Source organism: Pristis pectinata, chromosome 12 (genome assembly GCF_009764475.1).
Source record: "Pristis pectinata isolate sPriPec2 chromosome 12, sPriPec2.1.pri, whole genome shotgun sequence".
Taxonomy (NCBI): Eukaryota; Metazoa; Chordata; class Chondrichthyes; order Rhinopristiformes; family Pristidae; genus Pristis; species Pristis pectinata.
Window position 1 is genome coordinate 44831320 of NC_067416.1, and position 72089 is coordinate 44903408.

The window sequence follows — 72089 nt, forward strand, 5'->3', positions numbered from 1 at the left end:
TTTAACTGCGGGTTTGGTCATCCGCTCGGCGCTGGGATTACTCCACAATTCTCTTCACAAAATCACCCGGTTTACTTTTATTTCGGTCAACCATTTGAAATGCCATCTCTTAATGGGATTCGCTGCACCTCCCTGGATCTGTTTTTCCCTTGATCTCGGAAGTTCGTCCCCTCCCGCATTATTTCAGGTAATTTATTTCAGATTGCAGAAATTGTTTACTAGAATTCTGACTCCTTAATTCAAGACTTATTCATCGAATTTACCTCACTCCATCCTCTTATTTCGAAGTGCAGAGTGACACCAAGAAGTGCTGAATTGTGCGCCTTCCCCGTGAAATTAAACAGAAAGCTTAATGCTTGACACAGAAAAGGTTTGCCTTGAAGGTCGCCTGGTGTCCTTTCCCCAAATGGTGTCGCCAGATTCGGAACAACTATAGTTTGCGGTCTCCGTGCTGTCAGAGCGGCCTCACGTTCTAGGTTCTGTAAGGCGACACAGTTCTAATACAATACTTATTTGATATGAGACTCATATTAAGGATCTGCAGTCAATTTTTTTGGATGTAACTTCTTTTACATTTTTAGTCAATTTACTATTTTGTTTTTTTATTATGCTAAATCAGTGTGCATTATTTGCGATTCCCTTTTAATAATTTCTGCGGCTTGTTCAAATATTTGCTATTTCAATTTTTAAAAGCGTTTTGTTTCCCTGTGACTTTACATTTCTCACTTGTAGCTGAGATCGTGAAATAATACTCTGGCATCGTGCGTTAAGGAATCCAGTCTAGTAATTTTAACTCCAAATGAATTTTGGAGAAATTTGGAGGTTAGATGTTATTCTTTAACTAATAGTCTTTCTCTTCTACAGTTAATTTAGTGGCGATTGTGATCCTGTCGCGAGGAAGGTGCGGTCTCTCCAAGTGTATCACTCGGTATCTGCTGAGCATGGCGGTGACGGATCTTCTGGTTATTATCACAGCCGTGTTGTTAAATCGGGTTCCTGGCATTTATTTTCCTGGCAGTTTCTTGTCCATTACTCCCGTGTGCAGTCTCAGCATCACACTAATCTATGCAGCCAGAGATTGTTCTGTCTGGTTAACAGTCTCTTTCACCTTTGATCGATTTGTTGCCATTTGCTGCCAGAAATTGAAAACAAAGTATTGCACCGAGAGAACGGCGGCCGTGGTCATCGGAACGGTCTGTGTCTTGGGCTGCCTAATAGACATCCCCTGGTACTTCTTACACGAACCCATTTACGTAATTGACAACATCCCTTGGTTTTGTAAACTGAAGGAGATGCGATATACATCACCAGTGTGGGCGGGTTTTCATTGGATTGACCGCATTTTAACCCCTTGTCTCCCATTCGTCCTCGTACTTTTTCTCAACGCTCTGACCGTCAGACACATTCTCATGGCCAGCAGAGCTCGCAAGAGGCTCCGCGTCCAGAGTAATGGAGAGAAACAGAACGACCCCGAGATGGAGAGTCGGAGGAAGTCCATCGTGTTACTCTTTGCCATCTCGGGCAGTTTCATCCTGCTGTGGATGGCTTATGTCGCCTACTTCTTTCACGAACGAATTAATGTTGATTATAAAATCAAAGGATTCAATGACCCGGTATTTATTCTCCTGGAAAGTGCTAATATGCTTCAGCTCCTGAGTTGTTGCACGAACACTTTTATTTATGCAGTGACTCAGAGGAAATTCAGGGAGCAACTGAAGGTTGCGGTGCAATATCCGCTTATTCTAACAGGTAAATTGTTTAAGCAATGAAACGAATAAATTTCGACCTTGTTTTGTGTCTGTTTTGTTTTGATCTGCTGCATGATTTGTATCTGGAAAAGAAATGCATTAATGCAGAGCTATCAAGCGAAACCAATTAGGAACATCCTCCTATTTTTGTACTCCGTACTCATCTATCACAGTCGATCCTAAATCATTGAGTTATATAAGCATATTTCATGTTTCAGGTCCAGGATTCTGCCACTGTTGTTTTTATTTCAGATTTCAAGCATCAGCAGTTTATATGTTTTCTTTAGCATTTTAATATCTAGTGACTAATCAGTTCCAGAAAATGCACTTAGGTGTTTTTAGACCGGGAGTGGACACAGTAGGTTCTCTGATAAATGGATTCAGTACTGAGGTGAATGTGTATAAATTGAAATGGTATATGTCCAAGTACACAATAACAAGGATTGAACAGTTGAGGGCTGAATGTGATCAAAGGCATTGATAAATTGCTTCGGGTAGAAATTACAATTAGAGCTAAACTCTGAAATCTTTTTTGCATAAAGTTTGGATTAAATCTGGAATTCTCTTCTCATGTCTTAAAAACTTTGTGTTTTATTGAGGTGACCAAGGTGATTGATGAGGGCAGAGTACAGGATATTGGCTACATGGATTTTAGTAAGGCATTTGACGAGGTCTATCATGGTAGGCTGATCCGGAAGAGTAAGATGTATGGGAGCCAAGGTGAATTGATAATTTGTATTCAGAATTGGATTGCTCATGGAAGACAGGATGGTGGTAAAAGGGTGTTATTCTGGCTACAGGACCCTTAACAGCATTGACGTCCAGAGGGATCTAGCATTCCTAAGAGTTGCCACACAAGTAGAGAGAGTGGGAAAGGTGTATGGCATGCTTGCCTTCATTGGTCAGGACATTGAGTACAAGACTAAGGAAGTCATGTTGCAGCTATGAAACTTTGGGTAGGCTGCACTTGGAATATTGTGTGTAATTCAGGTCAGCCCATTACAGGAAGAATGTGTAGACTTTGGAAAGGGTGCAGGACAGGTTTACCAGGATGCTGCCTGGATTAGAGAATATGGGCTATAAAGCAGAGTTTGGATCAACTAGGGTTGTTTTCTCTGGAGCATCAGAGACTGAGGGAAGACCTGATAAATTTATGAAATTATTAGAGGCATAGATAGGGTAGACAGTCAGAATCTTTTTCCAAGGGTAGAAATGACAAAGACAGAGGACGTGCATTTAAGGTGAGAGGGAGGAAACAAAGGTGATGTGGAGGGGTAGGTGCCTGGAATGGGTTGCCAGGGGTAGTAGTGGAAGTAGATATAATATTGGTGTTTAACATGCTGTTTGTTATACACAGGAATCTGCAGGGAATGGAGGTATATGGATCACATACAGACAGAAGAGATTTAGTTTAAATCAGCATAGTGTTTGGTACAGACATCATGGGCTAAAGGGCTTGTTCCTGTGCTGTTTTATGTTAAGAGGCAGCTGAAATTTAGAAACTAGGATGAATAGATTTTTGATACATGGAGATAAAGGGATGTGGTTGCAGGTTGGGTAACTGGAGGTAGGATAGAATTCAGCCACATTATAAATGGACACTGGAATAGGTTCAAGGTCAGGAGCAGAATGATTTAACGTAATTTCTACAATTGTTAAGTGCCCAATAATTTGCAAAACTTTCCCAGGATGTCTAGTGCAGTGGATAAATTACTATCAGCAGAGAGCACTGTCAAAGTTTTGTTACATCATGCAAACTCACTGGGTTCTGACAGAAGTCTGTGACTGCCATCAACACAGGCTCTGTTCAAGTATGAAAGAGAAGCCAACTTCTAGGTATGTCATGGGAGAGGCTACCTTGATATCAATCGGTCACTTCTACAACTGAGGCAGAGGGTGACCTAGGCAAGGTCTTTAACTTTATGTAGGATTTTGATAAAATGAATGTGGAGAGAACATTTTCACTTTGGGCACAGCTGAAGAAACAATGAGAGTCCTTAATAAAAGTGAGTTGGTGCTAGGAGCAGGTACTCATGACATTTGTAATGAGATGAGCACTTGAAATCAAAAGCTACAGACCAAGTTCTAGTAAATAGGATTAATATGGATGATATTTGATATGGAGATGGCAGGCAAAAAAGGACCATTTATGTTGTATGGTTACTATCAATAAATCCAACAGGAAATTTGAAAGGGACCTCTCAAAAACCAGCAAGATTGTGAAACTACTACTACAGGACATGGTTAATTAGATGAAGATTCATTTAAGCTAGACGAGCACAAGGGAATGAAGTTATGCTGTTAGATGCTCCAGTGAAGCAAGAAACTAATATATACTGTAAAAAGTGGAGAATATGCCCAAAAGGGTGATCAAGAAAAGCATGCTAGTGTACTGTCACTATGGAGACACAGGTACAGGACAGTGAATGGAATGTTTGGTACCCTTGCATTCATTGGTCAGGGAACTGAGTACAGGAGTTGGGACATCCTGTTGCAGCTGTAGAAGACATTAGAGAGACCATATTTGGAATGTGTGCAATTCTGGTCACCTCAGTATAGGAAGGATGCCATTAAGATGAAAGGACCCAGAAAAGATTCATGACGATGTTACTGGGATTGGAGGGATTGAGTCATAAAGAGATTGGGTCTTTTACCTGGGAGCATGGGAGTCTGAGAGGTGACAGCGGAGCTTTATGAGTGGCATAGACAAGGAGAATGATTAGTCTCCTCCTCCCCCCACCCCCAGGGTAGGGGAGTCTAAAACTAGAGGACATAGGTTTAAGGCAAGGAGGGACAAATTTAAAAAGGAACACACACACAGAAATGGAATGAGTTGCCAGAGGGAGATGTAGAGGCAGGTGCAATTACAACTTTTAAAAGGAATCCAGGCAGGTACATGGATCATGAAGGCTTAGAGAGATATGGGCTATACACAAGGAAAAGGGACTAGCTCAAGTAGACAACTTGGTTGGTGTGGACGAAATGGAGCAAAGGGCCCATTTTCCATGTTATATAACTATCTCATTAATATCAAATATACTTTGCAACAATGAAAGACAAAGTAATTGCTGTACTGCAGGAAGACAGAGCTCAGCATTGAGGGCCATATGCAAAGCCCTGCTTTCACTGGTCTCACATCAAAAGCATTTACGGTGGTTCATTCCTTGAGAAAGCAGTTGAAGAGCCTTGGCTCAGACTTCCTCAGGGGATCCTAATAACAATATTGCTCATCATGCCAACAGAGCAACTTTGCACAAGATTACATTTGTGTGCCTCAGTCATGGTTGAATGTTAATGACATCCATTGTCACATACAAGTGACATCCAGACCAACATAAAGGCTGGAAATAATAAGCCCATCTGCAATCTAGGATGGCTCATATTCTATAAAAATAAGCAAAGAGCCTCACAGATCCCTGGAGAACACTATTCACCACAACTTTCTGCAGTTACCTAGCCAACTTCATACCCATGTCACCAAATTCTTTCATGTGCACTTCAATTTTGTTGATGCCTGTTATATGGCACTTTAACAAGTCTTCTGAAACTTCATGTAGTCCACATTACCCTCAACTCTATCAAACTGATGGAATGATTTTCCCTTAAATTTATGCTGGTTTACCTTAATCCATTTTCCTCCATGTGATAGTTAATTCTGTCCCAAAACAAATGAGTTAGAGCCTTCCCACCACAGGTTAAGCTGACTGGTCTGTAGTGTCTGGGCTTTTTTTCCCCAATCCTTTTAACACTTGTTATTTTTCCAGTCATTTAGCACCACTCTTATCTAAAGACAAAGATGAAGAGCCCCCACCATTTCCTCATATCCTTCCCTCCAAGTCAGAGGTTGCATCCCACCCGTGACTTAACTACTTAAAAATGTTATCAATTTTTAAACTAGTCAACTAATGTATTTACTACTCCTTTGGAAGCACACTTTCCCAAACAAATTTAAGATACTTTAATACCCGAGTACTGCCCTCAAGATTCATATGCAAGTTACTATTGCCATCCTTCACACCAGCTGCCTGTGCTAACCATTTACTATACACCTAATGAACAGAAGTACCACAAAATATCCCATAGCTATAAAGTTAAAGCTCCCAGTCATGATTTGATATGACAAATCTGAAGCTAGAGAAAGTTGGGAAAACCCAGCTCCCACTTGCTGCCGATCTGCTCATCCTAAATAAAAGCTTTCCTCACACCCAACCAAAATCCCCCAATATCTTTTGCCTCATTATGGAACATAGAACAGTACAGATAGGAACAGGTCCTTTGGCCCACCATACCTGCACCAACCATGATGCCAACTAATCACATCTGCCTGCATAAGGTCCATATCCCACTATTCCCTGCCCATTTCATGCATTTAAATGCCTCTTAAACATGGCTATATCAGCTTTCCCTGGCAGCCTGTTCCAGATACCTACCACTTTAAAAATTTGCCATTTTAAAACTTGACTCAACTATAAATTTCCTGCTCTCACCTTAAACCTATGCCCTCTAGTACTGACATATCCACTCTGGGGGAAAAAGACTAATCTGTGCCTCTCAATTTTATATACTTTCATCAGGTCACCCCTCAGTCTGATGCTGCAGATTAAACAATCGAAGTTTGTCCAACCTCCCCTACAGCTAATACACTAATGCAGTCAACACCCTTGTGAACTATTTCCGCACCCTCTCTGAAGCCTCCACCTCCTTCTTGTGATGCAGCAACCAGAACAGCACACAATAGTTCCAGTGCAGCCTGATATTTTATACAACTGCAATGATTTCCTGACTTTTATACTCGATACCCTAACCAATGAAGGCAAGCATACTGTTCAACTTCCTTACCACCCTTGTGTTACCCCTTTCAGGGAGCAATGAACTGGCATCCCAGGATCTCCCTGTACCCAAAGGTCTTACCATTTACTGTAAACCTTCCTCTTGCATGTAACCTCCTAAATCTCACTTATCTGTATTAAAATTTCCCACAAAGATGGTTCAAGAATATGGGAACAACTTCTATTTACTCCATCAATGCCAGTCTTGAATTTGTCCACCTCAATGAAAAACCAACCACTTCTACTGAGAATAATCCCATCTTCTCTGGTCTCACCTCAGTATTTCCTCACCTCTGGAACCAGTCTAGTAAATATTTTTGCTCCTTTCTAGGACCAACTTCCATAGGAAGGACCCAAAGGAGGTATACATCAGGTTTCATCAGTCGGAATTAAGCAAATCCCTCAAGTATAACTGTAGGCATATACTTGAGGCAAGTCAGGAGCTCAAATAAGGGCATGAGATGGATCTGGAAGGCAAGGTCAAGGAAAACTAAGGGATTATAAAGTGTATTAAGAATAAAAGGGTGGCTAGAGAGAGAATAGGTCTGCTTAAAAGGCCACCATGGCTGTCTGTGTGTGGGGATGGGTGAGATATTTAATATTTCACTTTTTACTGTGAAGATTAAAGAAACCAAGGAACTGAGGTGAATGAGTTGTGATGTCTTGGACCACGTACAAATTACCAAAGACAAGGTACCGGTGGTGTTAAAGCACATGAAGGTGGATGAATTCCCATAGACCAACCACGTGCATCTTCTGACCTTGTTGGAAACTAGTGAAGAAATTGCAGAGGCTATTGCAGAAATATTTCATCACCTTTAGCCACAGGTGAAGTTCTGTGAAAGACTGGAGGTTGGCTAGTGTTGCACAATTATTTAAGGGCAACAAAGATGATCCAGGGAGCCTGACAGTGGTGGGCAAGTTACTGGAGGGGATTGAGGGATAGGATCTACCAGAATTTGGATAAATGGACCAATTAGGGACAGTCAGCACTGCTTTGTGCATGGGAAATAGTGTCTTAGATCTGCTTTATTTTGAAGAGGTAAACAAGAGGATTGACAAGGGCATGGCAGTGGACATTGTCTTTGGACTTTAGCAAGGCCTTTGACAAGGTTGCACATGGTAGGCTAGTCTGCAAGGTCAGATACATGGGATCCAGGGAGAGCTAGCTGAGTGGATACATAATTGGCTTGATGGTGGGAAACAGCAAATGATGGTAGATGGTTGTTTTTCAGACTGGAGGACTGTGACTAGTGGCATGCCACAGGGAGGTGCTGGGCCAATGGTTGTTAGTCATTCATATAAATAATTTGGATGAGAATATTCAAGGCATGACTAGTAAGTTTGCAGATGACATTAAAATAGGTGGCATCATAGTGAAGATCATTAAAAATTGCAGGGGGATCTTAATCAGCTAAGTAAGTTGGATGAGGAATGGCAAAATGGCATTCAATTCAGACAAATGTAGGGTGTTGCACTATGAAAAGACAGATCAGGGTAAGGCACAAAGGTAAGGGCCTTGGGTAGTGTCATAGAACAGAGATCTTGGAGTACAAGTACATAGTTCCCTGAAAGCAGCATCACAGGTAGACAGGGTGATGGTGGTGGTATTTGGCACACTGGCCTTCAGTCAGATTCATGACATTATGCTTCAGTTGTACAAGATGTTGGCAAGGCCGCACCTGGTAGTATTGTGTAGTTTTGGTTACCCTGTTATAGGAGAGACAGCATCAAGCTGCAAAGAATGCAAGGATTTGAGAATGTTGCCAACACTTGAGGGCAAGTTTAATCAGGAAAATATGGGCAGGCTGGGATTTTATTCCTAAGTGTAGGAGACTGAGGGATGACCTTAGAAGTACAAAATCATGAAGGTCATAGGGCAAATGTAGCCTCCCTCACCCCAGGGAATCAGAAGCTAGAGGGTAGTGGTTTAAGGTGAGGGGAAAGATTTAAAAGGGGCAACTTCATGGAGCAGATGGTGTATATGGAACAAGCTATCAGAGGGATTAGTTAAGGCAACTATAACAACATTTGAATGACACTTGCAAAGGTACATGGATAGGAAAGCTAGAGGGATTTGGGCCAAACAGGACTAGTTTAGATGGGCATCTTGGTTGGCATGGATGGATTGAGCCAAAGGGCTTGTTTCCATTCCATATTATGCCAACCAAACAATATTAAAAACCATACCACTATTTTCAACTTGAGTATTGATTCATTCAGCCTGTTCCAATTACTGCTCACAAAAGTTTCCCCGTGGATAAAACTTGGCTGTCTTTGCAAAAGTAGTATGTTTGAAAATTGATGCAATTCAAGTCCTCTGGCTACTACCTTGCATCTAGATAACTGAACAATCTGCATTATCATCACCACACCCACCCTTCTAAACCTGGAATATATCCCATCCTAATAGGTAGCTAGTTCAAGACTAGTTTTGTGTAATGAGTTGGAATTTGGGCAATTTGTTTGTAGAAATTTGCAGCTTCCTGTTCTTGAAGGTTAAAGTATGCATTAATTTACAGCTTTCCCTCTATAAAGAGCCCAAGGCCCTAATCGGCCCTACCTTTCTCTTACTAATCTTGACTGTCAAGGGCTTGTGTTCCTTGCCATCAGATTCACTTCTTTTCTGTTCCACCCCCAGCCACTTCAAAATCATCTACTGTGCAGAATACACCCTTGCTTTTCACCCCTACTTTGTCACCCAGAGAGCTCTAGCTTTGCTCTGAGTGGGAATGTTCCAAGACAAGATCCAAACAATGTCCTTTCCTACATTAAGACTTCAATCAATTTTGCTCCTGCCCATCACAGATCTCAGTTCAAACAAGGAGCCCCCCGATCAAGTTGCTCATCCTTCCTTGAGGAAAGAGCATTGTACCCTAAGTGGTCTCCTATTGACAGGACACTTGGCCTAATTCTCCAGAATGAACTCCAGGAACACATTTCCTCCCTGGACTAAGTTCAAGCCATACACATTATTTACCTTTATCAAACTGGCCACTTTCAGGGAGCTATGGACTTGGACCCCATGATCCCTCTGTGCATCAAATGCTATTAAGAGTCAGGTCATTAACTGTGTACTGTCCCTTCACATTTGACCACCTAAAGTACACCACCTCACTTCCCCAGATTAAATTCCACCTGCCACTTCTCCACCCTAATCTTCAACTGATCTATAGCCTGCTGTATCCTTTGACAATCTTAGAACCATAGAAAACTACAGCACAGAAAACAGGCGATTCAGCCCTTCTAGTCTGTGCTGAAACATTGTTCTGCTAGTCCCATTTACCTGCCTCCAGCCCATACCCCTCCAGACTTCTCTCATCCATGTATCTATCCAATTTACTCTTAAAAGTTAAGAGTGAGCCCACATTTACATCAGATGGCAGCCCATTCCACACTCCCACCACTGAGTGAAGTTCCCTCTAATGTTCCCCCTAAACCTTTCCCCCTAAAGCCATATCCTCTCATACTTATCTCTCCTAATCTAGGTGGAAAGAGCCTACTTGCATTAACTGTCTATGCCCCTCAATTTTGTAAAATATCAAATCTCCCCTTATTCTTCTCTGCTCCAAGGAATAAAGTCCTAACATGCTCAATCTTTCCGTGTAACTCAACTCCTGAAGACCCGGCAACATTCTAATAAATCTCCTCTGCACTTTCAATCTTACTGACATCCTTCCTGTAGTTTGGCGACCAGAACTGCACACAATATTCTGAATTTGGTCTCAATGACTTATACAACCTCACCAAAACATTCCAACCCCTATGCTCAATACTTTGATTTATAAATGCCAGGATGCCAAAAGCCTTTTTTTACAACCCTGTCTACCTGTGACGCCACTTTCAGGGAATTATGTATCTGAACTCCCAGATCCCTTTGTTCCTCTGCACTCCTCAATACTCTACCATTTACTGTATGTCCTCCCTTGATTTGTCCTTCCAAAATGCAACACCTCACATGTCTGCATTAAATTCCATCTGCCATGTTCTGGACCATTTTTCCATTTGGTCCAGATCCCTCTGCAAGCTTTGAAAGCCTTCCTCGCTGTCCACTACACCTCCATTCTTAGTGTCATCTGCAAATTTACTAATCCAATTTACATTATCTAGATCATTGATATATACAACAAACAACAATGGCCCCAACACAGATCCCTGAGGCACACCACTAGTCACAGGCCTCCAATCTGAGAAACAACCATCCATAACCACCGTCTTCTCCCACTCAGCCAATTTTGAATCCAGTTTACAACCTTTCCATGGATACCCATTGACTGAACCTTCTGAACTAATCTCCCATGTGGGACCCTGTCAAAAGCCTTAAAGTCCATGTAGACAACATCCACGGCCTTACCTTCATCTACTTTCTTAGTGACCTCCTCAAAAAAACTCCACAAGATTCACTAAACACGATCTACCATGCACAAAGCCATGCTGACTATCCTTAATCAACCCTTGGCTGTCCAAATACTTATGTCCTATCTCTCACAACACCTACCAATAATTTACCCACTATTGATGTCAGGCTCACTGGCCTGTAATTACCTGGTTTACTCTTCGAGCCTTTCTTAAACAATGGAACAACACGAGCTATCCTCCAGTCCTCTGGCACCACACCCGTGGCTAAGGACATTTTAAATATCTGCCAGGGCCCCTGCAATTTCTACACTAGCCTCCCAAGGTCCAAGGAAATATCTTGTGAGGCCCTGCAGATTTATCTACCTTTATTTGCTGTAAAGCATCAAGTACCTCCTTTTTAATCTCTATGTTCCATGACACTAGTGCTTGTTTCTCTTCCTTCCATATCCACGGTGCCAGTTTCCTGAGTAAATACTGATGCAAAAAAACTGTTTAAGATCTCCCCCATCTCCTGAGGCTCCACACACGACCACACTGATCTTCCAGGGGACCAATTGTCTTACTATCCTTTTGCTCTTAATATACCTGTAGAAACCCTTCACATTATCTGCCAAAGTAGCATCATGTCTTCTTTTTGCCGCCTTTTGCTTTCCTGATTTTTAGTATTTTCTTACATTTCCTATACTCTTCAAGTACCTCATCCATTCCTAGTTGCCTATACCTGCTATACACCTCTTTTCTTAACCAGCTCACCAATATCCCTTTAAAACCAAGGTTCGCTATGCTTGTTACCTTTGCCTTTAATCCTGACAGGAACAAACAAGCTCTGCACTCAAAATTTCGTCTTTGAAGGCTTTCCATTTACTGAGCACATCCTTGCCAGAAAATAACATCCCAATCTACCCTACTCATCCATCCTTTCTCATTTCCACAAAATTGGCCTTTCTCCAATTTAGAACCTCCACTCGAGGACCAGACCTATCCTATCCATAATTATCTTGAAACTAATTGCATTGTGGTCACTGGACCTAAAATGCTCACCTACACATACTTCTGTCACATCACCTGTATGGTTCCCTAATAGGAGATCAAGTATTGCATTCTCTCTCATTGGTACCTCTATTTGACTTAGAAAACTTCCCTGAATACATTTGACAAATTCTAAGCCATCCAACCCTTTCAGTGTGGGAGTCCCAGTCGATATGTGGAAAGTTAAAATCTTGTTTCTTACAGTCTGCTATCTCCCTACAGATTTGTTCCTCCAATTCTGACTATTGGGCAGTCTATAATACAACCCTATTAGTGTTACCACACCTTTCCTGTTCCTCAGCTCCACCCATATGGCCTCTGTAGACAAGCCCTCCAGGCTGTCCTGTCTATGCACAGCTGTGATCTGTTTCCTGACCAGTAATGCCACTCCTCCCCCTTTCATCCCACCCCCCTATCACATCTGAAACAACAGAAGTCCAGAACATTAAGCTGCCAGTCCTGCCCCTCCTGCAACCATGTCTCACTAATAGCAATGCATCATAATCCCATGTGCCAATCCATACCCTAAGCTCATCCACCTTACCTACAATACTCCTTGCATTGAAATAGATGCACCTGAGAACATTACTATCACATACAAACCTTTGATTTCTGTCCATACCAACAGACCTCACATGATCATTTTCCTCCTCACTTTCTTCTCTAACACTGGTTCCCCTCCCCCTGCAAATCTAGTTTAAACCCACCAGAGCAGCACTAGCAAACCTACCCGCAAGTATGTTAGTCCCCTTCCAGTTCAGGTGTAAACCATTCCTTCAGAATAGATCCCACCTTCCCTGGAACAAAGCCCAATTATCCAGAAACCTGAAGCCCTCCCTCCTGCACCAACTCCTTAGCCACGTACTTAGCTGCATGATCCTCCTACTTCTAGCCTCACTAGCTCATGGCACAGGTAGCAATCCTGAGATGGCAACCTTGGAGGTCCTGTCCTTCAACTTTGCATCTTATTCCCTAAACTCTCTTTGCAGGACGTCCTCCTTCTTCCTATCCACATCATTGTTCCCAACATGGACCACAACATCTGGCTGCTCACCCTCCCTCCTGAGAATATCAAGAACTTGATGAGATATCACGGACCCTGGCACCAGGGAAGCAACAGACCATCCGGGATCCTCGATCTCTCCCACAGAATCTGTCCTCCTAACTATTGAATCCCCTATCACTACTGCTCTCCTCTTTACCCTCCCTATGAGATGAGGGTCCCACCTCAGTGCTGAGACTTGACCACTACAACTTGTCCCTGGTAGGTCGTCCCCACCAGCAGTATCCACAACAGTATACTTATTGTTGATGGGAACAGCCACAGGGGTGCACTGCTCCTGTCTAATCCCCTTCCCTAAGTCACCCAGCTACCTGCCTCCTGACTTTTAGGGGTGATTATCTCCCTGAAACTCTATATCAGCCTCTACCTCCTGAATGATCTGAAGTTCATCAAGCTCCAACTCCCTAACATGGTTTACCAGGAGCTGCAGCCAGATGCACCTTTTACAGGTGTAGTCATCAGGGACAAGCGTGCTGTCCGACTTCCCACATACTGCATTCGGAGCACACATCTGCCCTAGCTGCTGCCTTCATTACCCAATCTGGCTTTAACTTAAAAGGAACTTACTGGCCTTACCTCAGGGTGCTAGCTCTTCCTCAGTCTCTGCTCACCAAAGCCTCAAGGCTCCACTCCTACCCTGAGCCACTGACACACTTGCCGCTCATCTCAGTTATATCCCTCCTGATATTTGTCCCTTTCAATTACCTCAAGTACTCTAATTAACCAATAAGCATGACTTTTAAATACTCAGCCCCTACCTGTTAGGGACCCGTTCCTCCAACCGCTCCTGGGCTGATCCTGAAAATCTTCAACACTACTCAATAGCAGTCTTTGTATCATCTGCAAACTTGCTAACCCATCCATGTTTTTCATTCAAGTCATACAAACAGCAGAGGTCTCAGTACAGATCCCTGCAGAACACCACTAATCACAGACCTCCAGCCAGAATAAGTCCCATCAGCCACTACCCTGTCTTCTACAGGCAAGTCAATTCTGAATTTGAAATGGCTAAATCACTGTGGGCCCTATGCATCTTAATCTTCTGGATGATCCCATGACAAAACTTGTCAAGCACCTTACCAAAATTCATGCCAACAACATCCACAGCTCTACATTCAAATACCTTTGTCACCTCCTTGAAAAACTAAGACATAAGCTGCCCTCCAAAGCTACACTAATTGTCCCAATTGAGCTATGCTTTTCTAAATTCTCACAAATTCCCTACCAAAGAATCCTCTAATAGCTTCCCTACCTCCAAAACAAGACTCTTCTATAGTTTCCAGGATTATTGCTGTTTCCCTCCTTGAACAAAGGATGGATATTAGATATCCGCTACTCCTCCAGGGCCTTACCTGTGGATGGAGAGAACACAAAAATCTTGGTCAAGGCTCCAGAAATCTCACTTGCCTCTCAACAACCTAGGGTATATCCCATCAGGCCCTGGGCAGTTATCCACCTTGCAGAAACTTGACACCACCTCCATCACAAAATGCTGTTGCATATTAGCATACTCCACACTGCATTTAATATCCTCCACATCCTTCTTGGCAAATACTGACACAAAAGACTCATTTAGGATCTTGCCCACATACTGTCTCCAAGCACACGATCCCTCCACCCTCAAGTGGTCCTACCCTCTCCCTAGTTATCATCTTGCTCTTGATATATAGAATGCTTTGGGCTTTAATTTTACTTACCAAGGACTTCATGGCCCCTCCTGGCTTTAATTCTCTTCAAGTTCTGTTCTAGCTTCTTATAATCCTCAAGGGCCCTCTAATTTTAGCTTCCTAAACCTTAGATGCTAAGAGGTGGTGAATTTAAGTAAAATACTTCTAACTTTCCCTTACCTTATCCTTCCTTTCAACTGGAACATACCCATTCTGTACAGATGGTCAGGATATGCCCTCCACACATCAAAAGTGTACTTGCCCAAAAATAGCTGTTCCCAATTAACTCCCTAGCTCCTGCCTAATGCTATTTACCCTGCTCTAATTTATCACTTTCCCACTTATCCATATTCATTATGATCTTAAAACCTTGGGGAGTTGTGATTACTATTTCCTAAATGTTCCCCCACTGGAAGGTCATATGGCCAGGCTCACTGAGCAATATAAAGTCTAGTATGGCCCCTCCTCTAGATGGACTATCCAGATATCATTTTAAGAAACTCTTGAATATACTCAAATCCTACCCCATCTCTCCACAAAACAGGGAGGTCCCAGTCTACATTGGGGGGGGGGGGGCGGAGGGGGAGGAGTATAAGGCACTTGATGGGCCAACCCTTTCCCTGATCTATGTAACTGTTCCTCAATGTCCTGGTAGCTATGGAGGTGGTTGGGTGGTGGGCTATGGCATAGACTAATCTCAAGTGATTGTACCTTTCATTTGACTTCTACTTAGTGGATAAACCCTCCAAGTGCAGCTGTAATATTGTCTGATTAATAGTGAACCTCCAACCTCCATCTCCAAAACATTAAAATATTAAGTGGCATTGCTCTCCCTACCAAGTCTCTGTAAAGGCCACAACATCATGTAAAAATCCATGCTCAAGTTTCTTACCCTTAATACTCTTTACATTTAAAGAAACACTAACCCTTCTGCCCCATTATGTATATTACTTTGCTCCTGCCCATCCTTCCTGATAGCCTTATTGGTGTTTTGGGTCCCATCCCCTGCCAAAATTGTGATGTCACTCATGGCAAATTACTCAGTTAGCCTCCTTTGGCAATAGCTATCTTGCCAATTAAGAACTTGATCCTTGCCTCCATAAGGAGGTACTCTAACCAATCTGATAGTTACCTCAAGCACCACACACTGGTTTCCTTGCTACTTCACCCCTGTATAAGTATCAAGTTGTACAGACAGCACTGAAGGTTTGATCCTAAACAGTTCATTTTGCTTTTCCCCCCCACCCCAAGTGGGGGATTCTGGATTCTACAAGAAATAAAGCAATTAGCAAAAAGCACTCAATGTATTTTTGCATTGCAACATGATCTGAGCTGAAATATAGCAACTGGGGTTCGTGTCTCCACACCTTGTTACAGCACAACTTTCTCATAGCAGCTTAAGCAGAAATCAGACTTTTAGTGTTAAATTATATGATTTGCATCTTTATTCAAATATTGTTTTAAAATTCATTACAACATTCACTCACATTTGCTTTCAAAAGTGCAGGTGGAGAATTACTATTTAAATCATGAGGATACATCTTGTTGCACAAAGGAATTTCTGTATTGCTTTCACAATTCAAACCAAGCAGTGTAGATTGACCAATTGGGGAAAATAAGCACAATGCACTACAACTGCCTCAGTAAAAAGTCTGAATTGGTTAACCAAAATAATGTAATTTCATTCAAATCTAGACATTTAAAATTACACAAATCAACTGAATGGTTAAGGTACAGTTCAATCTTGGTTCTCTTGTTTGAGAAGACTCATTCCCTTCACAAGCCTTGGGGGACAGATACCATCTGTATGTTGATATCTCAAAATTCTGTCATGTAGTTTCACTATTCCTAGATGCCATAGCCTTAGCCCTGCAAGCTCAGGAAAGGAAAACTATTTCATCTCAATGCTCAGCCCCATTGTAGGCTGTTTCAAGTAGATGCAAAGAGCACTGGATGCATCAAGATGCACTCAGGCAGGCAATATTGGTTTTTTGATCAAATGTATTCAACTGAATTTTTAAAAAACAGACAAGGCCCATGCAAAGCACCAATTAGATCAGAAGTCAGATGGCACTGGAGCCTGTTGAGAGTTAAGTGCAGTAGTTGCTATTTCCTGGCATCTGGGCCGCCTGTGACTTCCTGGTTGTGTATAATGTTGAAATATGTTAATGTACTCTGCCACTGAGATGTATTGTTTGACAGGCACCTTTTCATGGTTCCTTTTTGCACTTGTAGACAGGGAGAATGGTTTTGGTACTGTGCACACTCGATTTATTGGTGTCTGGAAAAAATGCAGAAATTGCTATTTTCAATTCAAGATAATCTCAAAACTAGATATTTCTACACAATCTGGTTATTTTAATCAGCACAGAATTGTTACTCCTTTGTCTAGAATACTCAATGCTAAAGAAATGTTGAGTCCAATATCCCATTGTTCACTAATGGGAAGAATACCCATTGGCTTTAATACTCAAGTTTGTGCTCCCTACTACTAAATTTGTTCAAACTAAAAGAGTCATTTTCAGCACATTCCTAGATTTTCAGCATAAGGATCTGACAATTGGAATACATGTTCTGGGACTTGAAGGTCAAGGGGTTATTGCCCTTTGTCACTACACAGGCATCTTATTCAAAGCACATAGGCTTAACCCAAGGAAAATAGAATGGTGAGATTGCAGTGCTGGAATCTGGAGGTGAAACAGCTGCAGAAGCAAACCTTTTGCCTCCGCAGATGCTGCTTGACCCCAGACTTCCTCCAGCAGTTTTTTGGCAAGAATCTTAATGTTTGATTCAGGCTTTAACTAAGTATTCACTTCAATTTTGCTATGATCTTTGAAAGCTTCAGTAACATACAATTGTTAACTCTAACTGACCTAGTCAAGAAAGCTTACTAGTGCCTCTACTTCCACTGGAGGCTAAAGAAATTTGGCATGGCCCCCTTGACATTCATTAACTTTTATTGATGTACCATAGAAAGCATCCTATCTGGATGGATCATGGCTTGGTATGGCAACCGTGCCCAGGACTGCAAGAAACTGCAGAGTTGTTGACACAGCTCAGCACATCATGGAAACCAGCCTCCCATCCACAGGATTGATTATGCTGGCTGCTTTACTGAAGCAGTGAGTATAGACAGACCCCACCCATTCTCTCCTATCAGGAGGAAGATGCAGGAGCACAAGGGCACATACTATCAGGCTCAAGGACAGCTTTTATCCCACTGATAAGACTATTGAACACGTTCCCTAGTACAACTTGAATTCTTGACTTCTACCTCATTATGACCTTGCACCTTATTGTCTTTCTGCACTTTGTCACACTTTGCATTGTATTGTTTTACCTTGTACTACCTCAATGCACTAATGAATTGATCTTATGAACAGTAGGCAAGACATTTTTCATAACATGTCAGTGCACATGACAATAATAAACCAATTCAGGGGATAATATTGGTGAGGCAAGTAGCCCAGAAGTCTTCCATTTCCAGATCCAAGGCTCATATCAGATCAAATATTAACAAAGCCAGATCACTTGCCATCCTTAGCTGATGGTTAGTGCTCACGTTAAGCACCAAATAGTGGAATGAATATGTTCAGGAGACAATAACCAGTAGACGGAGCTTTGGTGCTTGTCAGTGATATACTATAAAGAACTGTCAGATAATCTACAGCAGATAGTAAGTGAACAAGTCACAGACATTGACAAGTGAATGGACTGGAAGTAATGAACTTAAAACAATCTAAACTCATGGCTTGGCATATCCCTTACCATGGCTAATCTCCTGGCTCAAGTGCAGAGTAATGCAAGATACTCTGGTCAAAGAATGTGGTCTTCCATTGGATGCTATCTGACCCCTGAAGTGTTTCCACAACCTGCATACCCAAAAATGCAGCTTGGTGAAATTGGATGGGAGTGTGCAACAGCATATGCAGACAGCCAGCTGATCACAATCAATGCATCAGATCAAAGTCCCAGAGTCATGCAGGATCAGGTTTTAATTATAGGCAATTGAAAATGCTGCAGTCTCAAGAATATCCCCATCTTTAGTCATAGGAAAGCCCCAAACCAATCATTGATCCTCAAGGGGACTGTCCTCCTAGTAAAACTGCTCTTAAATTTATAGAACCATAGGATTCTTTTTTATCTGTCAAGGATCACATTGGCTGGGGACTGGTCGTGATGCTCATTTGTCTAGCCAGTGACAGTTGTGGAGGTAGTATTATGGCATTTGATATGCCTTCTGTAGGTGGTCTTGTGCTTTGAGAACTAGGAGAGGGATCACTGCTACCCTATAGGAATGACCCACAACTTGCAGTCCAAATTTAATACATTTCTTTAATCAACCAAAGGCAGTGCTGCATTTCATTGGCATCATCCTCTGCTGATGATCAATATGGGGAGTGGCCAGGTTGTGTGAACAGTTATTGTTGGAAGGCAATATAGTTCAGTAAAGGCCTTTGTCTTGCAAGTGTCCAGAGCAAGGACACCCTTGGATGGACTAGTGCATGCATCACTGATGACTTGGAGCTCAGCTTCAGTGCATGTGAAGTACTGGTTGCATTCTGCAGCTTGACCCTCAAGGGTTGGGTAAACTTGTTATATTGTTACTGCATTGAACAGCTTTTAGTTCCAAAGATTGAGTAGAGCTAGTCAAGGCAAGATGCTGGCCCACTGCCTAAAAGGTAGGAACTGATTCTGCTCAGTAACTAATGCTATTCTAAAAGGGACATCCTTCTAACAAGGAGGAAAGAGTTGTGTTGCTTGAAGGATAGCATAACATTCAAGGGGGTGTTATGTCTTATGTAACTGTTCTGAACACCAACATTTGTTACAAATAAAATTTAAACTGCTGGAATTCAGCAGGGCAAGCAGCATATTAAAGTAAATGGATGGTCCACATTTTGGATTGAGACCTTGGATCAGGACTGCAGAGGGAAGACGTCATCCTTTGGTTTCACAGATGCTGCTTGACCCATTGAGTTCTTCCAGTAGTTTTTTTTTAAACTCCACATTCCAGCATTTATGGTTTCATCTCCACTGGCACCTGCCAGTTTCTCATGACCAATTACAGGTCAGCGGTCTAAGTTGAAAGCCACAAGGGCACACAATCACCTGCCTGTTCTCCAAGTTCAGCATCATCCCAATTTGAGAATACTTCATTGTTGACAGATACAAACCTTAGTTCTAAGGTTCAGGAAATTGTGGGCTAGTTCTGTCTGCATACTAAAAAATGAAAATAGTTGACCAGGATTTAATTACCAAAAATAAGGCATGCTGACCATCGGGATGACTAGTATATTATGCTGCAACTCTGCAAAAAAACTTTGTTGGGCCAAAACATTTAGCAGGTAGATCAGGGAACAATGATAATAGATAGGATATGTAGCATCATATTCTTAAATGCTGTGTTGATTTGGGGGTTAATTGACAGAACTGGGTTCTGTCAATCTTTCTTTGAAGGGACAATGGATTTATTCTTAATTAACAGCATATCACTAACTACTAGTGTAGAGTCTAGGAGTAGGCAACTGAAGAGGGAATTGATGTCAAATGTAATCTATTGACTTGACCAAATTGTTAGAATGCTTTCTCAAAATCCAGATCTCTTGTAAAATCAATACCTCAGCTACCTCCAAATAAGCCAACTTGTTCTGGTTATTGATAAAGGAAGCAGTAGATTACTCACTGATGGTGGATATTTGCGGAGCTCATTGACAAAGTTATACTCTTTGTATTCTGCTTGCACTCTGCGCGAGATGGTTTTAGGTCGAGTATCAGTAGCTGGAACCAAAGACCTTGTTATGCTGCAACCTAATAATTTCAGGGAAAGGCATGAGAAAAGTCAGAATGTGGCAGGTGGATTAAGAGTGGAAGAAACTCACTGTCAGTGAGCAATTTCAATGATTTCTCCTATATTAAATGAACTGCAGATGTGGAATCAATACAAGTTGTACACTTCCCCACCCCATAGCAAATTAGAACTGATTTGACATATCATTGGTCCTGTAATAATGCAAAGCCAGATTCTCTAACTTGTTCTGAGATGAAGACTGGTAGAAGAGGGAGGTTCCACTGAAAATTGTTAGTGTCATGAATCAATGTTATTTGAACACTACCTTTTGAATAGCTGGATAATTTTTTTGTACAAGATTGATCTTCAGTGCAGTGCTAATTCAGACCAACTTTAGAATACAATAACTAATCACTTGTTTCATTCAGTGAAAGAGAAAGAGCAAGGAACAGATACTACATGGGAATGTCCTAGCCAATTCACTACAAATTCAACCACTTGGAAAAAGATTAAGGCTCATTTGACATTTACATCATTAGGTTCCTAGATTCCTTTTTCTTCCCTCCCCCACCTCTCCCCCCCACCCCCCCCCCCCCCAGTTCAAGTTTACCAAGTACAGATGCTATTAAAATAGTGTGAAATTGGTCATGCAGATAGTCAACTATTATAATCACTATACGTGGAACTGAAGAAACAGGAGGTTAACCAAGTGTTAATTACCTCTGGCAAAAATTGAAAGGTGCATCATTGCCTCATTGAACTTTCTGCGCTTCACCATTGCTCTTTGCAACTGAGAAATCAGTAACAGTTCTTGTTCTTCTGAACTCATTGGCCTTTGGTTCATGCTGCATCTCCTGAAGAGGAAAGAAAGTTCAGTGGGTTGATGCATCAGCAATCGACACTAATTATATCAAAACTAGTCAGGCCATCCCACTATGCCTGACTAGTTTTGATATAATTTGATACAAATTTAAATTTGATTTCAACCAGAATATAGAGTAGCTTTGTCAATGAGCTCTGCAAATATCCACCATTTAAATTTGATACAAATTTAAATACTAGTAATTGAATGGTCATGGAACTGGACAATTACAACTCCAGGAGACAAATCTAGCTTAAAGCCATTTTTAAAACCGCCACAAAAGTAATCTCAGGACCATGTCAAAGACCATCTTGATAGTTAAGCAGTTATGTTCTGTGATATGCTAAGAATATCAATTGTCAATGTCTAAACCAGTTAAAAGCCAAAATCACCTCCAACTCACAAAACATCCAAGATTTTGTTTTGCAGCAATGAAAAGATTGTTATCTCAGCCTGATTAGCAAACCTGGAGATTGTCAATTGTGCATTGAATCAGAATCATACAAAAGTGGGCCATTTGGTCCATCACATCCATGAGAAACTTGCTCCATCTACACTAACCCCATTTAACATATTAGTAATATAGGAGTCTAATTTTTGGATGGAGATTGGAATATTTCTGGAATGGAAGCTGATAACTGGTGGACCATTATACACAAGTCAGCAACCAAAGCAGAGTCCAACACACCAGTCCAGGGGAGCTTGAACTTCAACTTGGAAGGTAGAATCAATTAAAATGATTGTAGCAGGCAATACATACTAAAGAGCAATGCAAATTTAGACATTGATAAATTTGCACAATCCTGATGGTTTCAACAAGTCAGAATGTGGGGTTGAGGAGGCACATCCCTAGATTCTTAAAAATACTGGATACGAGAAACAGCAAGCTAGATGGATACTAGATGATGGACAAGCATGGCTGGGATATCCATGATAGTGGAAAGCAGATGTTAAATAGCAAAAGAGCTATTCCTACACAGTCAAAATATAAATGCAGAACAAATTAGTGTAGAAGGAATGTGAATGCTACTCAGTGGGCTGAAGGGCCTGTCTCTACAACAATGAATTCTGAAGCCAAATCCATTGTCAAATTTGACCATTATAACATGTCTAGTCAGAAGACACTGCTGCTCTGTACTGAGAGGTTTGCTGTAGAGCTTCATTAGAACCAAACCTGATGATTTTTGTCCTTTGTGTGTAAAGGACTAACATAGGCTGCAATGGGTGCTAAGCAACTGCTCATCTCAATCTTTTATTGATTAAGTGCAATCCCAATTCATATTCAATGAACAAGTCAGTTTTGGTCTTCATCTTACTTGAGAACCATGGGTGTCTTGGGTCTTGTCAGCCTTGGCCTTCGGTGTATCACAAATTCCTCACGATTGCCCAATCTGGGAGTTGTGGTGCCCCTGACGAAATAGAATTTGTTTACATCAGAGTGAGGATTCAGGCTTGTGCAATCTCAGTACTCAATTGATCCCAGGAGGAATCTACCTACAAGTTAATTATTGAACAGATTCTAAGCATTTGAATTCAAAGGATCCAGAAATCAAAAGAGTGCCAGAAATACTCATATCAGGCAGCTTCTGTGGAGAAAAGTTTTGGGCCCAGGAACCTTGAACAGAACTAAGTACTGCAATCTCAAGTGTGGAGTAGTTGGTGTAAGTGAGTGGAGACAGAAGTATTAAGGCAATTAATGTTGCATCAACTGTTAGTGAATAGATTGCAAGGCAAAAGACCAGAGGGATGGTCAAGGTGGAATGGGAATTTTGGGAAAGAGAAAGGCCTACAGTCTGGGGCAAGGACTTCTGGCCAAAGAAACAAGCATGGGGCAGAGAAAGTTCAACATTATGTTCTTGGAATTCATTAAAATGGGGGTGGAGAGACAAGTCTCTAATTATATCTACACATTTGGGGATCAGAGCAGGAAGTTCAGAAGAGATGAAAAAGATGGTAGATGTGCAACTGTTCTAATGAAGTATCCTGGACTTGAAGTGTTAACCATTTCTATTTCCTCAAATGCTGCCTTACCTGCCAAATGGTTCTAATATTGCTTTGTTTCAGGATTTCCAACATTTGCCATTTGCTTTTTTTAAAAAATGGATGTTGAAGAAATTGATCCCCACCCTAAAGTACAAATTTGTTCAGACCAATCTTGTCAAATATTGAATGAAACATGTCAATTGGTGCAAGAAACAATGCCAAAATTAGGGTATGAAATCTTGCTTTGAGTTGAAGGGAGACAGCATAAGACTAGTTCATTTATCCGGATGAGCAACAGCCATTATTGAATCTCAGGGCCTCTTGGAGGCCAATTAATTCAACAGTTACTTGTATCCAAATCCTAGGGAACTGCAGACTGGAATACAATACAGTAGCAGATTGGAAAAAGTAATCTATTTTTGGTGCACAAAGCATTTACCTTTGTGGGAAAGTGTGACATGTGTTTATTCAAAAGCACTTGGGTGTCCTTTTATATTGGTTTCAGGAGACTAACATAGGTGATGCAATTAGGAAGGAAATGTTATATTGACATTTACACAAAGATATCTTATATAGGGTTATTATATTATATAGAGTCCCCACTGAAGTTTATATAAATTGTCTCAATTTGGGGGTGAAGAAACTTGTTATAGTACAGGAAACATTTACTAGGCTGGTTAACTAAATCAAGCAACACCAAGGGGCAAGTTTACACCTTGGCTGAGAAGGTCAGCTTTTTTGGGTGGGGGCAGCAGTCTTTAGGAATGGGCAAATTTGGACTGAAACTGGACTGTCAGTAGTGATTCTTTGGAAACTTTCACCTCGAATATTCCAAAGAGATAGATTTTACAATATTCTGTGTATAGATAGAGGAAGAACATGTCAAATTAGGCAGTATTCTCCTAATTTTTTTTATTGCCACCACTTTGAAGCCACAAGGACCAATTTCAATCAATCCTTCTAACAGGCTCCAACCAATTGCTTGGCTAATCAAAAGAGGACTGGCTAATTAGCTCTCACCCAGCAGAGTTTGAGACGTCCTCAGATTCTGTTAGGCCTGGAGATTGGGCAGCATGACCAAGAGGGGAGAAGGCATTGTCTGTAGTCTCTGCCCAGGATGTAAATGAAAGGGAGACAATGGGGGTGTCACTTCCAGCACTTGTCACTGCATTCTCTGCAAAAAAATAAAATGAATAGGCAAACATTGAGCAAGAGTACAAGTCACATGAAAGTGCCTGCACCAGGTGTCCAGCTGCTGTCAACTTCCCTCATAGGCTTGGTTGCTGAATGCAGATCACTTTTTGCTGCCATATTTGCCACTGGCCAATCTAAAAAGGCCTTGCCCAGACAATTGGTGAGTTTGCTTCAGGATTTAAAGGCAGCCTTGGAACAATGAAGGAATCAAACCAATAAACTAGACAATGTTTTCTACAAGTCATTAGACTGAATCACTGCAAGGGCCCAAGACAATACTTTGAAGACTTAAGTTACAAAGTACTCAATACAAATCTACACCAGGTGTGAAGTGTTGGCAAGTTAATGGGGTAATTTTCAAAGATGCAGCAACCTGTAGGGCTGTACTGCATTTAATCAAGCATGCTACTAGTATTACACCATTCCAGATGGTTTTAAGATGGTTGTACAGCATGGCTCGGTGTCTATGCCAAGTGTCACACCCATCAAAACTAATTCACTTGCCTGTATTAATTTCCTCTGCCTTGCTCATTCAAGCAACTGTCCAAGTACCTCTTAAGTATTGTTACTGTTCCTGCCTTCACTACCTCATTCCAGATATTAAATGCCTGTTAAAAGTTTACCCCTCAGATCCCCTTTAAACCCTGTTGCTTTTCTGTTTCACACCATAGGGTAGATAGACACCCCTATCTACACCTCAGTTTTATATATCTCTCAGCCTCCTGCACTCCAGGGAGGGACCCAGCCTGTACAATGTTCCCTTATAACTCAAGCCTAAGGAGTGTTTTGTATTGCTATAACATCCCAATTTTCATTAAGACCTCAATTCAAGTTGTCCATATTAACCCACTGTTCTCACAAACCAAGCCAATCATGTCACTGGTTCAGGACTGTCCACTCAGTCTCAGTAATAGGTTCCCAAACTAGGAGGCAACAGTTCACTGAAACAGTCACATGAAGCTGACAAGGAAATAAAGATGCAACAGAAAAGCAAACATGGCCTCATTGTCTGGGCCATCAACACCAGATCCTTAAGGATAGCTTAAAAATGGGGAAATTAGTTCTGGTATCAGATTTTTTAAGAAAAAATCTCAATAGAGGTGCTGCTTATTTTATGAAAGGGGGTAGCACAATTAGAAACTTGACCGCTGCAATTCTGGGTCATTGTTTACACAAAAATCTAACCTAGACAGTTTAATTCTCATTCCCATAGATTGAGATAGAATCAATTATTATTCATATTAGGGTTCAGAAAATGGAATATTGACCTCTATTTGATTTAGAGGTTACTTTAAAAAAGTTATTCCCCTGGTTTAACTTTGGGGTGGGGGGGGGGGGAAGGAAGAGAAAGCCACAGAATCATTACAAGAGGGTTAGAACTTAGTGTTTGCAAAATTAGACAGCCAAACTCGACTAAAATTAAACATTAGGGGGTTGAACTCTGGCATTGGAGAACTAATATTAACCAAGGAAAGTGCCAACACAACCAAGCCCAAGAAAGTGGTAGTTTAAGTAGTAATTGATTGGGTAGGTGCAGGTTAATGTAAACGTTACCATAGCATACAAAAAGGATTACTTGTAAAACTAGAAACTGGTTTAGAGTCAGAGTTAAACAGCACGAAAATAGGCTTTTCAGCCCAACCACTTCATGCTGACCAGCATGTCAGAGACAGCTCATTTACCCACTTTTGGTCCCTATCCCTCTAAACTCATTCTACTGAACAAACGTTCTTCAGACGCATCGCCAAGTCAAGAAAGTCCTTTAAAATCCAACGAATTTTAGAAGGGAGCAATTTTTAACCTGTATCAGAATTTCCTTCAATTCGAAGGATAGGGTTTACGACAGCCGTTGGTACTCTATGCTCCCCAGGGTTGAGAGGCAGTATTATTTTGGCGTTGTGGTCCATGCTCTTTGCTTTCTCCGTTGAACGCTTACTAGTGGCCGAGTTTAATCTGCATCAGAGAAAGAATAATGCGCGGCAAATACGATAAACCGGGCGAAATATAAAGTAGCTACATAAAACAAGAGAATAGTTCGAGATCAAGTGTCTGAAGAAAGTTAAGCAAGGTTCGTCGAAATTATTCTTAACCAGCAAAATTCAGACTTGGACGGGACTGTAGATACAAACGGATTTCCACTATTACCATCAACGATGGACAAACACGACCATTTACACACCTCAGAAAGAGAACTACTTCATTGAGGGGAAAACTGATGATTTGCTTTATATGACGACGTGAATCAGTTTTAATTGGACGCTTTATGATTTTTTAAGGACCAATCGAGAGTAACACGTGGGATTGCAGGGTGATCATCCAATCAAATCACAAAGTACGGCCTTTATTTCGCTACCTAATCTGATTTATTGCCTATTTTTTTTGTTCTGGTTCTCATTCCCGCTGCTTTGAGTGGGTTCTGTCGAAGGGTCTTCGGCCTGAAATGTTAACTCTATTCCTTTTTCATTGGAATAGGCCTTTCTGGCTCACCATATTGTGCCGAACTAATCAAGCCTGATTAAACAAATCGCTTCTGCCTGCACATGGTCCATATGCCTCCATTCTCTGCATTAACTGTCTAAACACCTCTATCATGTCGACCTGCAGCACATTTCCAGGCACACGCCACTCTCTGTAAATAAAAACTTGGCCTGCACATCTCCTATGAACTTTTCCCCCTCTCATCTTAAATGCATGCCTTCTAGTGTTAGACATTTCAACCCTAGGGAACTATCCACTCTATCTAGGAGTCATAGAGTCATACAGCATGGAAACTCATCCATGCTGACTGTGTTGCCAGCAAGCAAGTCTCATCTACCTGTGTTTAGCCCATAGCTCTCTAAACCTCTCCTATCCATGTACTTATCTAGGGATTTTTAAAATGTTACTAATGTGCCCGCCTCAACCAATATTTCTGGCAGCTCATTCCAAATACACACCACCCTTTCTGTGAAGAAGATGCCCCTGAGGATAAGGGATAGGGAAGGGGGGGGGGGAGAAGAAGAGGAGGGGTGGCAATACTGGTCTGGGATACTAAGGATCCTCTCTAGAGTCAGAATGGGTGGAAGTTAGGAACAAGAAAGGAGCAGTTACTCCACTGGGAGTATTCTATAGGCTCCCCGGTAGCATCAGGGATACTGAGGAGCAGATTGGGAGGCAGATTTTGGAAAGATGCAAGAATAACAGGGTTATTCAAGGAAGACTTGAACAGGGTTATAACAGGGAGACTTCAACTTCCCAAATATTGATTGGCACCTGCTTAGTGCCAAAGGTTTAGACGGGGCAGAGTTTGTTAAGTGTGTCCAGGATGGATTCCTGTCACAGTATGTTGACAGACTGACTAAAGGGAATGCCATATTAGATCTAGTATTAGGTAATGAACCGGGTCAGGTGAAAGATCTCTCAGTGGGTGAGCATTTGGGGGACAGTGACCACTGCTCCATAACCTTTAGCACTGCCATGGGCAAGGATAGGAGCAAAGAGGATAGGAAGATATTTAATAGGGGAGAGGTGAATTATGAGGCTATAAGGCGAGAACTTGGGAGTGTAAATTGGGGTGACATTTTTGAAGGGAAATATACCATGGAGATGTGGTTGATGTTCAGTGATCTCTTGCAGGATGTTAGGGATAAATTTGTCCTGGTGAGGTAGAGAAAGAATGGCAGGGTGAAGGAACCATGGGTGACAAGAGAGGTGGAACAACTAGTTAGGAAGAAGAAGGCAGCATACATAAGGTGTAAGCAGCAAGGATCAGATAGGGCTCGTGAGGAATACAGAGTAGCAAGGAAGGAACTTAAGAAGGGGCTGAGGAGAGCAAGAAGGGGACATGAAAAGGCTTTGGTGAGTAGGGTTAAGGAGAATCCCAAGGCTTTTCTCTCGTACGTGAAGAGCATAAGGATGACGAGAGTAAAGCTAGGTCCGAATAGAAGCAAAGGAGGGACGATGTGCCTGGAAGCTGTGGAAGTGGGTGAGGTTCTCAATGAATACTTCTCTTCAGTATTCACCAAGGAGAGGGGCCTTGATGACGCTGAGGCCACTGTTGGTAAGGTTAATGTTCAAGAGCATGTAGATATCAAGAGAGAGGATGTGTTGGAGCTGTTAGAAAATATTAGGACAGATAAGTCCCCGGGGCCTGATGGAATATTCCCTAGGCTGCTTCACGAGGTGAGGGAGGAGATTGCTGAACCATTGGCTAGGGTCTTTGGGTCCTCGTTGTCCACGGGAGTGGTACTGGAGGATTAGAGGGTGGCAAGTATTGTCCCTTATTCAAAAAAGGAAGTAGGGATAGTCCAGGGAATTACAGACCAGTGAGCCTTACGTCTGTGGTGGCAAGCTGTTCGAAAGGATTCTAAGAAATAGGATCTATGAGCATTTAGAGAATCATGGACTGATTAGCGATAGCCAGCATGGGTTTGTGAAGGGAAGATCTTGCCTCACAAGCCTGACAGGGTTCTTTGAGGAGGTGACCAGGAAGATTGATGAAGGTCGTGCAGTAGATGTGGTCTACATGGATTTTAGTAAGGCGTTTGACAAGGTTCCACATGGTAGGCTTCTTCAGAAGGTCAGAGGGCAAGGGATCCGGCGAGGCTTGGCCATGTGGATTCAGAATTGGCTTGCCTGTAGAAAGCAGAGTGTTGTGGTGGAGGGAGTGCATTCAGATTGGAGGGCTGTGACTAGTGGTGTCCCACAAGGTTCAGTTCTGGGACCTCTACTTTTCATGATATTTATTAATGACTTGGATGAGGGGGTGGAAGGGTGAGTTAGCAAGTTTGCAGACACACAAAGGCCGGTGGTGTTGTGGATAGTGTGGAGGACTGTCTAAGCTTACAGAGGGCTATTGATAGGATGCAGAGCTGGGCTGAGAAGTGGCAGATGGAGTTCAATCTGGAGAAGTGTGAGGTGGTACACTTTGGAAGGACAAACTCCAAGGCAGAGTACAAGGTTAATGGCAGGATTCTGGGGAATGTGGAGGAGCAGAGGGATCTGGGGATTCATATCCACAGATCACTGAAAGTTGCCTCACAGGTGGATAGGGTAGTGAAGAAAGCTTATGGGATGTTATCTTTTATAAGTCATGGGATCGATTTTAAGAAAAGTAATGATGCAGCTCTACAAAACTCAGGTTAGACCACACCTGGAGGACTGTGTTCAATTCTGGTTGCCTCATTACAGGAGAGCTGTGGAAGAATTGGAAAGGGTACAGAGGAGATTTACCAGGATGCTGCCTGGATTGGAGAGTATGGATTATGAGGAGAGACTAAGGGAGCTAGGGCTTAGGGATGAGGTGAGACATGATAGAGGTATACAAAATATTAAGGGGAATAGATAGAGTGGACAGCCAGCGCCTCTTTCCCAGGGCACCAATGCTCAATACAAGAGGGCATGGCTTTAAGGTAATGGGTGGGAAGTTCAAGGGAGATATCAGAGGGAGGTTTTTCACCCAGAGAGTGGTTGGTGCATGGAATGTGCTGCCTGGTGTGGTGGTGAAGGCTGATACGTTGGTCAAGTTTAAGAGATTGTTAGAAGCATATGGAGGAATTTAACATAGGGGTATATGTGAGAGGAAGGGGTTAGTTATTCTTAGGCGTGGTTTAAAGGTCAGCATATCATGGTGGGCTGAAGGGCCTGTATTGTGCTGTATTGTTCTATGGTTCTGTATTTCCGATGTCCCGTTTAAATCTCTCACCTCTGATCTTAAATCTATGGTCTCTTGTTTTTAGCATCCCCTCCCTGGGAAAAAGATTATGTGCTTTCACCCTGTTTATGCCCCTCATGATCTTACATACCTCTATCAGGTCACCCCTCGATCTCCTACATTCCAGGGAGGTAAGTCCTAGTCTGCACAACCTCTCCTTATGACTCAGGCCCCCAAGTCCAGGCCACATCCTGGTAAATCCTTCTGCATTCTTTCCAGTTTAATAACATCTTTCGTATAACAGGGTGACCAAAACGGTACACAATACTCCAAGTACAGCCTCACTAACGTCTTCTATAAGTGCAACATAACTTCTCAACTACTATACTGAATGCCTGACTGACAAATACTGGTGTGATAAATGCCTTTTTCACCATCCTAACTACCTGAAACACTGCTTTCAGCGAACTATACACTTGAACTCCTCGGTCCCTCTGTTCCATAGCACTCTCCCAGGACCCTACCATTCACTATATAAGTCCCACCCTGCTTTGATCTCCCAAAATGCAATACCTCACACTTACTTGGATTGAAAGCCATTTGTCAATCCTCAGCCCAAACACCTAATCTTGAGACAGGATACCCTGAGGCCCTCTTCGTCATCGCGGGGGACTTCAATCAGGCCAACCTCAGGAGTGTGTTACCAAAATACTATCAGCACATCTCCTGCTTCACCAGGGGTGCCAACACCCTTGACCACTGCTATACAACCATCAAAGATGCCTTCCAAGCCACCCCTCGTCCTCACTTTGGGAAAACAGACCACCAGGCTGTGCTTCTTTTCCCTACATACAAACAGAAGCTGAAACGGGAGGATCCAGTATGGAGAGTCATGCAGTGCTGGTCCGAGGAAGCAGATGAGCTTCTATGTGACTGCTTTGAGACAGTGGACTGGACCATGTTCAAAGACTCAGCTGCCAGCCTTGATGAGTATGCCACTACCATCAGAGACTTTATCAGCAAGTGTGTGGAGGACTGTGTACCAAAGAGGACAATACAGGTGTTCCCAAACAGGAAGCCATGGATGAACCAGGAGATCCACTCCCTACTGAAGGAGAGGACTGCTGCACACAAATCTGGTAATCCTGATCTGTACAAGAAAGTGAGGTATGACCTTCGTAAAGCTATAAGGGATGCCAAGAGGCAATACCAACTCAAAATAGAGTCCCTGACCAGCCGTCAGTTATGGCAGGGCTTACATGCCGTAACAGGCTACAAGACGAAGTCAGGCTGCATAGCTAACAACAGCGCATCCCTTCCTGATGAACTTAACGCACTCTATGCATGTTTTGAACAGAAAGGAAGTGGATTGTCACCATCCACTCTGACAGCCACCAACGCAGCTGAACCTGTGATCACAGTGGAGGACGTAAGATCAGTCTTCCTAAGAGTGAACACGAGGAAAGCACCTGGCCCAGATGGTGTCCCGGGCCGTGTGCTCAGATCTTGTGCTGATCAGCTGGCAGAAGTATTTGCGGACATATTCAACCTCTCCCTGCTTCAATCTCAGGTTCCCTCCTGTTTTAAGAAGACCACTATCATCCCGGTACCAAAGAAAAGCAAGGTAACATGCCTCAATGACTACCGACCAGTGGCTCTGACGTCCACCATCATGAAGTGCTTTGAGAGGTTGATCATGGCACGCATCAACTGCAGCCTACCAGACAACCTGGACCTGTTGCAATTCGCCTATCGCCGAAACAGGTATTCAGTGGATGCCATCTCCCTGGCCCTTCACTCAGCTCTGGAGCATCTGGACAGTAAGGACACTTACGTTAGACTACTGTTTATTGACTACAGCTCTGCCTTCAATACAATAATACCAAGCAAGCTTGTCACCAAACTCCGAGACCTAGGACTCAACACCTCCCTCTGTAACTGGATCGTTGACTTTCTAACACACAGGTCTCAATCAGTGAGGATAGGCAGCAATTCCTCCGGCACGATTATTCTCAACACTGGTGCACCTCAAGGCTGCGTCCTCAGCCCTCTCCTCTACTCCCTATACACTCATGACTGTGTGGCCAGATTCTGCTCTAACTCCATCTACAAGTTTGCAGATGATACTACCGTTGCAGGCCGTATCTCAAACAGTGATGAATCGGAGTACAGGAAGGAGATAGAGAGCTGAGCGGAATGGTGTCATGACAACAACCTTTCCCTCAATGTCATCAAAACTAAAGAGCTGGTCATTGACTTCAGGAAAGGGGGCGGTGTACATACACCTGTCTACATCAATGGTGCTGAGGTCGAGAGGGTTGACAACTTCAAGTTCCTGGGAGTGAACATCACCAACAACCTGTCCTGGACAAACCATGTGGATGCCATGGCCAAGAAAGCTCACCAGCGCCTCTACTTCCTCAGGAAGCTAAAGAAATTTGGTTTGTCCCCTTTGACTCTCACCAACTTTTACCGATGCACCATAGAAAGCATCCTATCAGGATGTATCGTGGCTTGGTATGGCAACTGCTCTGCCCAAGATCGCAAGAAGCTGCAGAGAGTTGTGGACACAGCCCAGCACATCACGGACATCAGTCACCCCTCCTTGGACTCTGTCTTTACCTCTCGTTGTCTTGGTGAAGCAGCCAGCATAATCAAAGACCCCACCCACCCAGGACATTCTCTCTTCTCTCCTCTTCCATCGGGTAGAAGATACAGGAGCCTGAGGGCACGTACCACCAGACTTAAGGACAGCTTCTACCCCACTGTGATAAGACTATTGAACAGTTCCCTTATACAATGAGATGGGCTATGACCTATGACCTCATGACCTCACTATCTACCTTGTTGTTACCTTGCACCTTATTGCACTGCACTTTCTCTGTAGCTGTGACACTTTACTCTGTACTGTTATTTTTTTTTACCTGTACGACATCAATGCACTCTGCACTAACTTGATGTAACTGCACTGTGTAATAAATTGACCTGTAAGATCAGTTTGTAAGGCAAGTTTTTCACTGTACCTCAGTACAAGTTTCAATAATAAACCAATACCAATACCAATACCAATAGAAGATCAAAATCCCGCTATAATTTTTCATAACCTTCTACACTATCTACAACACCACCCATTTCAGTATCATCCGAAAACGTACTAACCATGCCTTGTACGTTCACACCCAAATCATTTATATAAATTACAAACAGCAAAGGTCCCAGCACTGATCCCTGTGGCACACCAGTAGACACAGGCCTCCAGTCTGAGAAACAAGCCTTGACCATCGCTGAGCCATATGAATCCAATCCAGTCACTCCCCCAGGATCCCATGCAATCAACCTTCCAGACTAGCCTGCCATGAGGGACTTTATCAGACGCCTTGCTAAAGGCCATATAGACAACATCCACTGCCCTAGCCTCATCTACCCTCTTACTTCCCTCCTCAAAGATCTCCAAGAGATTTGTCAGACATGATTTCCCATGCACAAAGCCATGCTGACTTTCCCAAATCAGACCCTGTCTCTCCAAATATTGGTAGATCCTGTACCTCAGAATCCCCTCCAGCAATTTACCCACCACCGATGTCAGACTCAGTGGCCTGTAGATTCTGGGCTTGTTTTTGCTACCCTTTTTAAACAATGGTACCACACTAGCCATTCTCTAGTCCTCCAGAACCTCACCTGCAGCTAGAGATGAAGGAAAAATCTCTGCAAGGGCCTCTGCAATTTCTTCTCTGGCTTCCCACAGGTCCGAGAATGCACTGTCAGGCTCTGGGGTTTTATCCACCTTAATGCACTTTCAGGCCTCCACTACATCCTCCCTGCTAATTTGTATGTGGTCCAAGACAACACCACTCATTTAGAACCATAGAACACTACAGCACAGAAAAATAGGCCATTCGGCCCTTCTAGTCTGTACCAAAACTTTATTCCACTAGTCCCATTTACCTGCACCCAGTCCATAACCCTCCAGACCTCTCCCATCCATGTATCTATATAATTTATTCTTAAAAGTTAAGAGTGAGCCCGCACTTACCACGTCAGATGGCGGCCCGTTCCACACTCCCATCACTCTCTGAGTGAAGTTCCCCCTAATGTTCCCCCTAAATCTTTCTCCTTTCACCCTAAAGCCATGTCCTCTCATACTTATCTCTCCTAATCTAGGTGGAAAGAGCCTACTGGCATTTACTCTGTCTATACCCCTCATAATTTTGTAAACCTCTATCAAATCTCCCCTCATTCTTCTATGCTCCAAGGGATAAAGTCCTAACCTGTTCAATCTTTCCCTGTAACTCAACTCCTGAAAACCTGGCAACACTCCAGTAAATCTTCTCTGCACTCTTTCAATCTTACTGATATCCTTCCTATAGTTGGGTGACCAGAACTGCACAAAATGCTCTAAATTTGGCCTCACCAATGTCTTATACAACCTCACCATAACATCCCAACTCCTATACTCAGTACTTTGATTTATGAATGCCAGGATGCCAAAAGCCTTCTTTACAACCCTGTCTACCTGTGATGCCACTTTCAGGGAATTATGTATCTGAACTCCCAGATCCCTTTGTTCCTCCGCACTCCTCAGTGCCCTACCATTTACTGTGTATGTCCTATCTTGATTTGTCCTTTCAAAATGCAACACCTCACACTTGTCTGCATTAAATTCCATCTGCCATGTTCTGGCCCATTTTTCCAGTTGGTCCAGATCCCTCTGCAAGCTTTGAAAGCCTTCCTCGCTGTCCACAATGCCTCCGATCTTAGTGTCATCAGCAAACTTGCTGATCCAATTTACCACATTATCATCTAGATCATTGATATGGACAACAAACAACAATGGTCCCAGCACAGATCCTTGAGGCACACCACTAGTCATAGGCCTCCAGTCTGAGAAACAATCATCCACTACCACTCTCTGTCTTCTCCCACGCAGCCAATTTCGAATCCAGTTTACAACCTCTCCATTGATACCAAGTGTCTGAACCTTCTGAACTAATTTCCCATGTGGGACCTTGTCAAAGGCCTTACTAAAGTCCACGTAGACAACATACACAGCCTTTCCTTCATCTACTTTCTTGGTAACCTCCTCGAAAAACTCTTCAAGATTCGTTAAACACAATCTACCACACACAAAGCCATGCTGACACTCCCTAATCAGCCCTTGGTTGTCCAAATACTTGTACATCCGATCTCTCAGAACACCTTCCAATAATTTACCTACTACTGATGTCAGGCTCACTGGCCTGTAATTACCTGGTTTACTTTTAGGGCCTTTTTTAAACAACAGAACAACATGAGCTACCCTCCAGTCCTCCGGCACTGCACTCGTGGCTAAGGACATTTTAAATATATCTGCCAGGGCCCTTGCAATTTCTACACTAGTCTCTCTCAAGGTCCAAGGAAATATCTTGTCAAGCCTGGGGGATTTATCTACCTTTATTTGCTGTAAGGCAGCAAGCACCTCCTCCTCTTTAATCTTTATATGTTCCATGACACTACTGCTTGTTTCGCTTCCTCCCATATACACTATGCCAGTTTCCTGAGTAAATACTGATGCAAAAAAACTGTTTAAGTTCTCCCCCATCTCCTGAGGCTCCACACATAGATGACCACTCTGATCTTCTAGGGGACCAATTTTGTCCCTTACTATCCTTTTACTCTTAATATACTTGCAGAAACCCTTCGGGTTTACCTTCACATTATCTGCCAAAGCAACCTCATGTTTTCTTTTTGCATTCCTGATTTCCTTCTTTAGTATTTTCTTACATTTTCTATACCCTTCAAGTACCTCATTTGTTCCTAGTTGCCTATACCTACTATACACCTCTCTCTTTTTCTTAACCAGATCGCCAATATTCCTTGAAAACCAAGGTTCCCTATCCCTGTTAACTTTAATCCTGAAAGGAACATGCAAACTCTGCACTCTCAAAATTTCGCCTTTGAAGGCCTTCAACTTACTGAAACATCCTTGCCAGAAAACAACTTATCCCAATCCACTCTTCCTAGATCCTTTCTCATTTCCACCAAATTGGCCTTTCTCCAATTTAGAACCTCAACTCGAGGACCAGACCTATCCTTATCCATAATTAACTTCAAACTAATGACATTATGGTCACTGGACCCAAAATGTTCACCTACACATACTTCTGTCACTTGACCTGTCTGGTTCCCTAATAGGAGATCAAGTACTGCATTCTCTTTTGTTGGTACCTCTATGTATTGATTTAGAAAACTTTCCTGAACACATTTGACAAACTCCAAGCCATCCAGCCCTTTCACAGTGTGGGAGTCCCAGTCAATATGTGGAAAGTTAAAATCCCCTACTATCACAACTTTATGTTTCTTACATCGGTCTGCTATCTCTCTACAGATTTGCTCCTCCAATTCTCTCTGACTAATGGACGGTCGATAATACAACCTTATTAGTGTGGTCACACCTTTCCTGTTCCTCAGCTCCACCCATATGGCCTCTGTAGACGAGCCCTCCAGGCTGTCCAGTCTACGCACAGCTGTGATATTTTCCCTGACTAGTAATGCCACTCCTCCCCCTTTCATCCCTCCCCCTCTATCACGTCTGAAACAACGGAACCCTGGAACATTAAGCTGCCAGTCCTGCCCCTCCTGCAACCAACTCTCACAAATAGCAATAGTGTCGTAATCCCATGTGCCAATCCACAGCCTAAGCTCATCTGCCTTACCTACAATACTCCTTGCATTGAAATAGATGCACCTGAGAACATTTCTATCACGTACAAACCTTTGATTTCTGTCTATATATGCAGTCCCCGCATGACCTTTATCCTCCTCCATCTCACTGTCTGCTCTCACACTCTGGTTCCCCTCCCCAAGCAAATCTAGTTTAAACCCCCCAGAGCTTCACTAACAAACCTACCCACAAGTATATTAGTCCCCCTTCAGTTCAGGTGCAAACCGTCCTGTCGGAACAGCTCCCACCTTCCCTGGAACAAAGCCCAATTGTCCAGAAACATGAAGCCCTCCCTCCTGCACCATTTCCTTTGCCATGTATTTAGCTGCATGATCCTCCTATTTCTAGCCTCACTAGCTCATGGCACAGGTAGCAATCCTGAGATGGCAACCTTGGAGGTCCTGTCCTTCAACTTTGCACCTAATTCCCTAAACTCTCTTTGCAGGACCTCGTCCTCCTTCCTATCCACGTCACTGGTCCCTGCATGGACCACGACATCTGGCTGCTCACCCTCCCTCCTGAGAATATCGAGAACTCAATCCGAGATATCGTGGACCCTGGCACCAGGGAGGCAACAGACCATCCAGGATTCTCAATCTCTCCCACAGAACCTCCTATCTGTCCCCCTAACTAGTGCTCTCCTCTTTTCCTTCCTTCCTTTCTGAGCTGAGGGTTCAGTCTCGGTGTCAGAGACACAACCATTACAGCTTGTCCCTGGTAGGTCGTCCCCACCAGCAGTATCCAAAACGGTATACTTATTGTTGACAGGAACAGCCACAGGGGTGCTCTGCTCTGTCTGTCTATACTTCTTCCCTTTCCTGACAGTCACCCAGCTACCCACCTCATGACTTTTAGGGGGTGACTATCTCCCTGAAACTCTTGTCTATTTCTGCCTCTGCCTCACGAATGATCCGAAGTTCATTTCCCCCATTTCCTTAGCTTCCATCGTTTTCTCCATAAGGAAAACTTAAGAGAAATATTCATTAAAAATCTCACCTATTTCCTTTGGTTCCACACAGACAGCCATGCTGATCTTTAAGGGGAACTATTATTTCCTGAGCCCCCCTTTTTACTCGTCATATATCTATAGAACCTCTTGGGATTTTGCCTCCCCTTGCCTGCTCGATACTTTTCATATCCTCTTTTTGCATTCCTAATTTCTCTCTTAAGTGCACTCCTACACTTCTTAAAGTCATCAACAGATTCACTAGATCCCAATTGCTTCTGTACAGTGTACGCCTCCCTCTTTTTCTTAACCAGAGCAATATATTTCATCAGTTTGGGTTCCCTAAACTTGCCAGCCTTGCCCACAGTAACAGAAACATGCAGGCCCTGAACTCATACTCTCACTTGGCAGAGGCTTCTTTCCCTGCAAACAATCTCACCCAATCAACCTCTGCAAGATCCCGCCTTATGGCTCCAAAACTTGCTCTGTGCCAGTTCAGGGCTTTAACCTGTGAACCAGACATATCCTTCTCCATAACTATTTTAAAACTAATAGAATTATGTTCACTGGACCCAAAGTGCTCACCGACAGACACTTCAGTCACATGGCCTACCTCATTCCTCAGGAGGAGGTCTAGTGTTGCACCCTTTTGAGTAGGTCCCTCTGTATATTGATAAAGGAAGCTTCCTTGGACAAATTTCACAAATTCCACTCTGTCTAAGCCTCTCACACTGCGTTTGGCCCAGTCTATATTAGGGAAGTTAATATGTCCCACTAATACCACCCTATTATGTTTACAACTAGCTGCAATCTGTCTACATATCTGCTCCTCTAATTCCCACTGTCTGTTGGGGGGCTTATAATACAATGCCATCAGAGACACCATCTCCTTTCTATTTCCAAGTTCTACCCATATAGCCTCACTTGATGATTCCCCCAAGAATATCCTCTCTAAGGACTGTTATGTCTCTTTCATCGGAAGGCAACTCCACCTCCTCTCTTATCTGTACCTCTGTTAAGCCTGTAGCATCTGTATCTTGGAACATTGAGCTGCCAGTCCTGCCCTTCCCTCTGCCATGGTTCTGTTATGGCTATGATATCCCAGTCCCCAGAGCCAACTGCAGAGAGTTGTGGACACAGCCCAGTGCATCACGGACACCAGCCTCCCCTCCTTGTCTTTACCTCTCATTGTCTTGGTGAAGAAGCCAGCATAATCGAAGACCCCACCCACCCGGGTCATTCTCTTTTTTCTCCTCTTCCATCATGTAGGAGATACAAGAGCCTGAGGGCATGTACCACCAGATTTAAGGACAGCTTCTACCCAACTGTGATATGACTATTCAACGGTTCCCTTATACGGTGAGATGGACTATGACCTCACGATCTACCTTGTTGTCATCTTGTACCTTATTGCACTGCACTTTCTCTGTAGCTGTGACACTTTACTCTGTACTGTTACTGTTTTTACCTTTTCTACATCAATGCACTCTGTATTAACCCAATGTAACTGTACTGTGTAATGAATTGACCTGTATGATCGGTATGCAAGACAAGTTTTTCACTGTACCTTGGTACAAGTGACGATAATAAACCAATACCATTACCAATACACATGCTGAGTTCATCCGTCTTACCTGTCAAGCCTCTTGCATTGAAATAAATGCAGTTTAAACCAATTATCTTTCCTGTCCTTTAACTGTGATCTTGGCTATCCTGACGACTACATTTACTCTCATTTGCTGCGGTGTTATCTCATGATTTCTCATCAGCCACTCTACTGCTGAGGGCCCCACCCCCACCACTCTCCTTTAAACCCTCCTGAGTAGATTATTATCTCATAATTTTATAAACTTCATAATTTCATAATTATATAACCTCTCATAATCTTAGAAGCTTCTATCAGGTCTCCTCTCAGCATCCACTGCTCCAGAGAAAACAACCCAAGTTTGTTCAACCTCTCCTTATAGCACATGCCATCTAATCCAGGCAGCATCCTGGTAAACCTCTTCTACACCCTCTCCAAAGCCTTCACATCCTTCCCATAATGGAGTGACCAGAATAGAATGCAATACTCCAGATGTGGCTTAACCAGGGTTTCATAAAACTGCAACGTAACTTCCTGACTCTTGAACTCATTGCCTCAACTAATAAAGGCAGGCATGTCATCTGCCTTCTTTACCACCCTATTAACTTGTGCTGCCACTTTCAGGGAGATATTACTTTAGGTAGATGCTGGCTGACCTGCTGAGTGTTTCCAACAGTTTCTGCTTTTATTTCAGATTTCCAGCATCTGCACTTTTTTGTGATTTTTATTTTGTCTTTTTAGGATTTTTTTGTTTTCCCAAAATTACTTTATTAAAAGCAACAGACAACAGAAAAAAACTTCTGCTATCTGGGTGTACTCCTTGTGGTCTTCGAGTGACTCCCACATCCTGAATGTAGATTTAGCTCCAAGTAGCTGCTCCCAATCTAGGTTTGCCAGAGGCTGTCTAATGATATTTACATCAGCTTGCCCATAATTCAAAAACTTAATTTCTGGATTACTCTTATCCCCTTCCATACCTTCCATAACCACCTTGAAATCTCGTGATTTATGGTTACTATCCCCAAAGTGCTCACCCAATCCCTCTGCTTCATTCCCTCATATTAGCCAACCCTGGTGGGATCATTTACTGGCAAAAACAGCTCTCCTGTAAGCACTTCAAAAATTCCACCCAGTCTCATCATTTCACACTAAGGCAATCCCAGTTGACCTTGGGGAAGTTGAAATCCTCTACTACTACAATGGTATTCTTCATCTACCTCTGTGATTTGCCAGCATATCTGCTCCTCTATCTGTTGGGAGGCCTGTAGTATAACCACAGCAAAGTGATCATTTTTTTTATTTCTAAGCTCTGCCCGTGTGGGGACATTTAAAAAGCCTAAGACATCCTCCCTCATTGTTGCAGTGATGGTCTTCTTGGTCAAATAATGTAAGGCTCCCTCCTCTTTTACATCCCCCACCCATCATACCTGAAGGTTCTATACCCTTGAATGTTGTGTTGCTGGTCCTGCCTTCCGTTCAACTATTTCAACTGCAAAATGATTATACTCCCAAGTGCTGATCAACACTTTTTTGATCTGCCGCACCAGTCAGTTTCCTTGTATTCAAATGGAGGAAAGTTAGCCTTCCAATCCTCCCATATGCTTTATTATGCTTATGTCTGCTCTGCTTACTGGACTGACCAGGTTTTCCTTCCATAATTGACTGAACTTCACTGCTGCCTTCCCCCCAAATGTACTTCTACTCTAAGTTCTATCTTCCTGCAAATGTAGTTTGTTCAGTGAGTGTGAAGGAGGGATGAGATGCATTTCAGTAGTCCTGTCAGACATGGAAATGGTGTGGCCTACCCTTTGCAGTCACTTGACACAACTTGGGCCTCAGTGCTCAGAAGTTGGCCTGGAAGAGGACACAGACAGTGGTTCCCTCATCCTGCCAGTGGATTTGGATGATCTTGCAGAGACAGCACTACCGTTCAGTAGTCCATGTGGTTTGTGCCAGGTTTGAGATCTTGATGTTCAAACACTATTTTGAGGTCTCAGTCTTTCAAATACTTGGAGTATTGTGCTCAGTGCTGGTTGCCCGGCTATAGGAAGGATGTCATTAAGCTGGAAAGGCCGCAGAAAAGATTCACAAGGTTGTTAATAAGACTGAAGGGTTCGAGTTATAAGGAGAGACTGGATAGGCTGGGAGTTTTTTCCCTGGGGCATAGAAGGCTGAGGGGTGACTTTATACACAAAATCATAAGGGGCATAGATAAGGTGGATGGTCATAGTCCTTTTCCCAAGGTAGGGGAGTCTAAAACTAGAGGACATAGGTTTAAGGTGGGGAGAGATTTAAAAGGGACCTGAGGGGCAAGTTTTTCACACAGAGGGCGATAGGTATATGGAACAAGCTTCCAGAAGAAGTAGTAGAGGTGGGTACAATTACAATGGTTAAAAGACTTTTGGACAGGTACATGGATGGAAAAAGTTCAAAGAAATATGGGTCAAATGCAGCCAGATGGGATTAGCTGATGTAGACATCTCGGTCAGCATGGACCGGTTGGGCCAAAAGGCCTGTTTCTGTGCTGTATAGCTCTATGACTCCTCAAGAAGCCAACAACTATAATAATGCACTGAAGCTGATGAATTTTGTCATCAATATCTGCATTCAATCAAATATAAATTGAGGTATGGGAAGTGGATCCATTTTGGAAGGTCTCAACATGGGCCTTTATTATTGAAGTTGGTGTTTAACAGTGAGACAAGTCGACAGAGGATTTTTGTTTTACAGATGTTAAGTTTGAGGCCCTTTCTCTCATGTGCTTTACTGATTGAGTCAATGATAATGTGGAGCTTGGCCTCCACACATTTGCAAAAGCAAGCATTGTCTGCATAGTGCAACTTGATGTCTGAAATTGGGGTAATGTTGGTTCTACAGCAGAAGCGATGAAGGTTGAACAGCTTCTCATTCTTCCTGTAGATTAGCTCCATATCGGTAGGAAGTTTGTTGGAGGTGAGATGCAGAATTGCAACAAAAAAGATTGCAAAAATATGTTGGCAATGATGACGCAGCCCTACTTGATACCAGTTAGCACTAAAGACTGAGTCTTTAGTAGACCTTTTGGGTAAGGTTACAGCACACCACATCATGAATCAGACTTAACATGGAAATGTATTTGTCAGAGCAGCTAAAATTGAGAAGGATGGTCCACAGTCTGTCTTAACTTACAAAGGCATAGACCTTTCTGAGGTCAGAAAGCAATCTGTCATGGTTGATGGTGCTCCCTGCAATCATTTTGGAGTTGATGCACAATGAGGATCATGCCTACTGCTATGCATGAAGATGGATGGAATTCACACTGCAATTCAGGGACCAAGTCTTTGAGGAGGAGTCTGATATTGACTTTATCTGTGGCAGACTGCAAGGATACCCCTTTATGAGTTACCACAATCACATTTGTCAGACTGTTGCAAGAAAATCAAAGGGCCCATCAAAAATAACTTTTCTCAGATACCACCTCATCCACAGTCTCAATAACCCCAGTCAACAGCGTCCACATTGACTGCACTAGCCTGACATCCAGTATAAGTAGCACCTGCAATAAGAATCTCTTCTCTACCAGAAAACAGCAAGACTGGTTTAAAAAAAATGACCAGGAGCAAATTAACTGCCAACACACTTTGTTCTTAGATTGGAAACTCCACAGGCAGCAAGGCTGAGTTTCTACATAATATCAGGATTTAAAGGACAGATGGTGAATGGACAGCAAGCAGGAGGTCCAGCAACCTGCTAATAACCCCGACATGAATGGATTCCTCAGCACTATCAAGACCATGCATGGTCCAAAAACATAAGGATCCATGCCACTGAGCACCAAGAACAGCAAGGGCAGAAAGGCAGTCACTGCCCACAGGAAGGAGAACTTTGAATAACACCTCAACCCTTGGTTCCATTCCATGGCAAACTATCTGTTCTAACCTCTCTGCAGCCTAAGACTATCCTCCTTACAATGTGGAGTATCCTTTAATTTGGCTAAGGCTATGGTATGCAAGCTGTGACTTCAACCAAATAGACCTCATCGGAACCAATTATAGACTAAACTGTCCAGAAAGGCTGCATCATCACCCAACACTTTCCTCAATTCTTGCTTTAATACTGCACCTTGCCTCCAACAGGTGTCCAGCTGCATTGGAACTAATTACATGAGAAATGGGAAACTGTTCAGTCGAATTGTCTCCACAAAGACAAGGAAGGAGCATGGAAAACTAACTCTGATGAGTCCTCCTCCTGGCAATGGCAACAAACACCAGAACCAAGGTCACTCCATCCACAGATGTCAAACTGCAGTATGCAGATGACACTTGCATCTGCACATGTTCAGAGGACAAGCTCCAAGTTGTCATCAACTTGTTCAGTGTAGCATGTGACAGAGTAGTCTTATACTTAACATCCACAAAACAGACATCTTCTGCTAAAGTACCCCTGCTGCTTAACAATGGGCCCCTAACTGTAAAGATCTATGATGAGTCCCTGGTAAATGTGAACCACTTTCTATTTCTTGAGAGCCATCTTGAAGGGAAGGCAGAGATTGAATATCATCACTTTCAGGATCAACACAGACTTTGTCGATCTGAAGAAAAGGGAGGAAAAGAGCAAGACCTCAAACTTTGCACAAAAATCATGGTCTACTGGGTAGCAGTGATCCCATTCCCCCTGTACACTGTGAGAATTGAACTACTTGCAGCAGGCACCTCAATGCCAGTGTTGTCTCCACAATATCATCCAACTTCACCAGCAGGGTAAGGGAATCAATGCCAGCATCCTCTCCCCGGCCAAATCCCCAGCACTGAGACTCCAATTTCACTCATCCTACTCCAAGGAATGGACCATGATCATCACCAAACTGCTTAAACAAGCACTCTACTGCAAACTCCATCATGAAAAGAGATTAGCAGGAAAACAGAGGAAACAATTCAAGGACATTCTCAAAGAGTACAGAGAGGTGAAGAGTGTGTGGGAAGAGCTGGAGGTGGTGCTGTGCTGAGGGAGAAGGGGAGAGAGAATGGAGAGGGGGGCCATAAGGTGTTCCATATGGGGACAGACAAGTCTTTACTAAGTTCTCAACCACTGGGGAATGAGGTAGGTTAATTGTGCAGCAGATCAGGAGAAGAACACTCGCAGAGCCGTGATCTTTAGATCACAAGATATAAACAGTGGAGAGGGTCAAAGAGAAATCTAAACTAGAACTTCCAAACTGGAGGAAGGCAAACTTCAATGGTGTAGTACACAGTATTTTTAAGAACTCGTCTGTACCATGTAATGTGATTCTGGTACATTATTGTCACAGATACTGCTGGTTTTGTTGGGAGTTACAGCTTTAAATATAGATCTACTTTTCTATTTGCTCATGCTTGTATAGATAAGAAATCTTATGCTTGAGGTATTACCTGAATACTTTTCATCTGTATTCACCAAGGAGGACACAATTATTGAAGAATTCAGGGAGGAGGTGGGGACAGTGAAATTCCAAAACATGTTATCACTAAAAAGAAGGAATAAGGTATTAACCAGCATAAAGGCGGATAAATTCCCAGGGCATGATGAGATGTCCCAGGCTATTCTGGGAGGCAAGGAAGAAGGTTGCTGGGGTCCTGACAGTGAATTTAAAACCTTTGCTGGTGAAGAGTGAGGTGCCAGATGACTGTAAGTCACTTTATTCAAGGAGAACACCGGGGAAAAGCCAGAAAATTACAGGCCTGTCAAACATCAGTGGTAGGGAAGTTATTGGAAAATCCTTTGAGGAACAAATTAATATACCTTTGAAAGGCAGAGATTAGTCAATGATAAGTAGTCAGCATGAATTTGTTAGGAGGAGATCCTGTCTGACTAATTTGATTTAAGTTTTCAAAAAAGGTAACAATATGTATTGATGAGGGCAGTGTAGTTGATGTAGTCTACGTGGACTTCAGTGAAGCCTTTAACCGGTTAGCGTAACGCTTTACAGCACCAGTGACCCGGGTTCAATTCCAGCCACTGTCTGTAAGGAGTTTGTACATTCTCCCCATGTCTGTGTGGGTTTCCTCTGGGTGCTCCGGTTTCCTCCCCACATTCGAAAGATGTACAGGTTAGGAAGTTGTGTGCATGCTATGTTGGTGCCGGAAGCATGGCGACACTTGCGGGCTACCCCCAGAACACTCTATGCAAAAGGTGCATTTCACTGTGTGTTTCGATCTACATGTGACTGATAAAGATATCTTAACAAGGTCCCATATTAGAAACTGGTCCAAAAGGTTGGAGCACATGGGATCGAAGACAAGTTTGCACATTGAATCCAAGATTGGCTTGGTAATAGGAGGCACAGGGTGATGATGGAGCATTGCTTCTGTGACTGAAAGCCTGTGACCAGTAGTGTTACATATGGATCAGTGCTGTTTGTTTTATGCATCAACAATTTGAATGTGAATGTAGGAGGTATGATTAGTAAGTTCACAGATGACACAAAAATTTCTGGTGTTTTTGATAATGAGGACAGTCTTTCGCTACAGGATGATATTGATCAGTTGGAGAAATAGCAGAGCAATGGCAGATGGAATTTATCCTGATAAGTGTGAGGGGATACACTTTGGAAGGACTAATAAGGATAGAATATACACAATGAATTGTAGGGCCCGAGGGAGTATTGAGGAACAGAGAGAGACATTGATTTACAAATACAAGGATCCCTGAAGGTGGCTAACACAGGCAGATAAGATGGTGAAAAGGCCATACAGGATATTTTTCCTTCATTAGCTGGGGCATAGAATATAAGAGCAGCAAGGTTATGGTACAACTTTATAAAACATTGGTTAAGCCACAACTAGAATACTGTACACAGTGCTGGTGACCATACTATAGGAAGGATGTGATTGCTCTGGAGAGGGTACAGATTCACTTTCTGTACTGGAAGTTGAGGGAGAAAGGAGGAATACTAATCCAACAGAGTGTGTATGACTTTGTGTACGACAGATTTGGTGTTGTGATTCCACCGCTGCTGTTAATCTGTTGGCTCATATTTTTGTGAAATTGCATTGCTCATTTGTGTGAGGTTAATGCACATCAGCTGCATTGTTGAACTTTAGTGTTAGCTGAGTAACTCTAAGTCAGCATTAACTGACTAATGGTGGAATATACCTACACTGCATACTTACAGCAGGCTTGATCACTGCATGTGCTGATTCATTATTTGACGCAATGGCTAGCCAGATTCACATAGCAATTGTGTACACTTTGGATAACATGTTGGAAGGAAAGAGGCACTCGGAAACAATGGGAGCTCCACAGATGAATTTAATGACAAACTAAGACATGAGGCCAATTTCCAATCAACAGCTTTACATTAGTTGAACTCAATGGGCCATCTTACCTTCTGTCCTGGACTGATGTGGGCATTCACATTCTTTAAGACTGGTTTTAGAGTGCTGTGATACCGAACACTGAGATTCTGGATTTTGATTTCTCCTTCATCTGGACAGTGGGGAGGAATCTGGGAAGGTGCTGTACCATGTTACTCAGGATGAGAAGAAACAATAGTTAAAAGATTTATTTGTTAAATTTAGCTACTTGGTCATTGGCATTTTTACTACATGTGCTGTCTGGAAATCCTCACAGATAAGTCCGTCATAATTTTCTGTTTCAATTTTAAGGAGGCTGTTTATTCTTTGCACAGCACCCAGTTGTACTTCCATGTCTGCTAGATTGCATACCATCCAGTTTAAGTAGTTTGAAATCTGCAGAACAAACAATCAAGCATGTTGCTACTTACAACAATAGGCTGAGCATTGAACAAGCAAAAAAAAACAGCCTATGAGAGTATTGACCATCCACTCAATATCAAAGTTAATGTTGCATAATTCATATTTATACAAGTCTGATTTTTGGCAACAGATTAGTGCAAATATTTTTGGACTTTGGTTTTGAACACAGTTCAGCAACTGAAAGGAGTCCTAATTTAAAATCTCAGACTGAGCAGCATTCATTAGAAAATATGACAAATTTCCACTGAACTTGGAAAAGTAATAAGTAAGTCTCAACAAATAAAGCTTCAGTTATTCTCCCTTGAGCGTCGGAGGCTGCGGGGAGGACTGATAGAGGGCTTTGAAAATTACAAGAGGCATAGATAGGGTAGACAGTCAGAATCTTTTCTACATGGTAGAAATGTCAAACATCAGAGGACATGCTTTGAAGGTTATGTGCGCGTGGGGGCGGGGGGCAGGGGGAAGAGGAAGAGGAGTTTAAAAGTGATGTGAGGGGTAAGTTCTTTTTAAATCAGACAATGGGAGCTGCCTGGAATAGGTTACCAGGAGTAGCAGTGGAAGCAGGCAGCTTGGTGGAGTTTAAGAGGCTTTTAGATAGACACATGACTATGAAGGGAATGGAGGGATATGGATGATACACAGGAGGAGGACATTTAGTATAAAATATCATTGCAGATTGCAGAGGGACATTGATAGGATGCAGAGCTGGGCTGAGGTGTGGCAGGTGGAGTTCAATCCGGAGAAGTGTGAGGTGGTACACTTTGGAAGGACAAACTCCAGGGCGGAATACAAAGTTAATGGCAGGATTCTGAGTAGTGTGGAGGAGCAGAGGGACCTGGGGGTTCATATCCACAGATCACTGAAAGTTGCCTCACAGGTAGATAGGGTAGTTAAGAAAGCTTATGGGATGTTAGCATTCATTAAGTCATGGGATTGAGTTTAAGAGCTGCGAGATAATGATGCAGCTCTACAAAACTCTGGTTAGGCCACACTTCGAGTACTGTGTCCAGGTCTGGTCGCCTCATTATGGGAAGGATGTGGAAGTGTTGGAAAGGGTGCAGGGGAGATTTACCAGGATGCTGCCTGGTTTAGAGAGTATGCATTATGAGGAAAGACTCAGGGAGTTAGGGCTTTACTCTTCGGAGAAAAGGAGGATGAGAGGAGACATAATAGAGGTGTACAAACTACTAAAAGGAATAGATAGAGTAGACAGCCAGTGCCTCTTTCCCAGGGCACCAATGCTCAATTCAAGAGGGCATGGCCATAAAGTAATGGGTGGGAAGTTCAAGGGAGATATCAGAGGAAGGTTTTTTTACCCAGAGAGTGATTGGGGCGTGGAATGCACTGCCTGGGTCGGTGGTTGAGGCAGGTACATTGGTCAAATTCAAGAGATTGCTAGATAAGCATATGGAGGAATTTAAAATAGAGGGATATGTGGTAGGAAGGGCTTAGATAGTCTTAGGTGAGGTTTAAAGGTTGGCACAACACTGTGGGCTGAAGGGCCTGTATTGTGCTGTACTGTTTACTATGATTACTATGATATTACTATGATTCTGTTTATTATGATTTACTATGATATTACTATGATTCTATGATATCAAGATGAGCACAACATTGGGGGCCAAATGGCCTGTCCAGCGCCGTAGTGCTCTATGTCTCCATTTCCAACAAACTGCAGGTGACCCAAGTTCATATTTAATACTGATTACTTCCAACCAGGGATTTTAGCAAATTAAATGGGCATATATCAGCACCTAATTGTGGGATAAAAGAAAAATTATATTCAAAGAACTTTTTTTTTGGGGGGGGGGGGGGGGACGGCTCACTCTCTTGTGCCTTGTGCCATAGTTCATTACCATGCTTTGCCACTGGCTTCTCTTGTTGATCAGTCTTTATCTCCTCTTTGGCCACATCATACTGGGATCCTTAAATTCATGGGAGTACTCTTCATCACTGACGCTGCCTCCACCCCCCCCCCCCCCCCCCAACCCCAAACTCTGGTTCTTAGATACACATTGACCTGAGCTTTCTTTAACATCCCAAATATCTGGTAATTACAATATTCAAACTGTCAAAGAAATAAATTTAACATTCTTACCACGAGGGCATAGGTCAGTCCTAGACCAACAAGTCCTGATGCAAGTCCGTAATACAGTGAGTTGGTGATAGAGGCAACTGCTGCAATGAGAACTACACATGCTCCAATATATTCCGAGAAAAAAAACATAGGGAACAGCCTTATGCACATGCAAATTTGCTACCAGAATAAAGCAGCTTTCAGAGCTGGCTTTGGTACAAGTGATTGTGTAATAATTATTGAAGTGGGGATGTGCATTCAATATCCACTTACTGAAATCTCTGATGTGCAGTTACATAAGCAACTCTCTTTAAAGCTTTGAGTATATCTACATTAATTATCTTCATTAAATCTTTTTAAGTATAGGCCAGTGAAGTTGAACATTTACCTTTGGTAAGGTATCGTAGAGACATTTGTAGAGCTATTGCAGAGATGGACTTTAGCAAGGCCTCCGACAAAGTCCCTCTTGGGAGGCTGGTGGTCCAGAAGGTTAAGTCGCTTGGCATTCAGGATGAAGTAGTCAATTGGATTCAACGTTGGCTTAGTGGGAGAAGCCAGAGAGTGGTAGTAGATGGTTGTCTCTGATTGGACTAGCGGTGTGCTGCAGGGATTGGTGCTGGGTCTGTTGTTCTTTATCATCTATATTAGTGATTTAGATGATGTGGTAAACTGGATCAGCAAATTTGCGGATGACACCAAGATTGGGGGTGTAGTGGACAGTGAGGAAGGCTATCAAAGCTTGCAAAGTGATCTGGACCAGCTGGGAAAATGGGCTGAAAAATGGCAGATGGAATTTAATGCAGACAAGTGTGAGGTGATGCACTTTGGGAGGACAAACCAGGGTAAGACTTGCACAGTGAATGGTAGGGCACTGAGGTGTGCGGTAGAATAAAGGGACCTGGGAATACAGATCCATAATTCCTTGAAAGTGGCATCACAGGTAGAAAGGGTCGTAAAGAGAGCTTTTAGCACATTGGCCTTCATAAATCAGGGTATTGAGTACAGGAGTTGGGATGTTATGTTGAAGTTGTATAAGATGGTGAGGCCAAATTTAGAGTATTGTGTGCAATTCTGGTCACCTACCTACAGGAAAGAAATCAATAAGCTTGAAAGAGTGCAGAGAAAATTATCACAGATGTTGCCAGGACTTGAGGACCTGACTTATAGGGATAGGTTGAAGAGGTTTGGACTTTATTCCCTGGAGCGCAGGAGAATAACGGGAGATCTTATAGAAGTACATGAAAGTATGAGGGGTATACATAGGGTGAATGCTTGCAGGCTTTTTCTCCTCTGGTTGGGTGAGACTAGAACTAGAGGTCATAGGTTTAGGGTGAAAGGTGAAATATTTAAAGGGAATCTGAGGGGGAACTACTTCACTCAGAGGGTGGTGAGAGTGTGGAATGAGCTGCCAGCGGAACTGGGTTCAATTGTAACATTTAAGAGAAGTTTGGATACGTGAATGGATGAGAGAGGTATGGAGGGCTATGGGCTGGGTGCAGGTAGATGGGACTAGGCAGAAAACCATGGGCTGAAGAGGCTGTTTCTGTGCTGTAGTGCTCTGACTCTATATTTAATGCACAGTTCAAATTCTAATTTCATAAGAGGACATCCATCAGGGTGTTGTCTGGGATGGAGCATTTCAGTTACAAGGAGAGACTGTATAACTGGGTTTGTTTTCCTTGGAGTGGAGGAGTCTAAGAGGAGACCATTCAGGGGTATTTTAAAATTATGAGGGGCATAGCTAGGGTACTTAGTAGGGAACTTTTCCCCAATGTGGAATGGTATTTAAAACTTTAGAGAATAGATTTAAGGTAAGGTTTAACAGACTTGCAAGGGATCTGAAAAATAACATTTTCACCGAGAGGTTGGCTGGAACCTAGAACACACTGCTTGAGTGGCTGATCAGGGCCAGTACACTGAAAACATTTAAGAAGTATCTAGATGAGCACTTCAATTGTCAATGCATAGAAAGCTGTTGGTAAATGGGTTAGTATAGATGGGTACCAAGTTCAGCATGGATGTTTCTAGAAAGCTGGAAATCTGAAATATAAACAGAAAATGCTGAAAACACTCTGCAGGTCAGGCAGCAACTGTGGAAAGAGAAGCAGGTCGAAGACCCTTTGTCAAATCTGAGTAAAACTTTGCACAGTAAAACCTGGAAGGAATATTTCCATCAGACACTGTTGGAGATTTTCTAAAGCTAGAAGCAACCAAAGACAGTGGAAATAGTTGGCAAATATGTGGACAGGCTAAGCACAATGCCAAAAAATTGCTCCAAAATCTTTTTAGTTTGGGCATTGGGGGATTGTTTCACATGCAAACTGGATGACAAGAGCATTCAAATGAAACATGCATGTAAACCCAACACTTGATGGAACATGCAGGATGGCCACCGGTATGGAGCTTATGCTTCAGAGTATGAGGCTGATTTAGTCTGGGCATGCTTCCAAGTTATGAGCAGGGAACAAGCCCATGCAGATGGTAGTGGTGGGTTGGTCATCTTCCTGGCAGCTGAATCACACTCCACGTCAGTTCAGTGGAAAATCAACAGCTCACCTGAGCACAAACAATGCAAGGCGTTTTCATGGAACATACAAGAAGCACCTGCTTCTGACTGCTGATTTAAGATGTGGTTGTGCAGTAATTCTCATAAGGTAAGACACATTGCACAGAGTGTAAATACCTGAAGAAGGTAACAGCCAGTAAAGGTCCCACGTACCTTGGAGGCACATTTACTGAAACTACCCACAAGAGTCTTGGACATACAAAAGAATCAGAAGATTTGACTAAACTACAGACAACAGCTGGTGCCAGGGAAGACTTGGAGCCTGGTGTCCATGAGACCATAGAACCATAGAAAAATACAGCACAATACGGGCTCTACGGCCCACCATGTTGTGCCGATCTTTAAACCACGCCTAAGACTATCTAACCCCTTCATCCCACATATCCCCTATTATAAATTCCTCCATGTGCTTATCTAACAATCTCTTGAACTTGACCAACGTATCAGCCTCCACCACCACCCCAAGCAGCGCATTCCATGCACCAACCACTCACTGGGTGAAAAACCTCCCTCTGATATCTCCCTTGAACTTCCCACCCATTACCTTAAAGCCATGCCCTCTTGTATTGAGCATTGGTGCCCAGGGTAAGAGGCGCTGGCTGTCCACTCTATCTATTCCTCTTAATATTTTGTATACCTCTATCATGCCTCACCTCATCCTCCTTCTCTCCAATGAGTAAAGCCCTAGCTCCTTTAGTCTCTCCTCATAATCCATACTCTCCAAACCAGGCAACATCCTGGTAAATCTCCTCTGCACCCTTTCCAACTCTTCCACATCCTTCCTATAATGAGGCGACCAGAATTGGACACAGTACTCCAAGTGTGGTCTAACCAGAGTTTTGTAGAGCTGCATCATTACCTCGCAGCTCTTAAACTCGATCCCACGATTTATGAAAGATAACATCCCATAAGGTTTCTAAACTACCCTATCCACCTGTGAGGCAACTTTCAATGAACTGTGGATATGAACCCCTAGATCCCTCTGCTCCTCCATGCTACTCAGAATCCTCCCATTAATCTTGTATTCTGCCTTGGAATTGTCCTTTCAAAGTGTACCGCCTCACACTTACTCCGGATTGAACTCCATCTGCCACACTCAGACCACCTCTGCATCCTATCAATATCCCACTGTAAGCTTCGACAGCCCTCCACACTATCAACAAAACCACTGATTTTTGTGTTATCTGTAAACTTGCTAACCCACCCTTCCCCCCCCATCATCCAAGTCATTAATAAATATCATGAAAAGTAGAAGTCCCTGAACCGATCCCTGTGGGACACCACTAGTCACAGCCCTCCAATCTGAATGCACTCCCTCCACCACGACCCTCTGCTTTCTACAGGCAAGCCAATTCTGAATCCACACGGCCAAGCTTCCCCGGATCCCTTGGCCTCTGACCTTCTGAAGAAGCCTACCATGCGGAACCTTGTCAAATGCCTTACTAAAATCCATGTAGACCACATCTACTGCACTACCCTCATCAATCTTCCTGGTCACCTCCTTAAAGAACCCTATCAGGCTTGTGAGGCAAGATCTTCCCTTCACAAATCCATGCTGGCTGTCCCTAATCAGTCCTTGATTCTCTAAATGATCATAGATTCTATTTCTTAGAATCCTTTCTAACAGCTTGCCCACCACAGACGTAAGGCTCACTGGTCTGTAATTCTCTTGGCTATCCCTACTGCCATTTTTGAATAAGAGGACAACATTTGCCACCCTCCAATCCTCTGGTACCATTCCCATGGATGAGGAGCCAAAGATCCTAGCCAACAGTTCAGCAATCTCCTCCCTCACCTCGCGAAGCAGCCTGAGGAATATTCTGTCAGGCCCCGGGGACTTATTTGTCCTAATATTTTCTAACAGCTCCAACACATCCTCTCTTTTGATATCTACATGCTCTAAAACATTAACCTTACCAACACTGGCCTCAGCGTCATCAAGACCCCTCTCCTTGGTGAATACTGAGGTATTCATTGAGAACCTCACCCACTTACACAGCTTCCAGGCACATCGTCCCTCCTTTGCCTCTATTCGGACCTACCTTTACTCTTGTCATCCTTCTGTTCTTCACGTACGAGAAAAAAGCCTTGGGATTCTCCTTAACCCTACTCACCAAAGCCTTTTCATGTCCCCTTCTCGCTCTCCTCAGCCCCTTCCTAAGTTCCTTCCTTGCTACTCTATATTCCTCACCAGCCTTATCTGATCCTTGCTGCTTACACCTTATGTATGCTGCCTTCTTCTTCCTAACTAGTTGTTCCACCTCTCTTGTCACCCATGGTTCCTTCACCCTGCCATTCTTTCTCTGCCTCACCAGGACAAATTTATCCCTAACAACCTGCAAGAGATCCCTGAACATCGACCACAGCTCCATAGTACATTTCCCTTCAAAAATGTCATCCCAATTTACACTTTCAAGTTCTAGCCTTATAGCCTCATAATTTGCCTTTCCTCAGTTAAATATCTTCCTGTCCTCTTTGCTCCTATCCTTGTCCATGACAATGCTAAAGGTTATGGAGCAGTGGTCGCTGTCCCCCAAATGCTCACCCACCGAGAGATCTGTCACCTGATCTGGTTCATTACCGAATACTAGATCTAATATGGCATTCCCTCTAGTCGGTCTGTCAACATACTGCGACAGGAATCCGTCCTGGACACACTTAACAAACTCTGCGCCATCTAAACCTTTGGCACTAAGTAGGTGCCAATCAATATTTGGGAATTTGAAGTCTCCCACGATAACAACCCTGTTATTTTTGCATCTTTCTAAAATCTGCCTCCCAATCTGCTCCTCAGTATCCCTGCTGCTACCGGGGGGCCTACAGAATACTCCCAGTAGAGTAACTGTTCCTTTCTTGTTCCTAACTTCCACCCATTCTGACTCTAGAGAGGATCCTTCTACATTATCCACCCTTTCTGCAGCTGTAATAGTATCCCTGATGAGTATCGCCACCCCTCCTCCTCTTCTCCCCCCCTCCCTATCCCTTTTAAAACAGGAATATTCAATATCCATTCCTGCCCTGGTGACAGCCAAGTCTCTGCAAGAGCCACAATATCATAGTCCCATGTACTTATCCAAGCTCTCAATTCATCACCATTATTCCTGATACTTCTTGCATTTAAGTAAATGCACTTTAGCCCATCCACCTTTCTACTTTTATACCCTGTGGTTTGCTTCTCCTTCCTCAAAGGGTCTCTGCCTGCTTAATCTGACTTTTCCCTATCCCCTTCTTCCTCTGACCTACCCCTCTGGTTCCCATCCCCTTTGCAAACTATTTTAAACCCTTCCGATCCACCCTCACAAACCTGCCTGCAAGGATATTAGCCCCCCCTTGGGTTCAGGTGTAACCCGTCCTCTCAGTACAGGTCCCACCTTCCCCAGAAGAGATCCCAATGATCCAAAAATCTAAAACCTTCCCTCCTGCACCAATTTCTCAGCCACACGTTCATTTGCCATCTCCTCCTATTCCTACCTTCATTATCACGTGGCACTGGCAGCAATCCCAAGACCGCTACCCTTGAGGTCCTGTTCTTCAGCCTTCTGCCTAGCTCCCTAAACTCACTTTTCAGGACCTCATCCCTCTTCCTACCTATGTCGTTGGTACCCACATGAACCACGACTTCTGGCTGTTCTCCCTCCTGCTCAAGAATCCTGTGGACCTTATCAGACACATCCTGGACCCTGGCACCTGGGAGGCAACATACCATCCAGGATTCATGCTCACTGCCACAGAACCTCCTATCTGTTTCTCTGACTATCGAGTCCCCTATCACTACCACATGTCTCTTTCCCGCCATTCCCTTCTGAGCAGCAGGACCGGTCCCAGTGCCAGAGACCTGGTTACTGCAGCTAGGCCCCTGTAGGTCATCCCCCTCAACAGCTTCCAAAGTGGAAAAGCTGTTATTGAGGGGAACAGCCTCCGTGGTCCTCTGCACTATTTGCCTGTTCTTTTTCTTTTTCCTTTTCTCTCCCCTGACAGTCACCCTTCTATCTACTTCCTGGACCCCAGAAGTACCTGTTCTAAGGGGGGGGGGGGGGGGTGACTGTCTCCCAATGCACAGTATCTACATAACTCTCTCCCTCCCTGAAGCTTTGCAGTGTTTGAAGCTACGACTCCAGCTCACCAATTCTGAGCCAAAGTTCCTCCAGCCTCAAGCACTTACTGCAGATGTGGTCATCGTGCACCACAGGAAGATCCACTAGCTCCCACATCAAGCAGCTGCAGCACAGCACCATGTCCTCCATCTGAACTAATTCTTTCCCTACCTAGTTTTATCCTACTTAAAAATTTATAACCGATAACAGGTAAACCTTACCTTTACCTACCAGCTACTCTCCCGCCTCGCCCCTTTATGCCTTAAGCCCCTTGAGCCAAAGCCCAAAACACTCTGCTCCCTTTCACTCCGCTGCCTGCTGGTTATGGCACTCTTCTTTTTAAACAGTTAGCGCGCACTACCGACTGACGTTATGCGCCTGCAAAGTTACTCCCCGCTATCCCCGAAATGTTAGAAGAAAAAAAATCTGCTCGGAACTCCTCGGCTGCAGGAGCAACATGAGCAGAAATAAAGTGGCAAATAGATCAGCATTCACAAACTCATCTCTCTGCTGAATGGAAGGGGCAGGCATTGGCTGCTTGGGATATATGGGGCTCCCTAAGAGAGGCATCTTTCAAATAGAGCCTGCACACCAGGTGATCAGGTGATCACCAGGTGCCAGAGAAGGAATGGCAGGGTGAAGGAACCATGGGTGACAAGAGAGGTGGCAGCATACATAATGTGTTAGCAGCAAGGATCAGATAGGGCTCACGAGGAATATAGAGAAGCAAGAAAGGAACTTAAGAAGGGGCTGAGGAGAGCGAGAAGGGGACATGAAGAGGCTTTGGCGAGTAGGGTTAAGGAGAATCCTAAGGCTTTTTACTCGTACGTGAAGAGCAGAAGGATGGCTAGAGTAGGTCCGATTAAAGACAAAGGTGGGAAGATGTGCCTGGAAGCTGTGGAAGTGGGTGAGGTTCTCAATGAATACCTCAGTATTCACCAAGGAGAGGGGTCTTGATGATGCTGAGGACAGTGTTGGTAAGGGTAGTGTTAGAGAGTATGTAGATATCAAGAGAGAGGATGTGTTGGAGCTGTTAGAAAATATTAGGACAAATAAATCCCTGGGACCTGACAGGATATTCCCCAGGCTGCTTCGGGAGGAGATTGCTGAACTGTTGGTTAGGATCTTTGAGTCCTCATTGTCCACGGGGATCGTACCAGAGGATTGGAGGGTGGCGAATATTGTCCCCTTATTCAAAAAAGGTAGTAGGGATAGTCCAGGGAATTACAGACCAGTCAGCCTTACGTCTGTGGTGAGTAAGCTGCTAGAAAGGATTCGAAGAGGTAGGATCTATGAGCATTTAGAGAATCATGGACTGATTAGGGACAGCCAGCATGGATTTGTGAAGGGAAGATCTTGCCTCACTAGCCTGATAGGGTTCTTTAAGGAGGTGACCAGGAAGATTGATGAGGGTAGTGCAGTAGATGTGGTCTACATGGATTTTAGTAAGGCATTTGACAAGGTTCCACATGGTAGGCTTCTTCAGAAGGTCAGAGGCCAAGGGATCCAGGAAGGCTTGGCTGTGTGGATTCAGAATTGGCTTGCCTGTAGAAAGCAGAGGGTCGTGGTGGAGGGAGTGCATTCGGATTGGAGGGCTGTGACTAGTGGTGTCCCACAGGGATCGGTTCAGGGACCTCTACTTTTTGTGATATTTATTAATGACTTAAGATGAGGGGGTGGAAGGGTGGGTTAGCAAGTTTGCAGATGACACAAAGATCGGTGGTGTTGTGGCTAGTGTGGAGGGCTGTCGAAGCTTACAGTGGGATATTGATAGGATGCAGAGCTGGGCTGACAAGTGACAGATGGAGTTCAATCTGGAGAAGTGTGAGGTGGTACAATTTGGAAGGACAAACTCCAAGGCGGAATACAAGGTAAATGGCAGGAATCTGGGTAGTGTAGAGGAGCAGAGGGATCTGGGGGTTCATATCCACAGATCACTGAAAGTTTCCACACAGGTGGATAGTGTAGTTAAGAAAGCTTATGGGATGTTAGCTTTCATAAGTCGGGTGATCGAGTTTAAGAGCTGCGAGGTAATGATGCAGCTCTACAAAACTCTGGTTAGACCACATTTGGAGTACTGTGTCCAATTCTGGTCACCTCATTATAGGAAGGATGTGGAAGTGTTGGAAAGTGTGCAGAGGAGATTAACCAGGATATTGCCTGGTTTGGAGAGTATGGATTATGAGGAGAGACTAAAGGAGCTAGGGCTTTACTCATTGGAGAGAAGGAGGATGAGGGGAGACATGATAGAGGTATACAAAATATTAAGAGGAATAGATAGAGTGGACAGCCAGCGCCTCTTTCCCAGGGCACCAATGCTCAATACAAGAGGGCATGGCTTTAAGGTAATGGGTGGGAAGTTCTAGGGAGATATCAGAGGGAGGTTCTTCACCCAGAGAGTGGTTGGTGCATGGAATGCGCTGCCTGGTGTGGTGGTGGAGGCTGATACGTTGGTCAAGTTCAAGAGATTGTTAGATAAGCATATGGAGGAATTTAAGATAGAGGGATATGTGGGAAGAAGGGGTTAGATAGTCTTAGGAGTGGTTTAAAGGTCGGCACAACATGGTGGGCCAAAGGGCCTGTATTGTACTGTATTGTTCTATGGTTCTATGATCATCTCCACACCTCAGTCCTTAAAAATACAGCATGCCATTAATCAGTCAACGGAGGACAGATTATGTATTAAATAATTCCTTTAATGGCATGCATTTCCTGAGGAATAGCATCTCACTTAATGCTCTCAGACCCCTGTGGAAAAAAAACATTTGTTGTAAGAATCACAACTCTGCAGGTGCAAATAGTTTGTGCGGATGCAAATCGTATCGGAATGCATCACAGCTTGGTAGGGCAACTGCTCTGCCCGAGACCACAAGAAACTTCAGAGAGTTGTGGAAACAGTACAGCACATCATGAAAACCGGCCTCCCCTCCATGTCTACACTCCTCGCTGCCTCAGTAAAGCATCGAACATAATCAAACACCCCACCCACCCTGGACATTCTCTCTTCTCCCCCATCCCATTGGGCAGAACTTACAAAAGCCTAAAAGCACGTATCACCTGGCTCAAGAACAGCTCTATCCCGCTCTTATAAGACAGTTGAATGGTCCCCTAGTACGATAAGATGGACTCTTGACCTCACAATCTACCTCGTTGTGGCCTTGTACCTTATCGCCTGTCTGCAGTGCACTTCCTCTGTAACTGTAACACTTCATTCTGCATTCCGTTAATTGCTTTTCCCTTGTATTACCTCAATGCACTGATGTGATGAAATGATCTGTACGGATGGCAGGCAAAACAAAGTTTTTCACAGTGCCTTGGTACATGTGACAGTAATAAACTAACTTACCAATTTCAATTTACCAGATCACCTTGCAAGATCACAAGATTTCCTTCAACATTGATCCATTGAATGAGGATTCTTAATCCTGGAGCAGACGATTAGTCAACTCATGCCAAGCTCTTCGATTGTCTCCTGGCCCCCTGGTACATAAGCCTATCTGCCTGACATGTATTGGTATTGGTATTGGTTTATTATTGTCACTTGTACCGAGCTACAGTGAAAAACTTGTCTTGCACACCATTCGTACAGATCAATTAATTACACAATACAGATACATTGAGGTAGTACAGGTAAAAACAATAACAGAGTACAGAGTAAAGTGTCATAACCACAGGGAAGTGCACTGCAGGTAGACAATAAAGTACAAGGTTATAACAAGGTAGATTGTGAGCTCAAGAGTCTATCGTACAAGGGAACCGTTCAATAGTCTTATCACAGTGGGATAGAAGCTGTCCTTGAGCCTGGTGATATGTGCCCTGATGGGAGAGGAGAGAAGAGAGAATGCTCCCGGTGGGTGAGGTCTTTGATTCTGCTGGCTGCTTCACAAAGGCAGCGAGAGGTATAGACTTCATGGGGCATGGAGGGGAGGCTGGTTTCTGTGACGCACTGGGCTGTGTCCACATCTCGCTGCAGTTTCTCGCAGTCCTGGGCAGAGCATTTGCCATACGAAGCTGTGATGCATCTGGATAGAATGCTTTCTATGGTGCATTGATAAAAGTTGGTGAGTGTCAAGAGGACATGCTGAATTTCTTTAGGCTCCTGAGGAAGTAGAAGCGTTGATGAGCTTTCTTGGCCATGGCGTCTATGTGGTTGGACCGGGACAGGCTATTGGTGATGTTACTCCTAGGAACTTGAAGCTCTTAACCCTCTCGACCTGAGCATCGTTGATGTAGACAGGTGCATGTACACTGCTTCCTTTCCTGAAGTCAATGATCAGCTCTTTTGTTTTGCTGACATTGAGGGAAAGGTTGTTGTCATGACACCATGTCACTCAGCTCTCTTTCTCCTTCCTAGACTCTGACTCATCGTTATTTGAGTTACGGCCTACTACGGTGGTATCATCTGCACCGTATCATCTACGGTGGAGTTACAGCAGAATCTGGCTACGCAGTCATGTGTGTATAGGGAGTAGAGGGCTGAGGACGCAGCCTTGTGGGACACCAGTGTTGAGAATAATTGTGCTGGAGGCACATCAATGTGCTGGAGTGCCTATTCTCACTGATTGCGGTCCGTTGGTCAGAAAGTCAAGGATCCAGTTACAGGGGGAGGTGTTGAGTCCCAGGTCTCAGAGTCTGGTGATGAGTTTGCTTGGAATGTACCTCTATGAACAAGATTTTTATATCCATTTGAATGATTATGGGAGCCATCTGCCTCTCAACTGCAGCCCCTGTCTTCCTTTCTTTCTTTTTCAATCTTCTTATTAGTTTTCAAATTAATACAGATGAATATATAACATCAATGTTTGTACATGTAACACAAAGAGATCAGGAGAACAATCATGGCATAGATAGTCATAAAGAACAATAAAATATTTAAAAAATCTGTAGATCCAATGATCTCTTAGTAAATGAATATAATATAAAAGAAAGGAAAGAAAAAGATTTATTATATATATAAAAGAAAAGAAAGGAAAAAAATCCCCAAATCAATAAGAAAAATCATAAATATATCAAACCAAACAGAAAAATTTCAAAAAAAAACAAAGACTGGACTAAAATTTCTCAGTAGAAACAGAGCAATATTATGTCATCAACTCCGTTCGTCTAAGTTAGAAAGTTATTGAAAGGGGATCTATATCATGTGAAAATATTGAATAAATCGACTCCAAATATCTTCAAATTTAAGCAAAGGATCAACAGTACCACTCCTAATTTTTTCCAAGTTTAAACATGTTATAGTTTGAGAGAACCATTGAAAAGTAGTAGGGGGTATTGGATCCTTCCATTTAAGCAAAATGGATCGTTTGGTCATTAATGTAACAAAGGCAATCATACAGTTAGCGGAAGCAGGTAAATGGCCAGACTCTATCCTTGGTAATCCAAAAATTGCAGTGATAGGGTGAGGTTGTAAATCAATCTTCAATACATTTGAAATAATGTTGAAAATGTCTTTCCAATATTTTTCCAAAAGAGGACAGGACCAAAACATATGTGTCAAAGAAGCCACATTCGATTTACATCTGTCACATATAGGATTTATAGGTTGATAAAAACGAGCTAGTTTATCTTTTGACATATGGGTCCTGTGAACTACCTTAAACTGTATCAAAGAGTGTCTGGCACACATTGAAGATGTGTTAACTAAATGAAGAATTTTCTTCCATGTCTCTGTATGTATAGATGTCTGGAGTTCGCCTTCCCATTCATTCTTAATTTTGTCCAGTGATTCTGGATGTATTTTCATAATTAAATCATAGATTATTGCTATCAAGCCCTTCCGATAAGGATTAAGACCTAAAATTTTTTCCATAGTTTCAGTTTTGTAAGGTGTCAGAAAAGAGGGTATAGTAGCTTTTAAAAAATTTCTAATCTGCAAATATCGAAAAAAGTGTGATCTAGGCAAATTGTATTTGTTAGACAATTGTTCAAAAGATGAAAAACAGTTATCAATGAATAAATCACGAAAACATACTATTCCCTTCCTTTTCCATATGGAAAAAGCTGAGTCAACTCTGGATGGATGAAAGAAAAAATTAGATTGAATGGGATTTGACACGTTAAATTTATTCAATCCAAAAAATTTACCAAAGTGAAACCATATTCATATTGTATGTTTAACAATCGGGTTAATCATATGTTTACTTAATTTGGTAAGTGCAAGAGGGAGTGGAGCTCCTAAAATAGAAACTAATGAGAATTCAAGTACTGATTGGTGCTCAAGGTGTACCCATTTGGGGCATTGAATTACATCTGAATCTTGTATCCAAAAAATTAAATATCTGATATTAATTGCCCAATAATATAATCTAAAGTTAGGCAGGACCATACCACCATCCTTTTTTAGTTTTTGTAAATATTTCTTAGTTAAGTGTAAGGGTTAGATTTTTATAACTTGCTTTTGTAAGTGCTTTAAAAGTTTTTTCTAACTGGTCGAGTGCGGCTGGACTGCGCAGGCGCGGCACAGGCAGCTTAAAAGAGGAGAGGGAAAAAAAACTTTGGAGGACTCGAGGGCTTCGGTTCAGAGGACTTCAGAGCAGCTAAGTTTTTTTCTTTTTATCACTTTTATTAGGGTTTTAAGTGTAAGGGTTAGTTTTTGTTAGGGTTTTAAGTGTAAGGGTTAGATTTTTATAACTTGCTTTTTTAAGTGTTTTAAAAGTTTTTTCTAACTGGTCGAGTGGGGGCTGGACAGCGCAGGCGCGGCGCGGGCAGCTTGACAAAGCAAGCAGCCTATAGAGTGGGCAGCGTCAAGTGGACAGCTGAGTGAGAGGCAGCAGAGTGGTCGGGATTTGGCTCAAGGGGCTTTGGCATGAAGGGGCAAGAGGGGTAAGTAGCTGGTGAGTAGGTAAAGGTAAGGTTTACCTGTTGTCTATTATAGATTTGTAGGTGGGATTAACTAGGGGAAAAAAAAGGCAGTCAGATGGAGGACATGGTCATATGCTGCAGTTGTTTGATGTGGGAACTCGTGGACCTTACTGCGGTCCAAGGTGGCCACATCTGCAGTAAGTGCTTGAGGCTGGAGGAACTTAGGCTCAGAGCTGATGAGCTGGAGTCGCAGCTACAAACACTGCGCAGCATAAGGGAGGGAGAGAGTTATGTAGATACGGTCCATCAGGAGACAGTCACCCCACCCCCTTAGAGCAGGTACATCTGAGGTTCAGGATGCAGATAGAATGGTGACTGTCAGGGGAGGGAAGAGGAAGAAGTCAGGCAGGCAGACAAAGCAGGGAACCCCGGAGGCTGTTCCCTCAGTAACAGGTTTTCTGCCTTGGAGGCTGTTGAGGGGGATGATCTGCAGGGGCCTAGCTGCAGTAACCAGGTCTCTGGCACAGGGACTGGTACTGCTGCTCAGAAGGGAAGGGTGGGAAAGAGACATGCGGTAGTGATAGGGGACTCGATAGTCAGGGAAACAGATAGGAGGTTCTGTGGCAGTGAGTATGAATCCCGGATGGTATGTTGCCTCCCAGGTGCCAGGGTCCGGGATGTCACTGATCGGGTCCACAGGATTCTTGAGTGGGAGGGAGAGCAGCCAGAAGCTGTGGTCCATGTTCGCACCAACGACATAGGTAGGAAGGGGGATGAGGTCCTAAAGATCGAGTTCAGGGAGCTAGGCAGAAGACTGAGGAACAGGACCTCAAGGGTAGCAATCTCGGGATTGCTGCCGGTGCCACGCGATAGTGAAGGCAGGGACAGGAGGAGGTGGCAGATAAGTGCGTGGCTGACAAGTTGGTGCAGGAGTGAGGGTTTTAGATTTCTGGATCATTGGGATCTCTTCTCAGGAAGGTGGGACCTGTACAGAGAGGACGGGTTACACACGAACCAGAAGGGGGCCAATATCCTTGCGGCTAGGTTTGCTAGGGTGGTTCGGGAGGGTTTAAACTAGTTTGTGAGGGGGAAGGGAACCAGAGGAGTAGGTCAAAGGAAGAAAGGGATGGGGAAAAGTTAGATCAAACAGGTAGAGAGGCTTTGGGGAAGGAGAAGCAGAATACAGGCTATAAAAGTAGTAAGGTAGATGGACTGAAGTGTGTTTACGTAAATGCAAGAAGCATCAGGAATAAGGGAGATGAACTGAGGGCTTGGATAAGTATGGGGGACTATGATATTGTGGCTATTACTGAGACGTGGCTGATGTCAGGGCAGGGGTGGATATTGGTTTTCGGTGTTTTAAGAGGGATAGGGAAGAGGGGAGAAGAGGAGGAGGGGTGGCGATACTGGTCAGGGACACTATTACGGCTGTGGAAAGGATGGATGTTGTAGAAGGATCATCTCTAGAGTCCGTATGGGTGGAAGTAAGGAACAAGAAAGGAGCAGTTACTCTACTAGGAGTATTCTATAGGCCCCCTGGTAGCAGTAGATATATAGAGGAGCAGATAGGCAGCCAGTGTTTGGAGAGAAGCAAAAATAACAGGGTTGTTATAATGGGAGACTTCAACTTCCCAAATATAGACTGGAACCTGCTTAGTGCCAAAGGTTTGGATGGAATAGAATTTGTTAAATGTGTCCAGGAGGGATCCCTGATGCAGTATGTCAACAGGCTGACTAGAGGGAATGCCATGCTAGATCTAGTTTTAGGAAATGAACCAGGACAGGTGAAGGATCTATTGGTGGGTGAGCATTTGGGGGACAGTGACCATTGCTCCATAACCTTTAAAATTGTCATGGACAGGGACAGGTGCAGAGAGGACAAGAAGATATTTAAATGGGGAAGGGCGAACTATGAGGCTATAAGGAGAGAACTTGGGAGTGTAAACTGGGATGTCCTTTTTGAAGGGAAATGTACTATGGAGATGTGGTCGATGTTCAGGGATCTTATGCAGGATGTTAGGGATAAATATGTCCCGGTGAGGCAGAGAAGGAATGGCAGGGTGAAGGAACCATGGGTGATGAGAGAGGTGGAACGACTAGTTAGGGAGAAGAAGGTAGCATACATAAGGTATAAGCAGCAAGGTTCAGACAGGGCCCATGAGGAATATCGAGTAGGGAGGAAGGAACTTAAGAAAGGGCTGAGGAGAGCTAGAAGGGGACATGAAAAGGCATTGGCTAGTAGAGTTAAGGAAAATCCTAAGGCCTTTTTCACCTACGTGCAGGGTAGGAGGATGGCTAGGATAAAGGTAGGTCCGATTAAAGACAAAGGTGGGAGAATGTGCCTGGAGGCAGCGGAAGTGGGAGAAGTTCTTAATGAATACTTCTCTTCGGTATTCACCAAGGAGAGGGGTCTTGATGATGCGGAAGGGAGTGCTGGTAAGGGTAATGTTCTCGAGGTTGTACATATCAGGAGAGAGGATGTGTTGAAGTTGTTAAATAATATCGAGAAAGATAAATCTCTGAGGCCTGACGGGATATTCCCCAGACTGCTTCGAGAGGTGAGGGAGGAAATTGTTGAACCACTGGTAAGGATCTTTGAGTCCTTGTTGTCCATGGGGATGGTGCCGGAGGATTGGAGGGTGGCGAATGTTGTCCCCTTGTTCAAAAAAGGTAGTAGGGATAGTTCAGGGAATTTCAGACCGGTGAGTCTCATGTCTGTGGTGGGTAAGCTGTTAGAAAGGATTCTAAGGGATAGGATCTATGAACACCTAGAGAATCATGGACTGATTAGGGACAGTCAGCATGGATTTGTGAAGGGAAGATCTTGCCTCACTAGCCTGATAGAGTTCTTTGAGGAGGTGACGAGGAAGATTGATGAGGGTAGTGCAGTGGATGTAGTCTATATGGATTTTAGTAAGGTGTTTGATAAGGTTCCTCACGGTAGGCTTCTTCAGAAAGTCAGAGGCCAAGGGACCCAGGGAAGCTTGGCTGTGTGGATTAGGAATTGGCTTGCCTGTAGAAAGCAGAGGGTTATGGTGGAGGGAGTGCCCTCGGATTGGAGGGCAGTGACTAGTGGTGTCCCACAGGGATCGGTTCTGGGACCTCTACTTTTTGTGATATTTATAGATGACTTAGATGAGGGGGTGGAAGGCTGGGTTAGTAAGTTTGCAGACGACACTAAGATCAGCGGTGCTGTGGATAATGTGGAGGGCTGTCAGAGCTTACAGAGGGATATTGATAGGATGCAGAGCTGGCTGACAAGTGGCAGATGGAGTTCAATCTGGAGAAGTGTGAGGTGGTACACTTTGGAAGGACAAACTCCAGGGCAGAGTACAAGGTAAATGGCAAGGTACTTGGCAGTGTAGAGGAGCAGAGGGATCTGGGGGTTTATATTCACAGTTCACTGAAAGTTGCCTCACAGGTGGATAGAGCAGTTAAGAAGGCCTATCGGATGTTAGCGTTCATAAATCGTGGGATTGAGTTTAAGAGCCGCGAAGTGATGATGCAGCTTTACAAAACTCTAGTTAGACCACTGTGTTCAGTCCTGGTCACCACATTATAGGAAGGATGTGGAGGCGTTTTACCAGGATGATTTACCAGGATGCTGCCTGGATTAGAGCGTATGGAATATGAGGAGAGGCTTAAGGTGCTAGGGCTTTATTCACTGGAAAGGAGGAGGATGAGAGGAGACATGATAAAGGTATATAAAATATTGAGAGGAATAGATAGACAGTCAGCACCTCCTTACCAGGGCACCAATGCTCAAGACAAGAGGGTATGGCTTTAAGGTTATGGGTGGGAGGTTCAGGGGAGATGTCAGGGGGAGGTTTTTCACCTGGGTGGTTGGTGGTGATGGTTGGTGCATAGAATGCACTGCCTGGGGTGGTGGTGGAGGCAGATACATTGGACAGGTTCAAGAGTTTGTTGGATAGGCATATGGAGGAACGTGAGATAGAGGGATATGAAGGAGGAAAGGGTTAGATAGTGTGAGGGTGGTTTGATGGACAGCACAACATGGTGGGCCAAAGGACCTGTTTTGTGCTGTATGGTTCTGTGGTTCTATGGTTAACCTTGGGTTTTTATTCTGCCAAATATATGAAAGAAGTTTAGAATCAATAGTGTCAAAAAAAAATTTCAGGACGAAAGTTGGAATCGCTTGAAATAAATATAAAAATTTTGGTAAAATATTCATCTTAACCACATTAATTTGGCCTACCAATGATAAAGACAGTGGGGACCATTTAGTAAATAATTATTTAACATGGTCAATTAAAGGCAATAGATTAGCTTTAAATAAATCCTTATGCTTCTTGGTAATTTTAACACCTAAATACATAAAATCATCAGTTACCAATCTAAAAGGTAATTGCCTATAAATTGGGGTTTGCATATTTAATGGAAAAAGTTTGCTCTTATTAAGATTTAATCTATAGCCAGAAAAAACACTAAACTGATCTAGTAGTGATAGTACTGCGGGGATAGATTCCTCCGGATTAAAAATTCCTCCGGATTAGAAAGATTGTGGTAGTTTACCTACTGATAGGGCATCTGTAAAAATTTTGGCTAACCAGGGAACAAGAATATCAGAAAAGGATTAAAAAAATTCAGCTGTATATCCATCAGGGCCAGGTGCTTTACCCGAGTTCATTGAAAATATTACTTTCTTTATTTCTTCCTCCGAAATGGGAGCATCTAATGTACAACGTTCATTTAAAGATAAGTAACAGATCATCTGCGTAGAGAGATATCTTCTGAATCTTCTGTCCGTGAGTAATGCCACATATATTCGAAGAGTCCCGGAGTGCAATAGCCAAGGGTTCTAAAGCAATATCAAATAATAAAGGGCTTAAAGGTCAACCTTGTCTAGTACCTTGAAAAAGCCTAACCAAAGGAGATCTTTGATTATTAGTAAGTATTGAAGCCATAGGTGTATAATAAATCATTTTAATCGCAGATATAAATTTAGGGCTAAAATTAAATTTTTGAAGTGCAATGGATAGATATTCCTATTTTACTCTGTCAAATGTCTTTTCAGCATCTAGTGAAACAACACATTCTGGAATTTGGGACAAAGGGGTATATATAATATTCATTAATCTCCTCATATTAAAATGTAAATAACCATTTTGAATAAATCCTGTCTGGTCTTCAGAGATAATTTGTGGAAGAACCTTTTCCAATCTAAAGGCCAATATTTTGGAAAATATTTTTAAATCTACGTTTAATAAAGAAATAGGTCTATAAGATGCACAATCAGTGGGATCGTTATAAGAATTAAAGAAATAGTTGCTTCATAGAAAGATTGTGGTAGTTTACCTACTGATAGGGCATCTTTAAAAATTTTAGCTAACCAGGGAACAAGAATATCAGAAAAGGATTTTAAAAATTCGGCTGTATATCCGTCAGGGCCGGGTGCTTTACCCGAGTTCATTGAAAATATTACTTTCTTTATTTCTTCCTCCAAAATGGGAGCATCTAATGTAGAACGTTCAGGGGATTCTGATTGGTATAAAGAAGAATAAAATTCTTGAAAGGATTTGTTAATTTGAACATGATCTATCATGTAGGTACCATCTGGTTTACGAATTTTATTAATCTGATGTTTAGATAAAGTAGCTTTCAATTGGTTGGCCAATAATTTACCAGATTGGTCACCATGTATATAAAATTGACTTTTGTTTTTAAGTAGTAGATTTTCAATTGAAGATGTTAATAATAAACTATGTTGCAATTGGAGTTCTGTTCTCTTTTTGAAAAGCTCCAGATTAGGAGTATCAGAATTTTTTTTATCGATTTCTTTAATCTTGTCAGCTAATATACGTGTTTTGTTATTAGTTTGTTTTTTCAATCCAGCAGAATATGAAATAATTTGACCACGGATATATGCTTTAAAAGTATCCCATATTATCCCACTGGAGATTTCTTCGGTAAAATTGGTTAAAAAGAAAAATGAGATCTGTTCCTTAATAAACTGGACGAAATCTATGTCTTGTAATAGAGAAGGGTTAAATCGTCATTGTCTGACATCAAAAGATACATCTGGTAATTTAATTGATAATTTCAAAGGTGCATGATCAGAAATGGCAATTGCATCGTATTTACAGTCCGTAGTAAGTGGAGCTAGTCTAGCATCAATAAAAAAAATAATCAATCCTCGGGTAATTATGGTAGACATGAGAAAAGAATGAAAATTATTTATCATATGGGTGTAGAAATCTCCAAACATCTAGAATTCCGGATTCAACTAAGAAGGAATTAATAAAGACCAAGGATTTGTTTGGAAGTGCAGGATTTGACACAGATCTATCCATCGAAGGGTTTAGACAGCAGTTGAAATCTCGCCCGTCTTTTTGTGTTGTGGCTAAAGTGTGTGCTGCTGTCGTGTGGCTGCCATGCAGATTGTGCTTTTAAGGGCTGATGCCTTTCTCTGAATCCTATAGGAAATATTGTTGGAAGATACATGAAATTGGGTCTGGTCTCATCAAGAATTTAGCGGGTCTTGCTTTAACAATTGTCTCTAGGTGTAAAGCAACCAATATTGTATCAAACTAGAATTTGTAAATCTTGTGGGTTTTGTTTTATGACTGGGTGTTACCAACAGTGCAATCTCCTTTCAGCAGATGAAAAAATGAGTGCAGTTCCACTTCTAGGATCCTGGAACTTTGTCCAAAACTGTGACACTTTTTGTTGAGAGAAACACAGAGGCCCAACCTCTTTAACGAGGAGCAGGCCCCTTTAAGTAGATACTGTCTCTCCCTGTTTATCAAGGAAGAAATTTAAAATTCCACAGATCAGAGGGATTTGAGTCAGCCTTGAAACAAGAAAAAATCTTAATCCCAGATTTAATCTGCTCATTAACTGAAGCTCATTGACAGGGGAGGGAAATGATAGCAGCAGGTAACCATCTCACTCATAGAAAATGTGATTTAGTAGGCCTATGTGCCTCAATTCTTTTTCTTGATTCCAGGTATAAGTCTGGCCATTTAGGCTTCCTGATGCAGCCACTGATTTGTTGGCAAACTCATTAAGCAAAGACCGTCTTGCAGAACACCTGCACTCTGTCCATAACCACAATCTGTATCTCCCCGTTGCCAGTCACTTCAACTCCCCCTCCCACACTATCACCAATATGACAGTTCTTGGCCTCCTCCACTGCCAGAATTCCAAGCGCAAGCTGGAGGAACAGCACCTCATTTTTCAGCTTGGAACCTTGCAGCCTAATGGCATGAACATTGTATTCTCCCACTTTAGGTAATCTACCCACCACCACCCCCCCCGCTTCTTCTGTTCTTCCCATGCCTAGCCTCTTTTTTTCTACTTTTTACCCCTCCCTCCTTACCTTTGACCCATCCCCCAGTGGATCTGCTCTCCCCTCCTCCCCCACACCTGCCAAACACTATCTCTTACCTGGATCTACCCTTCACCACCTTGTGCCCACCCCACCTCCCCTCTTTTGTCCACTTATCACTGCTCTGCTTTTTCCTCCTTTATACTGGGCTCCCCCTTTTCCCATCTTCAGTCCTGAAGAAGGGTCCTGACCTGAAACGTTGACCACCTGCTTTTCTCCACAGATGCTGCCTGGCCTGATGAGTTCCTCTAGCATCATTGTGTTTTTCATTCCTTATGAAGCAAAACCTTGCCTGTGATTGGGCATCCATCCACCTGCTGCAACCGACACCCTTGGGGTAAACTTTTTTGCCTGCAAACACCACCTGACCCTCTGCCACAAGAACACGAGAGAGCACATACAATGGTACAGCACAGGGACAGGCCCTTCAGCCCATGATACCTCTGCCGACCATACTAATTTTAATGAATCCCATCTGCTTGTACATGGCCTATATCCCTCCATTTCCTGCCTGTTCATGTGCCTGTCTAAATGCCTCTTAAATGTTACCAATCATGTCTGCTTCCACCACTTCCCCTGAAGTGCATTCCAGGCACATATCACCTGTGTAAATATCTCCTTTAAAGTCTTCCCCTCTCACCTTAAAGCTGTGCCCTCCAGTATTTGACATTTCCACCCTGTTTAAAAACACTATGACCATCTAGATTCCAGCATCTGCAATCCTTTGTTTCTCTACTATGACTATCTACCCTATCTATGCCTTCCATAATTCCATTTAATTCCATCAAGTCATCCCTCAGCCAATGACAGTCCAAAGAAAACAATCCAAGTTTGTCCAACCTCTCCTCGCTGCAAATACCCTCTAATCCAGGCAACATCCTGGTGAACCTCTTCTGCACCCTCTCCAAAGTCTCCACATTCTTCCTGTAATGTGGTGACCAGAAATGCACACTATACTCTAAATGTGGCCTAATCAAAGTTTTATACAGCTAACAACATGACATCCCTACTTTTATACTCAACACCCCAAATGATGAAGGCAAGTAAGTCATACACCTTCTTTAGCACCCGATCTACTTGTGTTGCTGCTTTCAGGGAGCTATGGACTTCCACCCCAAGATCCCTCTGCACATCAGTGCTCCTAAGGGTCCTGCCAATTACTGTGTACTTTCCTCTTACATTTAACCCCCCCACAGGACAACAGCTCATACTTCTCTGGATTAAACTCCATCTGCCATTTCTCTGCCCACAGTTTCCACTGATCTATAACCTGCTGAATCCTTTGACAACCTTTCTTACTATCTGAAACTCTGCCAATTTTCATGACATCAGCAAAATTACTAATGAGCCCACCTACATTGTTGTGCAAATCATTATATCACAGACAACAGAGGTTCCGGCACCAATCCTTGTAGAACACCACTGGGCACAGAACTCCAGTCAGAATAACACCCTTCCACCACTACCCTCTGCCTTCTATAGCTAAGACAATTTTGAATCCAGCCTACCAAGTTTCCATGAATTCCATATGCCTTAATCTTCTGGATTAGCCGACCATGTGGGACCATACTGAAGTCCATATGTACAACATCACCTTCATTACTTCATCAAAAAACTCAATCAAGTTTGTAAGATATGACTGACCCTGCAAAAGCCATGGTGACTATCCCTAATATGTTTATGCTTTTCTAGATGCTGGTAGATCCTATCCCTAAGAATCTTTTCCAATAATTTCACTGCCAGTAATGTAAGGGTCACCGGCCTACAATTTCCTGGTTTGTCTCTACTGCCCTTCTTAAACAACAATGGAAAACAATGGCTATTCTCTAGTCTTCTGGGATCTCACCTTTGACTAAAGAACATACAAGGATCTCTGTCAAGACCCCAGCAATCTCTTCTCTTGTCTCTTTCAATAAACTCAGTTAGATCCCATCAGGCCCTGGGGATGCGGTTGAAGAACACCTTGGTGTTCTTCAAGAGCCCCAATATTTTCTCCCCCTTGATATTAACATGCTCTTGAATATCAGCATACCTCTCCCTGATCTTGCTGTTCTCCATGTCTTTCTCCTTGGTGAATACCGA

General features: G+C 43.1%; 1 protein-coding gene across 7 annotated transcripts; it reads right to left on the reverse strand.

Annotated features, from left to right (window-relative positions):
• Positions 1-1628: 1628 nt before the first annotated feature.
• LOC127576529 (targeting protein for Xklp2-like) lies at positions 1629-49313 on the reverse strand. 7 transcript variants are annotated; one of them, XM_052027026.1, is made up of 9 exons: positions 49220-49313; positions 46731-47094; positions 26327-26478; positions 24352-24505; positions 22665-22757; positions 21207-21340; positions 20382-20506; positions 14281-14380; positions 1629-1831 (listed from the first exon to the last, which is right to left on the reverse strand). In XM_052027026.1, the coding sequence occupies exons 2-9, from the start codon at positions 46754-46756 to the stop codon at positions 1743-1745; spliced, it is 873 nt and encodes a 290-aa protein (XP_051882986.1). In that variant the 5' UTR covers positions 46757-47094; positions 49220-49313; the 3' UTR covers positions 1629-1742. The 7 variants fall into 7 exon arrangements, with proteins under 7 accessions (XP_051882986.1, XP_051882981.1, XP_051882987.1 ...); XM_052027027.1 differs by lacking the exons at positions 1629-1831; positions 14281-14380 and adding exons at positions 16144-16976; positions 44776-44870; XM_052027021.1 differs by lacking the exons at positions 1629-1831; positions 14281-14380 and adding an exon at positions 16119-16976.
• Positions 49314-72089: the final 22776 nt, after the last annotated feature.

What these genes read in the sequence shown, in the direction of transcription:
- LOC127576529 (XM_052027021.1), bottom strand. Translation starts at nt 46,756, where the DNA reads ATGCCCACATCAGTCCAGGACAGAAG. An exon ending in GACGTCTCAAACTCTGCTGG is followed by an intron (nt 22,758 to 24,351) that starts GTGAGAGCTAAT and finishes CTATTTCGTCAG; the next exon opens with GGGCACCACAACTCCCAGAT. An exon ending in AAGACACCCATGGTTCTCAA is followed by an intron (nt 21,341 to 22,664) that starts GTAAGATGAAGA and finishes TTTCCTCTTCAG; the next exon opens with GAGATGCAGCATGAACCAAA.